At 37.2% G+C, this 61,836-nt stretch overlaps 1 protein-coding gene and 2 long non-coding RNA genes across 3 annotated transcripts; 1 reads left to right on the top strand and 2 right to left on the bottom strand.

Moving 5' to 3' along the window:
- The first annotated feature begins 3,552 nt into the window (after positions 1-3,552).
- Positions 3,553-5,641, top strand: LOC127177225 (uncharacterized). Its single transcript, XR_007829201.1, has 6 exons — positions 3,553-3,626; positions 3,785-3,970; positions 4,090-4,151; positions 4,304-4,427; positions 4,631-4,737; positions 5,498-5,641. It is a non-coding gene; the product is annotated as an uncharacterized LOC127177225 (long non-coding RNA).
- A 289-nt stretch (positions 5,642-5,930) lies between these two features.
- On the bottom strand, positions 5,931-9,335 carry LOC127177224 (uncharacterized). The gene is made up of 4 exons (XR_007829200.1): positions 9,173-9,335; positions 7,208-7,279; positions 6,727-6,858; positions 5,931-6,633 (listed from the first exon to the last, which is right to left on the bottom strand). It is a non-coding gene; the product is annotated as an uncharacterized LOC127177224 (long non-coding RNA).
- An 18,254-nt stretch (positions 9,336-27,589) lies between these two features.
- LOC127177471 (P2Y purinoceptor 14) lies at positions 27,590-42,972 on the bottom strand. The gene is made up of 2 exons (XM_051129761.1): positions 42,629-42,972; positions 27,590-28,172 (listed from the first exon to the last, which is right to left on the bottom strand). Exons 1-2 carry the CDS (start codon positions 42,970-42,972, stop codon positions 27,590-27,592), a joined length of 927 nt encoding a protein of 308 aa, XP_050985718.1.
- Between the last annotated feature and the right edge of the window lie 18,864 nt (positions 42,973-61,836).

Below are 61,836 nucleotides of genomic sequence, written 5' to 3'. Positions count from 1 at the left end.
TATGAAAATCAGAAATGAAGAGTATCAATGTGATGTGATGACTTAAATTTGCTTTGAGATCTGAAATTGTAAGTAACACTCATGTTTGGTATCTGTGAAGTGACTGAGGGTCTGACCCATGTCAGGAATGCAATAACAGTGCTTATTCGTTTAGCCCGGCTCACAGATAGCGAATGTGGTGTTTTAGGATTATTCTAACCATTATTTTAATCAAACATTTTAAATTAATAGAGTGAGTAGTAATGAATTTAGTGAGTTGTTATCAATGAATAATAAAAAGGGGGAAATTGTGAAAGAAAAAAAATCATTTTACTCATCTATATGCTTATAGAATATTGTGTAAAGGTCTGCTTTATTTAAACCTGCTATAAGAATGACATGAGAGAAGGGTGTTAGGGCCCTAAATATAAAGATTTGATTCTTGGGAGTATGATGTAGCAGAATGTATTCATCGGACTCTTACTACGTGTGGAAAGTCACCATTTAGGAGATGTAACCTTGAAGGCTAGGGAAGAGATATAAATTGGAGTGAGCCCTCCCTTCTGGGTCGCACTGTGAAGCAACCTGTGTTTCTGTATGACTGTCTGACCTTCTTTGCAAAGAATAAATATCTAAAAGACATTTGATTGACTTTGTCTCTTACTTTGGTAAGAGTCGATTTTATTTTGCCACAACACAATAATTCCCAACACAAACAATTCACAAAAAGAAATGTTCAAGTCCCTGTTCAGCACCACTATGTAACAGTGGCTGCCCTAGCATAAATAAACACTTGTGAAGAACATTTTTCAGGCACCAGCCAGGATTAATCTGACAAAATTTAAATTAACCCAGGGGAGTCAAAAAATAATTCAATTCAATTCAATTCAAATTTATTTGTATAGCGCTTTTCACGATACATATCATTGCAAAGCAGCTTTACACCAAATTGACATTTTTACAATATATGTAGTAGTAGCTTGATGTACATGTGGCAGAGATGTGTGGTAAAGATCAATTAATGACGTAATCAAACAGACAAAGAACACTATAAATTAGTAGCAGAATTCGGTAGTGCTGTATGTTTTCAGGGTTAGCATCATCTGAAGTCCTCTGTGGGGTTGGCATCATCTCTTCTTAAGTGTTCTGGATCCAGACTGGAGCTTGTGAATTCCTAGTTACCATGGGATGTCAATCCCATGGCAAAAACAGAGAACAAATAGGAACATAATTAGCGTAGCTGCCGTTCAAACTAAGAAAAGGAAGGTTTGTTAAACCAAAGCTAAAAGATTAATAATGAACATTTGATCAGATATAGCTGCAGGAAAAGTTTATGAGATAAACCACCTGTTACAATATTAAAATCACAAAAACTGCCAGAGGAAAACTCTGTTCACAAGGGAAGATTTATTCCACAATAAATCAACAAACAAAAAAACAAAAACAAACACTTGTTTGCAAATAAGGAGCAAGGGAAGAAAAAAACCAAGTGAAGAAGAAGAAAGAGTTCAATTACACTAATTCAAATTTAAACTGTTTCATAGCAGATTCACATCCACAATCATTTATAAATTGTCCATAGAAAAAAAAAGAGAAAAAAGAAACATTGAATAAACATTTTGTTAATTTAATAGTTAAGATATAACATCAAACAACAATCTTAAAAAACAAAATAGCTAGTGAACAATCATAAAAATACAGTAAGCACAAATATGCGGAAGGTAGGAAAACAATGGGGAACTGGAGGGCGGACAGTGTGTATCTGGTGGCTAAAAAAACAGTAGTGGTGAGTTATAGCAGCTATGTTGTAAATGTAACTGAATGACTTCAGGATCTGAAGAGAATGGTTGGGATATTGAAAGGGATAGCGTAAAAAGAGAGAGTAATGGATTAGGAGCAGAAACAGGTGATAATGTCAAAAGAATGAGAGGATATGACAATGTTACATCTGGCAGTCAGATGCAATTCAAAGTAATTGTGACATTCAAGGAAAATTTACATCTGATCTCAGTTGCTAAAGCGATAGAAAGGGAGGCAGAAAAGGTCTTATTTGCCAAATATTTAAACAACAAGCACATTTTGATTCATGCAGTTAATAAAATTTAGCAAGAGAAGATTCTGAAAATGAAAACGTTGAGTACCTCTGTCCATTTCTGTGGATATAAAATCAAAACAGAATTGAAAGGGGGGAAGGTTATAGATATAAAAAGGCTAATCAATAAACAGAATGGAAATAAAACAGAAACGTTGTCAGTCATGATTGAATTCGAGGATAAGATGCCAAACAAAGTTATGCTAGGTTTTTCTGTTACCAAGTGAGAAAATATATTCCTCCAGTTATAAGAAGTTTCAAATGGGAAATGTTGGAAAGATGTCCCTGTCAAGTGCTTCAACTGTGAACAACATAGTGCAGCTTATAAAGGATGCACAAAACAAATACAGACTAAAGAAGATCAAGAAAATCAAAATTCTGAATAATGTCTCTTTGCAGAAGCTCTAAAGAAAGTACCAGACGTAACCAAGCCTAGACAAACTTAGGGCAATAAACTTGCATAAGTATAAAAAAGAAAAAGAAAAGACAGGGACTCAAAATATTATGAGAGAATCCTTTCATCAATGCAAAATTAATAAAGAGACACTGTTAGTGGACAGAACAAAGTTTGTGGCATTCATATGCACGATAGTGTATATTGGAATTGAGCAGAATTCCAATTCCAGAAAGGAAAGAATGGACACAGTAATTGAAGCAGCAAAGTATTTGACCATAGAAACTGGATCTATATTTGAAATGATGAATGCACTAAACTATGAATCTAGTAGTGGATAAGAGTGGTGCTGAGCAGATTAGAGTTTCACTTATCCAAAGATGTTCTGAGGGCAGAAAGGAAAATGATTGGTTCACAGATTGACCCAATGAAATTACGGCAGAGGCGGGGCCTAGGCTTTTTGAAATGTGGAGGAAAAAGTTCGCAGACTTAGCACAGATACTTTGGAGACTTCGTGGGATTGGTTGCTGTTGTAAGGTAGGTGAATTTAGGGTATATTCTGTTACTGTTCAGAGATAAACTCCACTAAAAATATTTACTAAGATTTTCCAATGCTGTCCCGCTGTCTGTGGAGTTGATGTATACGTCAACAGAGTTCGTTGAAATCGTCACAACATTTAATCGATAAAAACTGTACATCTCCCGCCCTAGAGCTGATCTCAGAGCAGGATCACTGTATATACTCTAATCGCTGTTTTAATTTTAGTGCTTTACACGCTACTTTCACAGCAGGAGTGCTCAGGTTCATATCGCTGTGTTGTTTTTAGTAAACTACATGTGCTCTAAGGCCAGGAGTACTCAACTTAATCTAGTTAACTGTTTTTTTTTTTAGTGAACAACACGCTGTTCTCAGAGCAGGGGTACTTAACCTAATTTCATTGATATTTTTGGTAAACTACTCTGCTACCAGGGCAGGAGTACTCAGCGTAATTCATTTCATTGTTATTTTAGTGAACTATGCGCTGTTCTCAGGGCACTCAAGGTAATTTCATTGTTATTTTTAGCAAACTACTCTGCTCTCAGGGCAGGAGTACTCAATGTAATTAATTTCGTTGTTATTTTAGTGAACTACACGCTGCTCCCAGGGCAGGAGTACTCAATGTAATTAAGGGCAGCTGCTCCCAGGGTACTCAATGTAATTAATTTCGTTGTTATTTTAGTGAACTACACGCTGCTCTCAGGGCAGGAGTACTCAATGTAATTAATTTCGTTGTTATTTTAGTGAACTACAGGCTGCTCTCAGGGCAGGAGTACTCAAGGTAATTAATTTCGTTGTTATTTTAGTGAACTACAGGCTGCTCTCAGGGCAGGAGTACTCAAGGTAATTAATTTCGTTGTTATTTTAGTGAACTACGCGCTGCTCTCAGGGCAGGAGTACTCAATGTAATTAATTTCGTTGTTATTTTAGTGAACTACACGCTGCTCTCAGGGCAGGAGTACTCAAGGTAATTTCATTGTTATTTTTAGTAAACTACTCTGCTCTCAGGGCAGGAGTACTCAATGTAATTAATTTCGTTGTTATTTTAGTGAACTACAGGCTGCTCTCAGGGCAGGAGTACTCAAGGTAATTAATTTCGTTGTTATTTTAGTGAACTACAGGCTGCTCTCAGGGCAGGAGTACTCAAGGTAATTAATTTCGTTGTTATTTTAGTGAACTACGCTGCTCTCAGGGCAGGAGTACTCAACATAATTTCATTGTTTGTTTTAGTAAACTATGGGCTGCTCCCAGGGCAGGGGTACTCAATGTAATTAATTTCGTTGTTACTACAGGCTTTTAGGTAATTAATTTCGTTGTTATTTTAGTGAACTACAGGCTGCTCTCAGGGCAGGAGTACTCAATGTAATTAATTTCGTTGTTATTTTAGTGAACTACACGCTGCTCTCAGGGCAGGAGTACTCAAGGTAATTTCATTGTTATTTTTAGAAAACTACTCTGCTCTCAGGGCAGGAGTACTCAATGTAATTAATTTCGTTGTTATTTTAGTGAACTACACGCTGCTCTCAGGGCAGTAGTACTCAGTTGGTTCTGTATTACATTACCATTATATTTATAAAACAGTAGACAATTTCTGTATGATTGATTGATCTTTTATTTTATTCTTCAGCTACCTGGAGGAGTTGCAAAATCTGGACAAATCAAAGGAGCTAACACTGAAGATCTGATACTGCCGAGTCCAAAATGGTGCAAAAATGGAGATGTATGAAAAATGATGTAAGTTTGGATCCACCTAATAAAAGCACATAATAGCCAGATTCAGTCGGTAACTGTTAATCATGGGGACGCAAGCGATTTTCAACATTTACAGGGCCATCCAAATCCAGAATATTGGTGTTTTTCTCCCACCACCCTCGTAAAAATTCCCAGCAAAATTACATGCTGTTTTTTAGGCACCAAAGTTGTGTGGTCGAAGAAATCGATTCAAAATGAACAACAAAAATATTTAATAACTTCTCCAGCACAGCGGATAGGAGCTGTTAAGAAAAAAGACAAGAAAAGTACTTAAACATTTTAAATTAGTCATTATTAGGGCAGTATTATGTATGCAATAAAATTTTAAAATATAGGCCTACAATTACATACATAAAAATATTAACCAAGCAGCCTTGTCATTATAGTCCCTCATGTCCGCTGCATTCTCAAAACTTTGAAAATACCCAAAATATCAAAATCAACTGTGGCGGCAGATAATTTTCTTATTTAGTGCCCACACTCTGGAACAATCTACCCAACACTGTTCAGAAGGCAGACACACTCTGTCAGTTTAAATCTAGATTAAAGACCCATCTCTTTAACCCAGCCAACACAACACATTAACACATTTCTTTAATTCAAGTCCATTAAAGGATGGTTAGGCTGCATTAATTAGGTCAACCAGAACGGGGAATAATTTCCATAACACCTGATGTACTCATTGCATCGTAAGAAGAATGGCATCTACACTAATATTAGTCTGTTTCTTTCTTATTCCAAGGTCACCAGATGATGGATCAGCACCTAGAGACGACCTCTACATCCCTAAATGTCCTAAATGAGTCCTCTGCAATCTGACTTTGCTGCAACATGGAACTTTTGCATTATTGACACACTATTGTCCTATTAAAAACTGTAAAGTTGCTTTGACACAACCTGTTTTGTTAAAAAGCGCTGTATAAATAAATGTGATTGATTTACCTCATGTAAATAAGAGGTTGCATGCAACTTATTTCTGCTAATCTTCACATTTCTCATGACACTATCATTTTGAGAGATAAAATTTAAGAAAACCATTTCAGCTATAGTGGGTCTATTTTGGAACTTGAGATTCAAATAAACAACATATTTTTAAATTTATTCTTAATCCAAGCATGTGACATTTAATTTATAGCAGACAACTATGCAACAGGCCATATGAGCTGTGCATTCCTGGGTTCATATAATCACACTGTGAATAAATCAGATCCATGAGTTTTATCACTGAGGTGCCATGTACATAAATTTTTACATAGGTTCCTACTGTCTGAATAGGGCTTCTCTCACAGATTTCACTTGGTGATACATAAATGTGATTACAAAAGGTACCAGTCAGTTTTTGTGCAACCTCTTAATGTTCCTCCCATGGACTATTGCAGAGAAATTAAGACTTGTAATTTTAATTATAACTTGTGAGTTATTTATTTATTTTTTAATAATCGTGTTGTTAATGTTGTATCATTCAATATCTGTTGTACAGATTGTTTAAGAACAAAATGAAAGAACTGAAAATAATGATTGAAAATAATCAGTTTACAGGTCCAATATTACAATAAAATAAGTTTAATTATGACTTCTTTGTTTTTATACAATTACAAATTACAATCAAATCCAGTGAATTAAATGCATTTATAAAACAAAGGAACGTTTCACAACAAAAAAGTTAAGCAAGTTATATCATTAAACTGCTGTAGTCTTAACTAGTGGATATCATCATTCCTAGAGGTTTTTAAGTTTTTTATTTATTTTTATTTTAGACATGAGTTGTCAAATTTGAACAGGCTCCCTTTAAACCAAGCCCAAGGTCATAGGTTGCTTTGCCAAATATCTTCTCAAAACCGGTCTCTCAAAGTCTCCAGAAATGTTTGTAAGGTCTTCCTGCAATTGAAATTTTGAAAAATTGAAAATTTTGTTTCAATTTACACTGACAGTCATGATAATAGAAAGAAAGGGAAAAAAAAAGAATTTTACTTTAAAGGCTTTAGTTTGGGATATTGAATCATGAACATCCTCATTTTCATATATTTTCTGGACCACTTTCTTTTGTGCAGGAAACTTCCATGCCAGGAACACTACATCACTGACCATCTCACTGCACAGCATCTGAAATACAGCAATGTAAACAAACAGAATTACTAGCAAAATCATAAGATTAAAGATAAACATCACTTACAACTCCCTCAAAATTGACAATTTCTTAGAGACGTGTAATACATCTTTAAACCCTGCCACTCCTAGAGCCTACTATACTCTGGCCTCAGCTACAACCACAATGATTGAGGGCAGATCAGAGTAGACGTTTGAGGGAGAGCTAATGAAGTCCATAGGCTGGAATTATGCAAACAAACCTAACAGGTAATTGGTAACAGGAAGTGAGACTGGAGTTTCTGACACTTAATATGGGCACTTCAAAAAAAAAACAAGATTCTCAACTAAAACTAGATGAACTTACAAAGAAAGTCCAGAGATTCCCTTTCTCCAAGTATGGACCAGTGACGACTTCTGCATTTTCCAAGAAGTTTTTCTGCAAAGAGAAGAAAAACTACATGAAAGAGTCAACGACAGGCCTATAGTCATACAGAAATACGTTGATGTGCGTAGGACATAGTACATGACAAATAACAGTAATATGAACCTATCCAGTACTCCTGCCCTGAGAGCAGCGCATAGTTTAGTAAAAAATAACAATAATATGAACCTATTGAGTACTCCTGCCCTGAGAGCAGCGCATAATTCAGTTTAGTACTGTTATTTTTACTCCTGCCCCGAGAGCAGCACATTGTTTAGTAAAAATAACAGTAAACGAACCTATTGAGTACTCCTGCCCCGAGAGCAACCCATAATTCAGTTTAGTACTGTTATTTTTACTCCTGCCCTGAGAGCAGGGCATAATTCAGTTTAGTACTGTTATTTTTACTCCTGCCCCGAGAGCAGCACATAGTTTAGTAAAAATAACAGTAAACGAACCTATTGAGTACTCCTGCCCTGAGAGCAGCGCATAATTCAGTTTAGTACTGTTATTTTTACTCCTGCCCTGAGAGCAGTGCATAGTTTAGCAAAAATAACAATAATACGAACCTATTGAGTACTCCTGCCCTGAGAGCAGCGCATAATTCAGTTTAGTACTGTTATTTTTACTCCTGCCCTGAGAGCAGCGCATAGTTTAGCAAAAATAACAGTAATACGAACCTATTGAGTACTCCTGCCCTGAGAGCAGCGCATAATTCACTTTAGTACTGTTATTTTTTACTCCTGCCCTGAGAGCAGTGCATAGTTTAGTAAAAATAACAGGAATACAAACCTATGGAGTACTCCTGGCCCAAGAGCAAGGCATAGTTTAGTAAAAAATAACAGTAATACGAACCTATTGAGTACTCCTGCCCTGAGAGCAGCGCATAATTCAGTTTAGTACTGTTTTTTTTACTTCTGCCCTGAGAGCAGGGCATAATTCAGTTTAGTACTGTTATTTTTACTCCTGCCCCGAGAGCAGCACATAGTTTAGTAAAAATAACAGTAAACGAACCTATTGAGTACTCCTGCCCCGAGAGCAGCCCATAATTCAGTTTAGTACTGTTTTTTTTACTTCTGCCCTGAGAGCAGGGCATAATTCAGTTTAGTACTGTTATTTTTACTCCTGCCCCGAGAGCAGCACATAGTTTAGTAAAAATAACAGTAAACGAACCTATTGAGTACTCCTGCCCCGAGAGCAGCGCATAATTCAGTTTAGTACTGTTATTTTTACTCCTGCCCTGAGAGCAGCGCATAGTTTAGTAAAAAATAACAATAATATGAACCTACTGAGTACTCCTGCCCTGAGAGCAGCGCATAGTTTAGTAAAAATAACAGTAATTCAAACCTATTGAATACTCCTGCCCTGAGAGCAGCGCATAATTCACTTTAGTACTGTTATTTTTTACTCCTGCCCTGAGAGCAGCGCATAGTTTAGTAAAAATAACAGGAATACAAACCTATGGAGTACTCCTGGCCCAAGAGCAAGGCATAGTTTAGTAAAAAATAACAGTAATACGAACCTATTGAATACTCCTGCCCGGAGAGCAGCGCATAATTCAGTTTAGTACTGTTATTTTTACTCCTGCCCTGAGAGCAGCGCTAATGTTAATACTAGCGCTAACTGACTAATTAAATCTCACGGAGATTTGAACGAGCTCTGTTGTCGCTCATATCGGTATCACAGACAGCGCGGTAGTATTGTAAAAGCATGTTTTACTCAATCTACCCCATAAGCAGCTTTGGTGCGATCGACTGATAAAGCAGTTGAATGAAAATGCATAGGATATGATATGTAGTCATGATTATTTGTTCTGTGCGTCTTTGCCGGCTAATTATCTCAGTAAACGTTAGAGTTATGTTGATTTATTATTTTTTTTTAAATAAAATACATGGTAAATTCACTTACCTTGCAGCAAATGCCTCCCACGAAGCATTAATAACGTTTCTGTCTGAAGTGTTCCCTCCACACGTCCAAATTTCCTGACCCCGCCTCTGCTTCAATTTCATTGGTTAAATCTATAAACCAATCATTTTCCTTTCTGCCCTCAGAACATCTTTGGATAAGTGAAACTCTAATCTGCTGGTGGCGACTATTTTACATTGGTACTCGAGGAGTTTAAGTAAGTGCACGATGTGGAGGCTAAGAACTCTCTATGCAAAGTGCATTTAAAATCCTTTAATGCACAGCAAGCCATTGATTATCCTGCTTATTCCATGGTCATTTGCCAAGTTATAGACAAGTTAAAAGTAGTATTGTTCTTTGCAGTGCAATATTTGACCGAATGGGTAAAAAAGACAATTATTTTTGTCAGTTATGACACGCAGCTCTAGCATTCTGCCCACTTCAAATCATACACAGAGATGAAATAGTGTGGTAAGATCACACTTATTTGAATGAATTATAGCATTTATTTCAGTAAATTATCGATCGACCAAGACAGTGAGATAAGGCGAGAGAGAGAAAGAGAGAGATGACAGTTGTGTGTGCGCTAGGGATGGGCGATACCTCATATTTTATTTTCGATCCGATACCGATATTTTCAAGCCAAGTATCGTCGATATCAATACCGATACCGATACCTCTAAACTAAACTGATCTTTTAGATTATTAAAAGAATAAAATCAGTAATTATACTTACTTAACATTATATTTGAAAGTCATGTGTTTTAAACATTTCATAAGTGTTTTTTTTTTTTTTTTTTTTTTTTTTTTTTTTTGATAACACTGTCAGAAATAAAATGTACTAAAATTTTGTATTTTAGCTCTTTACTGGGCAGTAACCTCAAAGGTGCACCTTTCTTTACCCCTAAAAGCCAGGGAGCATACTAGTACCATACAAGTACACACATATTAAGGGTAGATAAGGTACAAAGGTGTACCTTGGAGGGTACTTGATGAAAAACAACCATGGTGTTACATAAGTACTAAAATGTATAATAATAATAATAATTAGTAGTAGTATTATTATTAGTAGTATTATTAATTATTATTACCATGGTTTTTGCTACAAATATTATGCTTGAAATAATGTTCCTGTAGTGTTAACCATGGTAAAAGGAAGCAAGCCAAAAGAGAGAGTGTTAACCATGGTAAATTTTTTGTTACTGCAGTTTTACTACAAATACTGTGGTTACTGTAGCAAAACTGTTTGTGTGTGTGTGTGTGTGCGTGTGTGTGTGTGTAAAAAGCTGCCAGGTCAAACTTTAGCACAAGTTGTTTCTTACAGACAGCGATTACAGGATATAATAACCAATCTGAACTTTTAACAACCAGTTTAAATAAATTTACTTACACAAACTAACAGTAAAAACAGCAAGATTGGGAAAATTAACAATTAAAATAACTATTTTCTGTTTTAATATACTTTGAAAAATGTAATTTAAAAAGCATCTGTGACCAAAGCTGAATTTTCAACATCATTACTCCAGTCTTCGGTTTCACATGATCCTTCAGAAATCATTCTAATATACTTTGCTACTCAAGAAACTTTTTTTTTTTAAATAATGCTTTATTATTTCAATGCCATGAGAACAAGAGGAAGAAACATAATTTCCGATTATTATCAATGTTGAATGAAGCGTCAGCAGCGAACACTATCTGTGATTGGTTGGTTCTGACTTTCAGCATTTGCGTGTGTTCCGATGAGCAGGAGAAATAGTTCTATCCTACACAATACTTCTTTAATAGTCTGTTGTTCCTCTTAGAGGCTTATTTTATGCACCAAACTTCTTGTTAAATAAATAAAATTAATGGTTAAAAATGCACTTAGAATCTATATTTTTATGTGAGGATCGATCCTTTCGATACAACGTCAGTATCGAAAGTATCGATATTTCAGGATCGATCCGCCCATCCCTAGTGTGCGCATACCTGCCTGCATGCTGTGCGTCATGTGTCTCTCTTTACAAACAACACATTTATTAAAAAAACAGATGTTTAAACACCTCTTTGCTGAGGAATATAATGTAGCAATACCCAGCAAACATGTTAATATGGGGCCCACATGGGTTTTACATGGGCTACAGGGGTACAGCCCACATGGGCATGGGCTCAAAATGGGCATCTTAACTGGGGCCCACTTGGGTGAACCCAGGTGGGCTTCCCATGTGGATCCCATTTGGGTAATTAATAGGAAATGTGTGCATGGGCTCAAAATGGGCTACACATGGGATCCGCATGGGCTCAAAATGGGCACCCTACCTCATCTTTAAAATTATCTTTGTTGTTATTTTGACACTTGGATTACTTAATTTAATCAAAATCTAAAAAATCCCCTCCTTTTTTACAGTGATTCCAACACTCATGCATTTCTACCTAATTTTCCACTGACATTTAGTCAAAACAAATAAATAAAATACAATAAATGCAGCCACTTTAATTGTGCCGACAACGTTCTCACGAGATGTCACCCCATCGCGAGATCCCTACCCCCACGACACCAAACTACCGCGAGACGTAGCCCTGCTGGAAGACGAATCAGGAGGCGGTTGGTGACAGTTGGACTGTGACTGGGGCGCTAATGGTGGGAAGTGGTGTAGATTCCGGAAGTGATCCGGAAATGGAGGATGATGTGGTTAATGCTAACAGTGACAGCAATGCAACCAATGAATGGAATATAGTAGAAACTAAAAAAAAAAAAAAAAAAAAAAAAAAGTTGGGGACAAATCTCAGAAACAGATAGTGAAAAGGGAAATCATCAGGCAAGAAGGAGGAAAGAGGAATATAAGGTACTGCTGAAGTTTGTTTCTGAGTATGTTAATGCCATTAACCCTTTAAAACTAACAAAAAACACTTAAAGAAACTATCAGGATGATTGAAAGTATTAAAACATTGAGGGGTGGTAGGCTGATGTTTTGTAAAGATAGTAGGCAACAAAAAATGGCACTGGAAATCAAATCCATAATTGGACAAAAAGTTGTGTTGCACACACAGAAGAGGCGGAGTTTTCTGGTGGCACTTACAGTCTTTTATTAGTCACACTCTGAAAAATGAATAAACACAGGAAGAAATTAGAAGAAATTTCGTTGTGTTTTGATATGACTGGCAGTGTGACTTCATTAATGAATGAAACTCTTGTTCATAAACTCACAGTATACAGTTTCCTGATGTACACAACATTCAGAAGTGATTACAATGTATTGCATCAAATAAAGACTGTAACTCACTTACATTAACATTACAGTGATCAAACTATAATGTTGTGCTAACATACACAAACTGTGTAAAAACACATTAAGTTTACTTTATATAACTCTCTTATAAAACTATAAATTTTCTTTACCAGCATCATACTACTCATCAAACAATGACAGAATATCACTGGAAACAAATGACGTAATCATATATTACTCAGCTCGTTCTACAAATAATATTGAGCGCATTGTAGTATCTAACTACATCAATTAATTCCGTCATGCTGAAACATCTCGCGCTGCCGAGTTGGCCGCATTCCAGCCGCGGGTGCGCTGATGCGGTTAATTTTACCGATATAAAACACGCGTGCATCAAACAAACACAAGAAATAGACAAATAAACATTTGATGAACGTAAACTGCGATGCCACATCACTCATCTTACCTGAAAAATGAATAAACACAGGAAGAAATTAGAAGAAATTTCGTTGTGTTTTGATATGACTGGCAGTGTGACTTCTTCATTAATAAATGAAACTCCCTGCGCCTCACAGTCGCCCCCCCAGCGTCACTCGCCAGTATATACAGGTCTAAGTGATTTAGTAGGCATCATTAAACACTATACAAAACTTTAGTTTATGTTAAAGCACCCGTATACTTAATAAATGATAACAAATAATAATAATAAAAGTAAAAAAATACACTGTTTGACTTTATACCTCTACAGTTGCGTGCTCAATCCCAGAAGAAAAGAATTGGGTTAGAGGTGTGATAACAGGGATTCCGATTGATGTCCGGTTGAGAAGATTAAAAGGAATATAACTGGAGCAGCAGTAAATGATGTCAGAATAATGTGGCTCAAATGTGTCAGGAATAATGAAAAGACAGACAGCCTCTCAGTGTTGTTAAACTTTGATGAGAACAAATTACCAGAGAGAGTATACATGGGATTTGTAAGTTATGTGGTCAGACCATATGTTCCCCCGCTGCTTAGATGTTATAAATGCCAAAACATGGTCATGTAGCAGCAGTGTGTAGAGGCAAACAGAGATGTGCACGATGTGGAGGTGAACATGAGTATGGCAAATGTGAGCGTGGTGTAAACCCTAAGTGCTGTAAATGTGGAGGATATGGGGGATATCTAGTGAGGAAGAATGAAGTTAAAGTCCAAAATGTCAGAATAAATGAAGGAATTTCTTATGCGGAGGCCCTGAAGAAAGTTAAACAGACACATAAAAGTACAGAAACAACTACTGTAGCACCACGTAGAAGAACGAAATAAAGAGAAGGAAGTGACTTTAGACAAAGTGTCTTTCGTGACATTCATAGCTGAGATGGTAAATTGTTCTGCACAAACTGAAAGCAGAACTGAGAGAATTACAATTATTATCAGAGCTGCTAAAAAATACCTGGAAATAGGAGGAGTTTCTGTAGATATGATAAACAATAGGCTCAAGATTCAAAAAGTAATCAGTCAGACAGTCAATAGTCAGACTACATGTGATGGTACATAATGGTAATTACAATCTTGCAGTGGAATGCAAGACATTTAATTGCTAATGGTCAGGAGTTCAAGAAATTTATTACAAGTCAAGGAAATAGTCCAGATATTATTTGCATTCAAGAAACATGGCTTAAACCTCAGTTTCAATTTTTAATATATGGTTACATCTCAATTCCTCATTATCAATGGAACGCCTCAGGGAAGTGTTAGCAGTCCTATTTTGTTTAATTTAATGAATAATGACATTTTTATTCAGATAGACACAGGCATTGGGAGATCTTTATATGCTGATGATGGGGCACTATGGAAAAGGAGTGTTGTGTTGGGCTAGAGAATGGGGTTTTTGTTTCTCGGTAGCAAAAACTCAAGTAGTCTGTTTTACAAAAAGAAGAATAAACCCAACAGTGAATATTAAAATGTATGGACAAAAATTGGAACAAGTGTCAGTTGTTAGATGTTTGGGCATATGGATGGATTCAAAATTGAATTTTAGAGTGCATACTCAAAAGTTAATAGATAAGTGTAAAAACGCAGTTTATGTAATGAGGTGTTTGGCTGGGGTTGAATGGGGAGCCTGTCATCATTCTCTTAAAAGCATATGTGACCCTGGACCACAAAACCAGTCATAAGTCGCTGGGGTATACTTGTAGCAATAACCAAAAATACATTGTATGGGTCAAAATTATAGATTTTTCTTTTATGCCAAAAATCATTAGGAAATTAAGTAAAGATCATGTTCCATGAAGATATTTTGTAAATTTCCTACTGTAAATATATCAAAACGTAATTTTTGATTAGTAATATGCATTGCAAAGAACTTAATTTGGACAACTTTAAAGGCTATTTTCTCAATATTTAGATTTTTTTGCATCCTTAGGTTCCATATACTGAAATAGTTGTATCTCAAACAAATATTGTTTTATCCTAACAAACCATACATCAATGAAAAGCTTATTAATTCAGCTTTCGGATGTTATATAAAGCTCAATTTTGAAAAATTTACCCTTATGACTGGTTTTGTGGTCCAGGGTCACATATATTGTGCACTGATAAGAGCTGCTATAGATTATGACAGCACGGTGTACAGCTTTGCATCTAAAACACATCTTTCTAAAATTGAGATTATCCAGTCACAAGCTTAAGAATATGTTGTGGAGCAATGAGATCACCTCCAATAACAGCATTACAAGTAGAGATGGGTGAAATGTGATATATGAAGTAATGCAGAGTTTATTTAGAGTAAGACAGTCTGGACTCATTGTAGACCTTTTGTGGGTATCATCGCATATGGGGGTGAAAGGAAATGAGGAGGCAGATATACAGGCTAAACAGGCTTTAAAACATTTACAAATTGAGGTTGAAGTGGCATTAAGTAAAACAGAAGTAAAAAGTATAATAGCAAATGAAATAAGAAAGGAATGGCACAAGGAGTGGGATAGTGGAATAAAAGGTAGACATTTGTATTGCATACAAGAAAAGGTTGGTGGGGAAAGAAGAAGATACACTCAAAAAAATATTTCAGCCTAAACTTAAACTTTATGTAATTCAATTACATACAAAATTTCCATGCATTTAGATTACATAGTTTTAACTTAAACAAATCAATTAAACTTAATGTGATTCAAATGCATCAGTCTTACGTGAATGAAACATGTAAAGTTGATGTAATATTTCCCAGTGTTAAACAACCTCTGCTCAGTGTTCATGTGTTTCCACACTACAGAGTGTTCAAGTAGCATTGACACAGTGTTGGAGTTAAGGAGATCATTATGTCATGATTGACCAATAATGATGAACACCTGCTGTTTACAAGCAGAATCACAGAAGTAAAGAGAAACACAAGAATCAGCCACAGCCAAAGATAAAATGAACTTAAATAAATGAAGACATTAAATCTCTGATTAAACAACTCCACAAAAAACATTACAGTTTGACTTGATTTCAGTCATATATCCACAAATATTATTTGAGAACATCTAAACAGAGGTTTTTTTATTAAAAAAAAAAAGTAATAATAATGTTATTTGACCTCACCATCATTGCCATCAGGGTTTACTTTAGTTATACTCTTGACCTTTCATTTTTTTTTATTGGCTGCTGTAGTTATGTGTATGAAGCACATCTATAACAGCAAATAAAAACAAGCCAAAAAAAAAAAACATTAGTCTGATTCAGTTTTTTTGGTCAATTTTTTTTATTATTATTGGTTGTGTAATCATTATTATTCAGTGGCCTGATGCACTGATCTCATGTAGTGGTTAATCTATTAGTTTAATGTTTGCAACAGGCATATGAACTAGTGATGGGAAGTTCAGATCATTTTACCGACTCGAATCTTTGAGTCTCGTTCAGCAAAATGAACGAATCTTTTTTCGAGTCATTTCGTTCATTTTGTTCATTTTAGCAAAAGGCCATTAAAATGTTATGTGATACTTCCCTAACACATCTATATACACAAACGTGAATCACACTACAAACAAGACAATACTATAATGCTATAAGAACAATAAAATAGTTATATATTACTTAGCCTACCTGGGTCTTTAGTCTAGCTCACCTCACCTCTGATTTGACAAGTCGTCGGGTTTAAGTCTCGTTGTCGGTTCAACACATTACCGCTCCCTGACGTTAACCAATGCAGTCTGAGCCGGAAAGAGAAAAGATTAGTTCATTTCTCGAGTCCTCCGAGTCCTTTCGTTCTTTTGTCACGTGACCGCTCCCTAACGTTAACCAATGCAGCCTGAGCCGGAAAGAGAAAAGATTAGTTCATTTCTCGAGTCCTCCGAGTCCTTTCGTTCTTTTGTCACATGACTGCTCCCTAACGTTAACCAATGCAGTCTGAGCCGGAAAAAGAAAAGATTAGTTCATTTCTCAATCCTCCGAGTCCTTTCGTTCTTTTGTCACGTGACCTTATCCCGCATCAGTATCTTAGTTAGTAATACTAATGTAAAGATGAATAGGCCTAATAAGTAAAGAAATAAAAAAAAGGTGTGCCCATTTCTGTCACTGTGATTGTTTCTGGTTTTTGAGGATCTGTGATGTAGTTCATAAATAAACAAATCCCTTCTATATTTTTTTTTTATTTGTCCTTTTACTGTCTTCAGAACAATGAACTGTATAATAAAATAATCCAAGCCTACAAATACAAAGTAGCTACTTATATCTTGTTTGTTTGTTTTTATTCCAATTTTCAAATTGCTTGTATAATAATTGTTTTTCTTAGGCAGAACTGACATTTTAGTTTAATATTTGCATATAAAAGTTTTTTCAAAAAGAACATAATGTCAAAGTAAAAGAAAACAACATTTTGGAAAATAAATGTTGGGTAAAAATATTAAGGTTATGATAACAACAAATTGTCAAGTTGTAATTGAAATAAAATTGGAGAATTAAAGTGATTTATTTAGAATTATAATGTGCTTGGATCACACAAGGGTTAAACCAATGGTTCAGCTGAAGGACAACTGTCCATCAAGGTTGTCACCAAGGGAACCATTCCACACCCATCCCCCGTGTATTTTACAGTAGGTAAGGGGCGGTGAGGAGCCTAGGTCACTCAGATTTTAGCACCTCAGGAGAAGAATGAGCACCAGAAAAAGGAGTGACATTTGGACGCATTTTGGAGAAACTTCAGCCACTGAAGCAAAATGCATGATCTGCAAGAAAAAAATTTTCAACAAAAGGAGGAAGCACTTCTAATTTGAGGAGGCACCTTAAAACATCTCATCCAACTGTGCTGTTAGCACAAGTAAGAACAGAGACTGAAGATGGTAGCCCTGCAGCAGCTGGAGCTGTTTCTACCACCAGCACTTTTGCTGGACCTTCGACAGCATCTACAGCATCCAGTACACCAGCAGCATCCACCACCATCCAAGGAGCAGTTAGGCCACGAAGACCACAACAACAAACTACAATGAGCAGTTTTGTTACAAGGCCAATGGATCCTTTAAGACAGAACAAGCTTGATGAAGCTCTGGTGAGAATGATCGCTTGTGACTTTCAGCCATTTTCTATCGTGGAGGATAAGGGCTTTAAGGAATACTCGCATCTTCTCGACCCATCATACAGTCTACCTAGAAGAAAAACATTATCAAAAACTGTAATGCCTAGGCTGTATGACAAGTTAAGAAGTGACATTATGGAAAAAATCAGGAATGTCTCTGCTGTGTGTCTCACAACAGACTGCTGGACGTCTATTACAACAACCAGCTACATGAGTGTGACATGTCATTTCATTGAGGACTTTCAGATGACCTCGTATCTTCTGGACTGCTTTCATTTCAGTGACAGACACACTGCTGCTCACCTGGCAAGGGAGCTGACAAGGGTCACAGATGAATGGGGGTTGGGTGACAAAATTGTAGCCTGTGTCTCAGACAATGCCAGCAACATTGTTTCAGCCGTGAGAGATCATCTTCACTGGGACCACATATCTTGTTTTGCACATATGTTGAACCTAATTGTCAAAGCTGCACTAAAGGAGGTACAACATATAGTGCAGAAGGTCAAGGCAATTGTGGAATACTTTCACAGAAGTACAGTTGCTTCAGAGAAACTCGGGGCCACACAAAAACAGATGGGTCAAGAGCCATTGCGGTTAAAACAGGATGTGGCTACAAGGTGGAATTCAACATATTACATGTTGAAAAGATTTACTGAAGTAAAAGATCCAATAATCTCCACACTGGCACTAATTAATCCATCTCTGCCAACCTTGTTACCAGAAGAATGGGAAATTTCCAGAGAAATTTTGGAAATTATTAAACCATTTGAGGAGGTCACCACTGAAGTGAGTGCAGAAAAGTAAGTAATTCAACATTTTTTAAAAATATTATTATTCATTTTAAAACCACCATTTTAACCCCTGTCTCTTAATGATCCATGCTTCTCTGTAACCTCAATTTTAACAGAGAATTATGTGCAGCACTGATTTTGTTATAATTAATTTATAAACCATTTTTAATCTTTATAGGTTTGTGACTGTCTCCAAAGTCATTTTGATGACAAGAGGTCTTCAGAGGATTGTTGCCTGATTTCAAAGAAATCCTTCAAAGTTTGACCCTGTCAAAAAGCTTGTGGATTCTCTGATGTCAGAAATGACTAAAAGGTTTGGCAGAGTAGAACACAATGAGAAGCTTGCTGATGCTACTTGCCTGGACCCAAGGTTCAAGAAGCAAGCTTTTGTCAGTCACCAGGCAGCAGAAGACACAGTGAAAAGGGTTACAGCAGCTGCAGCAGCTATTAACCCAGTTCAACATGAGGAGGATACTTCAGAATCTGCTGCAAGTGCCAGTGCAGGGGCCATGTTTTGGGAGGATTTCGATGAGAGGGTAGCAAGCTTGAGGGCTTCGGCAGCCTCTTCCAAAACATCAGATTCTATGATGGAAATGCGGGCCTACCTTGCAGAGCCACTCTTACCCCGCACATCAGACCCCCTGGCCTGGTGGAAGAGATGTTCTCCTGTATACAAAACCCTTTCAGAGGTCATGAAGGCAAGACTTTGCATTGTGGCCACATCTGTGCCATCTGAAAGAATTTTTTCAAAAACTGGGCAGATTATCTCTGAGAGAAGAAACAGACTTAGCCCATCCAAGGTCCGGGAGCTTGTTTTTTTTGAATGCAAACATGTCTTAAAGCAAGTTCTGAAAATATAGCCACAGTGTGTTATTTATTTTAAGTTATTTATTTATTTATTTATTTCCTAAACTTGCTAATTGTGCAATATTTTGTTTGTTATATTGTGATTTTAATGTTAATATGTTAATGTTATTTAGGATCTTTTGATTTTCATTTATTTTTATTTAAATAGTTTTAATTGATTTAGTAATAATTATACTTTTTGTTGTATAGCTCTTTTGGCACAAAATTGTTAATTATTTTAAAGCTTATTTATTTTTCTTTATTTAAAAAGTCTAGCTTGTTGTGCAATTTAAATGTCCTCTGTGGCTTTAGTATATTTTAATTTACTTTTTTATTTTACATTGTATGAAAAACAAAAAAAAAAACAATAAACAACAATTCAAGAGTGTGTATACAGTGTTTATAATGTCTGAAACATCACGTTACAAACAATACACTGACAATCTGATTTATTAAATAACTGCATAATTAAATTATCAAGTATAAAAGTTATTTAGTTAAAAGTTATTACGTACCATTGGTAAGTGACTTTACAATTAAATGACAACTTGTAAATACTGCAGGTAATTTATTATGCACTAAAAATAAAGTGACTCAAAAATGCTTCATGAATCTTAGGCTATGTAACACTGCAGTTCTATAGTCCATGAAATAGGTCCGTTGTGTTGACCCTTCAGATTATACTATTATTTTACAGTTCAAAATATTGCATTTTATACATACTATACATCAAGGTGTTGTATAATGAATATTAGAATACACTTTAAAACACACCAAAATACAACAAACACAAATACCCTATCTCTGAAAGTGATTTTATGAACAATTTAACAAAAGAACGAAAGGACTCGAAAGACTCGAGAAATGAACTAATCTTTCCTCTTTCCGGCTCAGGCTGCATTGGTTAACGTTAGAGAGCGGTCACATGACAAAAGAACGAAAGAACTCGGAGGACTCGAGAAATAAACTAATCTTTTCTCTTTCCGGCTCAGACTGTGTTGAAACCTGGTTGAAACTCGAAAGAGTGAGGAACCAGAAGACTCGAAACATCTGAACTGACCTGTAGGATTCTGCGCATGCGCAACTGAACAAATCTCTCCCCGAAACGATTCATTCTTCCCAAGTCACATTAAAGATTTGTTCAAAATGAACAAATCGTTCAAGAACGACCCATCATTAATATGAACTATTACAGATGTTTATCTTATACACTAAACCTTGAAATCTACAGCATCACTTTAACACACACACAGTAGTGATGGGTCGTTCTTGAACGATTCGTTCATTTTGAACGAATCTTTAATGTGACTCGGGACGAACGAGTCGCCTCGGGGAGTGATTCGTTCAGTCGCGCATGCGCAACATCCTATTAGGTTCTGTACTGGAATTAGTTCACCTGTTTTAGAGTCGTTCGTTCACCTTATGGGGCTGTCACGTGATGAACGAACGACTCAAACCCGAAGACTCAAAAGATGAACTAATCAATTCTCCTTCCGGCTCAGACTGCATAGGTTAACATTACGGGGATGTCACGTGATGAACGAACGACTCAAACCCGAAGACTCAAAAGATGAACTAATCAATTCTCTTTCCGGCTCAGACTGCATAGGTTAACATTACAGGGCTGTCACGTGATGAACGAACGACTCAAACCCGAGGACTCGAGAGATGAACTAATCAATTCTCTTTCCGGCTCAGGCTGCATAGGTTAACATTACAGGGCTGTCACGTGATGAACGAACGACTCAAACCCGAGGACTCGAGAGATGAACTAATCAATTCTCTTTCCGGCTCAGGCTGCATAGGTTAACATTACAGGGCTGTCACGTGATGAACGAACGACTCAAACCCGAGGACTCGAGAGATGAACTAATCAATTCTCTTTCCGGCTCAGACTGCGTTGGTTAGCTAATTGGGCTGTCACGTGATGAACGAACAACTCAAACCCGAAAACTTGTCAGATAAGAGGTGAGGTGAGCGAATCATAGACTAAAGACCCAGGTAAACAATGAATGAATCTTTTCTGTTTCTTATAGCATTATAGTTTTGTTTTGTTTGTAGTGTGATCAACGTTTGTGTAAGCAGTAGATGTGTTAGGGAGGTAAAACGTAACATTTTAATTATATTTTGCTAAAATGAACGTAATGAACGAAATGACTCGAAAAAAGATTCGTTCATTTTGCTGAACGAGACTCAAAGGACCGAGTCGGTAAAATGATCCGAACTTCCCATCACTAACACACAGACATCAAGAATCAGCATTTGAATCTCAACAATGGTGACATTCAACAGCTGCATGCTGGGTAGCAGCAGAGTACAAATCTCACCCATGACTCCCAGCATGCAGCTGTTGAATGTCACCATTGTTGAGATTCAAATGCTGATTCTTGATGTCTGTGTGTGTCAAAGTGATGCCATAGATTTCAAGGTTTAGTGTATAAGATAAACATCCATAATAGTTAATATGCCTATTGTAAACATTATGAAAATAGATTAACCACTGCATGAGATCAGTGCATCAGACCACTGGATGTTAATGATTTCACAACCAATAAAAATTAACCAAAAACACCTAATCAGACTTCTTTTTGACTTTTCTTTTTTTTGCTGTAATAGATGTGCTTCATACACATAATTACAACAGCCAAAAAATGTGCCAAAAAATATCAAAATATACCCCATATTATTTACTTATTTACCTATGTGTTTATTTTTCTTTGAATAGATCGGCTGGTGAATTTTGTCAATTCTATATATTTTGACCCCATCCAAAGCTGTTGTTCTGTGTTTATTGTTTTAGATTGTTTTGTTAGTTTTTTTTTTCTTTTGTTCTTCTTGTCATGCTGTGAAATGCAGTTTTGCTACAAAACTTTGTAAAAATTTAATGTGAAAAATAATTTAATGTACGAATTAAGATATTTTGTTATTTTCATATGTCTTGCAAGAAGATGTTTGTTAATAAAAAATAAGTAAAAAAAAAGAAGAAATGGGCTTCATGTACTTCTCAGAAATAAATGATATTTAAGCACACTTGACTTATACTTAGAAAAAGTCTTAATATATTTGAGATATACTTTTGCTAGAATCTGTGTTTTCATTGTTATATGGTAGGGGGTGCTATTACAGATCTTCTGATTTCAAAAAAACACAAGTGAAGAAGAAACCTAAACAACATGCTTCCACGTGTAATCTAACACAATCAACAGACATAATACAGCATCAAAACTTTGACGCCAAATATATGCCGTTAATAACCGAGCTACCATGTCCGCGAGAGGAAAACAGATCTACATGCGAGGAAACGGGAACCCGCAAGCTCATTTCAAACCTACGCGCATGTGACATGTTCTCAGCATGCACGGCATGTCATCTACGCGCAATACAAGCCTTCACGCTCGATCTTCTCTTATTCTCACGCAAACACTTCTATTTTTGTCATTCGTGGGGTGGGACTTGCTAATCTCAAACGTCATTGGTTACCTCCTCTTTTCTGAAAGTCAGCTGTGATTGGATGCCTGTGAAAAGACGATCCATAATTCACATGACATGAGACATGGTTTCATCAACAGACCAGATGCATGTAAGTTGTCATTTTTTTTTTTTTTTTCTATAAATATAACATATCTGTTTTAATGAAAATCTCAAATGTCTATAGAGCACTTGCGTGGAAACGGTGGTGCATTGAACACCCTGTTCTGATGACACAAGAGTTGCAACTATGGCAGCTAAGAAGGCCATTCTCTGTGTTCTTTTTGTAGAATTTTCAGAGCCTGATGAAATCGGTATAAATACTGCAAAATACGCCCGATGTTACAGTCACTGCCCTTATCTTCCAGAAAAAAAAAAGACACCCTAATCGAGTGAAGGGGTTTGTGGAAACTGTGGTTTCTAATTATTGTGATCCAACATTTGCCTCACATTTCAGAATGAAAAGACAAACATTTTAGATGAAGGACAATCTACTCCTTCTACTACTTTTATGTTGCATTAATCAGTGTCCCTTTAATACTGCGTGGTTCATATACATGTTGCTGCTGATTGGGCTGACATTTTTGATAAACCCACCAAACAAGAGAAAATGTATCTCAAACCCTGTTGCACACCATTTTCAGGAAACATGTCGTTCAACCTGGAAACCATAGCAAAACGTTGAGTACTGGTTTGAGCTTGAGTTTGCCCCAGACCTTGCTGAATCTCTGGAAAAGAGGAGGCAACCAATGGCGTATGAGATTACAATTAAAACAGCAAGTCCCGCCCCAAGACTGACAAAAATAAAAGTGTTTGTGCGAGCAGATGAGAGAAGATTGAGTGCAGCATGTGGGAATGATCACACACAAAGGTTTGAAATGAGCTCGCGGGTTTCTGTTTTCTCACGGACGTGATTTACTGTGTGCGCCAGCATCAGTGGTGAGATTGGTTATTAATGGCATAGATTTGCCGTTATACAAATCTGTGGAACATATGGAACATATACATTATGGAATAAAATGTCGACCAATGAAGAGGTAATAATGACCGTAAAGCTTAAGGGTGTTGATCGATTCCATCTACGTTTTCAATATCCAATTCATAGTCTTTTTTCCAGCTTTTTGTTTAAAATGCTGTTTATTTTTTTTTTTTTTTATTCTTGTAATAAATATTTAATTAGTATTTAATTAGTAAACTATCAGTATACCTATAAGTTCACTTTTAGTGTAGTTGCGTTACAAGCTAAAAACAGTTGTGTACTCAAAGTTTACTACTGTTAAACTATACTTGAAAGCATACAATTATATACTAGAAAGTGGGCCAATTTAGTCCCAAGGAGTATTGAAATAGTACACTTATGAGTATACTACTAGTAGACTGATATTTGTATACCTACTTAAAAATATACTTGAACTAAGTTCAAATATACTTCAACTTTAATTAGTATATACTTAATAAAATAAACTTATAGTATACTACTTTTTGGTAAGGGATACTCCAACTGCGATCACTCGCGGAGACAATATAGAATTAATTTCCATAGAGTTGAATTTATTTAGATGTGTATTAATGAAATAATGGTTATATAATAAATGTTAATATATATTTTAGGGTGTTTTAAACAAGTGAATCTTGTTGAAAGTCACTTGTGGTGGCCCGTGCAACCCGGTGAATGAACAGCAAAATGAAAGCGTGCTTCACAAGACTAATGATGAGCATATAGACAACAGAAATCAAATTAAATTAAGCACCTTAATTTCTAACATGCGCTCATTCATGGCTGTATTATTTCATTCATGCAAAGTTATGTCTTTTATTGGGACAAGACTTGAAAGATTACTTTTGTCTGCATTACTCCAACTTCATGAGACTAATAATAAGCATATACAGACATGAAGAATCAGCATATGGATCTCAACAATGGTGGCAATCAACAAATTATTCAGATAAACATCTCTGAACATCATGAGACATGCTACTAAAAAGTCATCACAAAAATAGCTAAATTTAAATCAAATTGTAAGAATAAAAGAAAATACAAAGACAATTCAGGTGCATAATTTATTCATATTGCAATGCATTCTGGGAGCCATGCCAACATCCAACAAGTAAATATCTGTTCTAAATAATAACTTCAGACAAACTAGTAATAAGTGAAGCTGTTTGTGGAGTTGTTTAATCATCCTCTGCTGAGATCTTGAGAGACTGAATGTTCTTTATTTATTTATTTTATTTGTATTATTTTTTTTTTTATTTCAGTTGATTTTATCTAAGTCTGTGACTGTAAGTCAGTTGTAATTGTGTTTCTGTTCATCTTTTTTCCTTTTTTTCTCTTTCTCTTTCGTTCAGTTAACACAACTCCTTTCTTAAAAACTAACACAAAATGTGTTGTCCTTAACTAGACACACAGATGTGTTAAGATATAATACAGGTTGTGTTGTTTTTATGCGCATTAATGGCTGTTATGTTAAATAAAGTTTACTAACTATAGCTAAACAAGGGCTTTACCCATGCATGCCACTGTTGTTGTCTCGTCTCCCCTCAGACGCGCTGCAATGGCAATCTTACCTGCAATTCTCAAAACACCCACAAGATTATATATATATAAAATGATAACTGATTAGGGTAAAATGCTTAAATATCGGGAAAAATATTGGTAAATCAATATATCGGTTGATCCCTGATACAAACATGGCAAAAGCCACATCACTCAACAAACAGACATGACTTCAGTGTTTTGGACATCAACTTTGGCTAAATTTCAGTGTCAATTTTTTATTTAGAAACAAAATAGCTGTGTGATATATATGTATATATATATATATATATAACATACTGTGGATTCATATTCAGTGATGTAATGTAACAAAGTAATAATACTTTGTTACAGTACTTATAAGTTTTTTGGGGGGAGAATCTGTACTTTACTTGAGTTTTTTATATTTCTGCCAACATTCACTGTTACTCCACTACATTTCCTAATTAAAATGTATAGTTTTTCTCTGATACATTTCCCTGAAGCATATTCAAAACTTACTACAAAATTAAATCAGAAGAACACAGACTGCTTGTTATGGATCTGGTCGGTGAGCCGCGGACCGCTCACCACCAGATGTCGCTCTCACTCTGTTTGCACACACGGACTGTTGCACTACACCCCGGACTACATTATCCATCGGCCACTGCTCTTTTCACCTGCACCAATCAGAGACAGTATAAAAGCCCCGGTCTTCCTGTCACACATTGCCCAGTATTGAATTGTGTTTTCAGTCATACAAAGCGTTTCTCCCTGTGATCCTGTGTCTAGTTTTCGTGGTTTGCTTTGCTGTATCGTTTAGTCTGTCTCGCTGCCTGCCTTTGAAACCCCTCATCTGTCTTATCGGATTACTCTTTGCCTAGCCCTTCACAGATAACGTTCGTCGCTGGATTGACCCACGCCTGTCACAGTTAACCCTTTCTCTCGCCTTCCACATACCTGACTGCCATTGTTTGACCCTGCCTGCCTTGGCCATGTCTATGTCTTGTCCTTTAAATAAAAGTATGCAGATGGATCCGCTCGTCTCTCGTCTCCCTCTCCACATTACACTGCTATAAAATAGTTCCTGACAACAACAGTAAATGGAAAGAGAAAGCCTTATCCTTTGACAGATGAAAAATAGAAAAATGAGAATAGAAATTCTTCTTATCCGCTGTGTGATTTATTTTTTAACACCATATATGATATTTTCCCACATACATGTATCTGCTTATCTTTCAGCTTGAAAAAACCTCTATTTCCCATCTTTCAGTTTTAAAAGAGATGGATTTGTGGCACAACACGAGTTTGCAAATGTCATTACAGTGTAAACTGATGGACATATGGACATATATATCTGTGATGGGGAAAGGTGTTATCTCAAAATTAAAGATGCAACAAAACACCAGAAGGGGTCACTCATACTAAATTAAATAAATAACAAGCTGTTAATTCTGCCAAAATACATAATACATGGAATAGTTTTGATGCTGTTTTCTTGATTGTTTATGTTGTTAAGGGTGGTTGCTAAGGTTGTTGCTCAGTGATACACAAAACTGTTGGATGGTTAGAGGTTAGAGCCGTGCTTCATCATGAATAAATCCAAAGACTGTAAAAGACATGTCACTTGTATTTTTGAATGGAGAAAAAATGCAACACTCAATATGGCCCAACACTCAACTTTATTATAAAAATATGTTCAGGGGCCGTAAGTATAAGGCCGCTCAGAGTAAAATTTTAGTCTTAAGTGTGTCAAAATTCTAAGAATGACACCATTTTACTCTTATTCCTGAACTTAAGAATAAAAGTGATTCATAAAGGTTCCTAAGTGTTAAGACTAGGTCTCAGCTATTATGACTTTAGCTATTATGAGTAGAGTCTTCATGATACACTTTATTTTTAGGACAAGATTCATACTCATCAGAAAAACACAATTTATTTCTTAAAGTGTAAAACTATTATAATTAGAACCAACTACCAAATGTAAATAGCTCATTTGTTGACATTCTTACAAATGTTCTAAAGAAATATGTAATTACAAATTTGTGAATATATGGTATATTTCATGTTTGATTTTCACTGGATGTTTGCAAATCTTTCTTCCTGAGCTGGTCTCTAAAGGCCTTGCAGAAGATGAAGTATATTACAGGATCGAAACACACATTTAGCACTGAAAGCAGGATAGTCAGTTCCTTCAGGATGTTAAATGTACAGTCACTGCTGAACACATAAGGCAATCTCACCAAATGATAGGGCACAAAGCACACACAGAAAACTACCACTAGAACTAGCATGTTGCATTTAGACTTGTTTAACTTATGGCTGCTGGATATGGTCTGTGTTGACAGCTGAGCTTCTCTAATCTTTTGCAGAGTCTTCCAATAAAGAAAAACTAGAGACATTAGCACAAATACAAAGACTGCAAAGGACACACAGTGGATGATTTTGTAAACCACTCTGAGGTTGTGACTATACAGGGACTCACAGCTAAATTTTGGATTAGGATCCCAGGAAGTCTGAAGAAAGAGGATCAAATAGATGGAAGACATTGTTAACAAGGAAATCCAAGTTCCAATGGAAATGTGTCGGGCAGTACGAACTGTCTGCAAAGCATGAGTCTCCAACGGCCGGACAATCTTCAGATACCTGAGATGATAGAAGGTATTCAAAATGCTGTTAAAATCAATTTATGTTGCACTGTGACATTAAAGGGATAGTTCACACAAAAATTAAAATTACCCCATTATTTATTCACTCTCCAGGCATCCTAGGTGTATACTATGGGATGATTTTTGACTCAAAATGATTAATAGATGCACACACAATTATACTACATAAAATTTATGCATGTATCTTACTAACCACAAATTTGGGAATTCGGGTTTAAATGATTGTGCAGCGATTTGTACAAATACAGACATGTTTGCAAATAAAAATGTTCTGTTCTGCATTAATATATCATAATTTTTTTTATGCAAAAAAGATTCTGTGCATTTGTGGATCAGGTGACATGCGTGCATTTATTGACGTCTGGCTTGAGTCAATCTTGTTCAGTTCATTTGGATTTTGAGACTACACTGTCACAGTTTACAGCATTTCACGATGCCCGCACACACACAACTACCAACGAACAAGGCCCAGTACAATTCATTAACGTGTACATGATTTGAAAAATTCACAAAATTGAGTCACTACACTGAAACAAATGCTCTTCAACCGGTGCCTGCAGAGTTAAGACTTACAATAATGTGCAGCATTGTGTTCAAATAGAGATACAGTTGTGAATACAAAAGTTTGTAGTATCATAATTAGTGCATGTAGCGTTTAAAATGTACATTTGTGGATCTCTTGATTCTAGTCAATTCTATTTGATTAATTTGAATTTTGAGACTTTTATTCCACCGTTTCAGTCTTGCCCAATCCACACACAGCTCGCAATCCACACGCGGCTGAGCCTAAGAAAATCAGCGACCACTGGATGGCACTAGCCCCAGTCACATGTGCGCATTCCATTGTTTTTATTAATGGAATTTATTAATTTTACATTGGCTATGTTGGAAATGGCATACTTGCTTACTGCCTACTGCCCAGTGCACAGTGCACACTGCCTACTATATTTTGAAGAATACACTGTAAAATCTAATTAGTTGGGCTTACTTAAAAAAAAGCATGCAAACCGATTGCCTTAAAAAAACTAAGTAAAGTGAAATAAGAATAGTATGTTGTACTAACAAATGCTTAGTTAGTATAGTTTACTTACACGGGAGCTCTAGTAACTAAAAAAGAACTGTAGGGGGTACTTGATCATTTACTTTAGGCTTACACTTGACTTAGTATAGCTACTCACTGACTCCCAGAGTGCATTGCGGCATGAATAAATTATGCAATTGCTTTGTTTTACTGTTGTTGTTTTTATTTGCTAATTTTATTTACTGACTTGTGTCAGTAGTAGCACAACAAAAAAGAGAAAATAAAATAATATAATGGTTATTGTCACAATTAATAAAAATAAATAAAATTGAATTGTTACCATCGTTGTGATTCACATGCTGAATGTTGAAGTTTGTGACTTGAGCACGTTATCACAAATATTAAAGGACTGTCTCAACCCAATAAAGTTTCTCAAGGTGTTTATGGAGAACAATAAAATTGTAAAAGATCATTAATAAATATAAAAAATACATTAGCTAAAGAATTGGAAAGATTTAGCTAATTGAAATATCAGAACTCGAAGGTTACCTTCTAAAAGCAACCTCCTTATTACTTTTCTCTCCTTGAAATCAAAAACTATGACTTCATGTTGCATTGCTGCATCAATAGGAAGAAAATTATAATAAGAAAAGCAAAGTTCCAAGTGCCCAACCAAACAGAACATTAATCACTATAATGGTAAGTAAAAAAAAAAATAAAATAAGACACACCAACAACATTTTACGAAAATCAACATCAATTTATGAAGTCAGCTTATGTGATGTTCTCTCAAATATATAGTTGTATTGAAACAACATTCAAGATGACTTTGGGAAATGAGTGAATGTAACTAGTGAAAAATAACTGCAGATTAACAATTGCCACCTCAAAATTATTTTCTTCTTCTGTTGTTATTTTGCAAATTAGCAACATATTAGTGCACTGCTGCCTCTCACTGGTTTATTAATGTCATTGGTTTCTTTGTGGCTACTTGAATATTTTAAGTAAGCGTCACTCAAAGTAGTAAGTAAACTGTTTTACTCGCTTGAAAGTAGCTGTAACTTAATAAAACCTAGTAAGTATAGCAACTAAGTAAAGATAACTAATTATATCTAAGTAAGGTAAACTATTGGATTTTACAGTGTAGTGTGTGAAACAGTATACAATAAGCAAAAAATAAAAAATAAAATAAAATAAAACTTCAGAGTAGTATGCTTGTCACATGACAAACTCTTAACATTAATTCAGCACAGCTGTCAAGGTTGTTACCTTACAAACAAATGCTCTAACAGTTCTTTTTACAAAGGCTTGTTAAGGCCTCATACTAGTAAACAATGCTATATTGCCCAACTGAACTCATTTCATAGTTGATGAACTTAACATATTGGACAGAACTGCAAAAAATGATACATTCTGTTTACACTAAAATAGCAGCATTTCTTTAGCATGTAAATAGTAGTTAGGTGGAAGATATATTATTCTTCAGTACTGTAGTACATTAAAAAAAAGTATGACAAAAGGCAGATTCGAACGCAGGTCAGTCGCATCAAAAGCACACGTCATGTCTTTTATTCTCTGCGCCACTGATATTACAGAAAAACGTGTCTTTTGCAGTGCTGTTTATCGCAGCAAGGCATTGGTGGGCGGAGTTATTGTAAATAGCATCTGCCAACAAATTGGTCTATTTGTCATTAGATAAATACACCCCATTTCTTTTTTAGAGCTGCTTTAAATGGAATCTGAATTCTGTTTGCATAATTGAAATACTAGTTTTATTTATATATGCTATTTATATATTATATTTCTGCAATATTATTATTATTTAATATCTTTGAAACAATCACTGGTAACACTTTACTTGAAGGGGTGTGCATAAGACTGGCATGACACCTTCATAATCGTGACATGACACATGTCAGGAATATGAAGAAGGTTTTATGCATGTTTATGACAACTGTCATTAAGTGTCATTCGCTCATTTATGTCATTTTTAATGCAAAGATGACATTGTTTGTGATGCCTTTGTTATGACAACTTGACATAAACCAATACATCATAACCTGTCAGTATCTTTATCATGACAACTTGACATTACCAAGACATCAAAACCTTTCATAAATCCGTCATAAACACGGCATAGAAGATTAATTATCAAACTTAATAAAATACTTAGCTTTATGGGTTAACATCACATTAAACTGTCATTTGATTGGTTTTGACAGTCATGAATTTTTTTCTGACCACTTTTTTTCAGGGGTACAAATTGAATTTAAAATCCTTAAAATGTCATTAAGGCTAATACTGTGTCAAATAATTTTATAACAGAGTCATAAATATTTTAAGTTTTCTCCAACAGAATGTCAGATAATAGACCATTTCAAATATTGTAAAAAAAGATTAACTGGTGTTATAGAAGTAAATTTAATCATCCAATAATAATAATAATAATAATGAATAACATTTATAAAATTGTATTTTATTGCATTTGGAGAGCGATTCACCCAAAAATTAAAGTGAAAACAGTACAATGGTGGGTTGAGTCATGCAGAGTTTGGTCCATATCACTGCAAAAACAGTTAAGTACAGCATCCCACACATTTATATTTTCTTGACATGCCTTTCTACATCATGGAAAAGTCTACCCAAGACACCACTATAATGGCGTACAGTGGTGCCACTCTATCATTGTGAGAAAAACAGTTTCCTCTATGACACCATATGTGACCTTGGACCACAAAACAATCAAAGGGTAAATTTCTTTTTTTATTCCAATCATACAGAAAATTTGCTTAGTGTAGTCACAGTGTACACATGGCATACTGCAGTATAGTAGGATTTGTATGGTAGTATGCCATTCAGAACACAGCTTCTATACTGATTGCAGTGTACTTGAGTTATTTTTAGCAGATTCTGGTAAGTTTAGCAAATATAGTACACTCAAAAAAATATTTCAGCCCTTAACTTAATTCAATTACGTACAAAATTTCCATGCATTTAGATTACGTAGTTTTAATTTAAACAAATCAATTAAACTTAATGTGATTCAAATGCATCAGTCTTACGTAAATGAAACAGGTAAAGTTTATGTAACATTTCCCAGTGTTAAACAAACCCTGCTCAGTGTTCATGTGTTTCCACACTACAGAGTGTTCAAGTAGCATTGACACAGTGTTGGAGTTAAGGAGATCATTATGTCACGATTGACCAATAATGATGAACACCTGCTGTTTACAAGCAGAATCACCGAAGGAAAGAGAAACACAAGAATCAGCCACAGCCGAAGATAAAATGAACTTAAATAAATGAGGACATTAAATCTCTGATTAAACAACTCCACAAACAACATTACAGATTGACTTGATTTCTGTCATATATCTATAAATATTATTTCAGAACATCTAAACAGAGGTTTAGATGTTTTATTTTTTTTTAAAGTTTCAATTGACCTCACCATCATGGCGAACAGGGTTTACTTTAGTTGGACTCTTGACTTCTGTTTTTTTTAATGTTAGTTTTTTTGGCTGTTGTAATTATGTGTATGAAGCACATTTATTACAACAAAATAAAAAAGCCAAAAAGAAGTCTGGTTAGGTGTTTTTGGTTAATTTTTTATTGTTTGTTAAATCATTATCATCCAGTGGCATGATGCACTGATCTCATGCAGTGGTTAGTCTATTATTTTCATAATGTTTACGACAGGTGTATGAACGATTATGGATGTTTGTCTTATACACTAAATCTTGAAATCTACAGCATCAGTTTGACACACACAGACATCAAGAATCAGCATTTGAATCTCAACAATGGTGACATTCAACAGCTGCATGCTGGGTACCAGCAGAGTACAAATCTCACCCATGACTCCCAGCATGCAGCTGTTGAATGTCACCATTGTTGAGATTCATATGCTGATTCTTGATGTCTGTGTGTGTCTAAGTAACACTGGAGATCTTAAAGTAGTAATAGTAACAGTTCATACAACTACTATAAATATAATGAAACTAAGAGGTAAACCACTGAACAATATCAGCAAATCAGACCACTTGAGAATGATTACAACATCAATAATAATTAACCAAGAACACTTAATAAGGACCCCTTTTTTTTTGCGCTATACAAATGTGCTCTACGAACACAATTACAGCAACCAAAGAACAAAAAAAAACTATACTAAGAAAGTCAAGGGTCAAGAGCCCAACTAAAGTAAACCCTGTTCGCCATGATGGTGAGGTCAAATGAAACATTTTTTAAAATAAAACATCTAAACCTCTGTTTAGACGTTCTCAAATAATATTTATAGATATATGACAGAAATCAAGTCAATCTGTAATGTTGTTTGTGGAGTTAATCAGAGATTTAATGTCTTCAGTTATTTAAGTTCATTTTCTCTTTGGCTGTGTCTGATTCTTGTGTTTCTCTTTCCTTCTGTGATTCTGCTTGTAAACAACAGGTGTTCATCATTATTGGTCAATCGTGACATAATGATTTCCTTAACTCCAACACTGTGTCAATGCTACTTGAACACTCTGTAGTGTGGAAACACATGAACACTGAGCAGGGTTTGTTTAACACTGGGAAATATTACATCAACTTTACCTGTTTCATTTACGTAAGACTGATGCATTTGAATCACATTAAGTTTAATTGATTTGTTTAAATTAAAACTACGTAATCTAAATGCATGGAAATTTTGTACGTAATTGAATTAAGTTAAGGGCTGAAATATTTTTTTGAGTGTAAGTCATCCGGGTATTCCATGCATACATAAAATTTGCATACTATGCACAGTATACATACTGGGTACTGCAGAAAGAGTAAGAGTAGTATAATAGTAGGGCATTTCGAACACAGCCATTGTGTTTTCTTTGTTTCTTTTTGGTTTGACTATTCTCCTTTGCCTGTAGAAATATAATAAAAATGTTTTACTGAACTTGTTCTAACTTAACATCCCTGCTGAAAAAAATCAATAGACACCATCATAAAATTTGTAATGGTTTTACTGGTTATAATGGGACTTTTAATGGAAACTGTAATGGACCCCGTTGGTCTCTACTGGTAATTGGTCACCTTCTATTGGTGGCTTGTTAAAACCTATAAATCCTAATGGAATATGTCCCAAAACACACTATGGTTTTAATGGTCAAAGTCGATGGTTTGTATTGTTTGTAGTGGTATTTGCAGTGGATACCATTAGAATATTTTGTGATGGTTCTGTTGTTTTTTTCAGCAGGGTTGTCTTAAAACAGATTAGCTTATATTAATTTTGCCAAACAAGAACTTTGTGACGATATACCTTTTTTTTCTGTAATTCAACAGCACATTGTCAGTTATTTTTTCCTTGTATTATTATTATTATTATTATTATTATTATTATTATTATTGTTAAAGGGCTGTTATAGTCGCTGATTTAAGCCATTATAATTGCACGTTTATATTAAATTAAATATACTATATTAAACCAATGATCCTTTTATAGGCTATAGTCTATTCCGCACTCAAGCGGACACATAAAACTTGCCAGCTAAAGGAATGACAATAGGGCTTTTCACACTTGAAATTGTTAACCCTGGGTTATCCTAACCCCGGATAAATGAAATCCTGGGTTATGTGTAATCACGTTTCACACTGCTCATACTTTACCTGGGGTTAGCTGTTAATCTTGGGTATTCATTAACAGACATTTCACACTGTACATTCCTAATCCCCCGGTTAACATTCTTATTTGCATATTTGCAGTGTCACTGTCACTGATTGGACAAAGAGTGTTGTATGTGTTGATGATAACCTTGTCAAAAGCATCAAATATTGGCAATATTAAGTGGATTTAGTATTTCCAATTAATGTAGGCATGTTTTAGGCTTATTATTATTATTAGGTTACTTTTATTATTCAGCAAAATTACAATTAACTTGCCCCACAAGTTATTTCAGAGCGCATCACCGCATGACACGCTGTGAGGATAATAAAATACATAAATGTGTTTATGTTCATGCAAATCATTCGTGATCCAGCTTCACTTACAGCAGAAGTGAGTAAAAGGGTTTTTTATGGCTCTTTGCAATCACCTTTCCTAATAACGTGCTAGTTAGCAAGTTGCGTGGCTAAATGCAGCTAAACACGGCTAAAGTAAACAATCTTTCAGAGCATGGCTCATCACTCCACAGAGAAAAGAGAGGCAATATCCAACAGAATGGACTGATTTCTGCAGAGCTGATTTTGACAAGGTAAAAAGGTGGGGTTTTTTTTTACACTATCATTGAGATATTTTAAACAAAGTATGTTATAGACTTTTCATTAAGACCCTAAAGAATCATATCAACTTGTGGAAAATGGGCATTCAATAACCCCTTTAAGATGTTCACCAGCATAACTATTGCGCAAAGTTTGCACATTGCTTGTGTGAATTCCATTGGCCCTGTCTACATAGTTTAAAACAGAAATACTTTCAATAATATGACATAAACACCTCTGACTTGCGGTTTGCGGTTTGCCCTCTGTGCCACTGTCAGCAGGTAACCTGTTTACACAGCTTTTACTTTTCTCTCACCGGCTGCTGTTTACACTACGTGCATTTCCTGTTACTAACTTGACATGAGCGCTGCTCAATTTCTGATTGGCTGTCTGTTGCCAAGTGTCCAGCAGCAACAAGCAAAAATGGCTCCATTTCACACTGAGCAAACTTAGCACCGCAATGTGGGGTTAACAACGCAAATGCAGTGCTAACCCTGCTCCGGAGCTGTTTCATCGCTGTTTGATTGCATTGCAAACGTTGCAGCTTGTTCATTATCAGAATAAAATACAGTCAAGTCAACTAGGGATGTAACAGTATGAAAATTTCTGATCATAATCAGTATTATTGTTAAAATGTACTGGAAACATTCAAAAAGCACTGACACATGAATCACTTCACCAAGTTTTCTATTTAAAATCAACAAACAACAAATAAAAAGACTTTTTGTTTCCATAATCACTAAAACAACAACAGTAGCCTACCGCTGATGTCCGGATTTTAAATGACAGCATGACTGACAACAGTTTAAGTACTAGCATGTTCAAATAGTGAAATAGCGTAAATTTTCAAATAAAGCTGTGCAAAAGTTTCATAAAAAGATAGACCTCACATTTCAGCCTTTAAATAAAGAAAAGGGTTAAGTCAAAATGATAATTGATTTATTAAATTATTATATGTATATTATGTATTCCATAAATAATCTAGATAACTGGTCTAAATTGTTTAAATGTGTAGAATCCACTTAAGCTTGTTTTTCATCAACCGGTCAAAATTTAGGCTACAGCAGGGCATGCAAATTCGGTCCATTTTTTTGGCCAGACAAAAACTGCACACAAACTGAATGTAAATGTAAGTTTCTGTAAATCACACTAGATGGCACTAGATGGCGCTTATGGAAAAGCTGAATTACAGCTGTTTCCCGTGAACTCCGTGGATAAAGCAGATAAGGACACTTCTTTAGGCGTTACATAGAGCGAAGGTAAAAAGAAGACAGTCAGACAGAAGACTTTTTTTGAAGACAGTCAGAACCTTTAGAGGTACATTCATATAATTCATTAATTCATATATTCATTATAATTCCCGATTTATATTTCTGCCGGTGGATGCCCAACCCCCAATTGTGAAGTGAAACGTACGGACTGCAGATACATTACACTGTTAAAAATTGCTGTAAAAAAATGGCCAAATTTTGACAGTAACATGCTGTTTTCCATTAAAACAGTGCATTCTGGGTATTATTTGACATTTTCGAAAAAGTGGCCTGCTGCTACGTATCGTGAATTAACAGCGTTCAAAATCGACACTCAGAGACTGTTTAAAATCAAACTCTACACCCTCATTCACTATTCCCTACATGAGTTTACTAATATAGTCCACCTTACAGAGAGAATGAAAACTAATGAGTGACTTCAGACACTGACGAACAGCTGCTGTTAATGAGCAGAATCACTGAAAGAGAAACAAGACAAACACAAGAACTATATAACTGACCTCAGCCACAGCCTTAGATGAAATCAACTGAACATTTAAACAACTCAACACACAGCTTTACCAACTTCACGCATTTCTAACCAGACTGATTTTATTTCTGTCAGATGTCTAAAGAAGATCTTATTGAGAAGGAAGAGATGTTTAGATGATGATGTTTTATTGTTTTGTTTGACGATACCATTGCGGAGATCAGTGTTTGCTTTAATTGGGCTCCTGACTCTTGACGTTAAAACATAGATATATTTGCTGTAACTGGGTTTTTATGATGTATTAGTTATAGCAATGCTGGTCAGTTGATGTCAGCTATGTCTAGTTGGGCATGAATGTCATTGACTGAACTGGTTCTGAGTCTTGTGAGACTCGTTAAGAGTCTGTTTCTGAGTGTGTGTTTAATTATTGCTGCTTTTTTTTTTTCAGTAAGTGTGTTACAGCATGAGATCTTTTGATAATGTGGCAACCAGAAAAGAAGGATTTAATAGTTAAAATTTAAAACTACTGTAGCATTTATACTCAAATAGAGACAAGAAGAATCAGCATATGAATCTCAACAATGGTGACAATCGAAAGCTTCATGCTGGGTATCAGCACACTACAAAACCTCACCTATGACTTGTTCTCACCATTGTTGAGATTCATACGATTATTCTTGATGTGTGTATCTAAATTATGCTGAAGGTTTTTTTTTTTTTTTTAAATTTCACATCAATATTCAATACAAGAAAAGACACTGGATAAAACCTGTGTTATTACCAAACCATAAACAATTCTAGATTTCTTTGTAGTCATTCATATTTACTTGTTGTTATTATTTTTCTTGTTTTGTCATAACAAACATGTTGTAAACATACACAATCACAACAACTAAACTAAAATTAATCTTAAAATGCCAAGGTTCAACAGCCCAACTAAAGTAAACACTGATCTCCACCGTGGTAGTAAAAGAAGAAAAAAAAACAACCTAAACCTCTGCAACTCTCTTCTGTAGACGTCTGACAGAAATAAAGTCAGTGTGGTAATAATTGAAGCTGGTAATGCTGTTTTAGGAGTTTAATCAGATCTTGAGAGATTTAATGTCTTCTTTTATTTCAGTTGATGTCATCTAAGGCTGTGGCTGAACTCAGTTGTTCTTGTGTTATTCTTTCATTCAGCAATTTTGTTTGTTAACAGCTGGTGTTCATCACTAATGCTCAATCAGAACGTGATCAATCATATAATTATCTCATTAACTTCAGCACTAATTCGGTATTACTCAAACCCTCTGCAGTGTTGACACATTATAAGTGTTCATTTAAAACTGAGGATTTTGCTGTGGGTTTTAAAGGGTTAAAGATGTACGATGGGAAAAAAACAGCATGAAATGTAATTTAACAGTAATAAACTGTAATTAATTTACGGCAACACACTGTAGAAAAACAGTAACATGCTGGCAACCAGAGCTGCCAGTAGATTACTGTTAATTCAAGAAAAAACAGTAATATACTGTAAAACATAACAGTCAGATTTACCAAGCAAATCAAGTTATTTTCACTAAAATATTAGTGAATGTTCATAGAAAAACAATTATGCAAAGTCATTAACTGGTAGGGAGAGTAAATATTTGATTGTGCCTAACTGATGTGTTTTTGTACAAGAGAGATCTGTCAGTTTAATTTAGTTTTGTGGGTCACCATTGTGCTGGAGAGTAGAGCTTGTGCTTCAGCCAATGATGAGCCACAAGTACTGATGTTTTGCTGACAGTAGATTGTGGAATTGCTGATATAGTGACAATCTCTTTACTAAGCACTTTATTACACAAATTTGTGCTATTGTTAGTTAATGACAATCTATAAAGTTTTGAGTAAAAGTCGGTTGCTTCTTTATTACACTTTAAGTGTTTGCTGGGTTATATTAAGAAATATTTCTTCTTAGTGGACTCAAATTAAATAAGTTCACTGTACTAACACCATATAAACAATAGTTTTTTTAAAACTCAAATGGTTTGAAGCAATCGGTTTCCAAAATAAAATGAGTTACCACATGGTATAATAACGGTAACATACTGTAAAAATGAAGAGCTGTAAATTAACGGTAGAGAGCTATAAAATAACAGTATAATGCTGGCAACCACAGCTGCCAGTAAATTACTGTTATTTTACAGTGCAATTTTTTACAGTGAGTTACCACATAATACACATGTTCTTTCTATGAAGGTTGCGCTACACCGAATAAAAAAATATTTAATAAATACCCGTTTACAATAAGCACTTATTCGCACATATAGAACAATGTTTGAGGGCGCACAAGTAATATCTGAGGGAGCGCAGAGAGCCATGATCACAATATATATATATAGGAGAGGAAGCCGGCTGCAAGCCCAGAGGATGCTGCCACCCTCTCATGCAATAATGCACTCTTGACATTTACAATTAAAATAAAGCCAAATACGGCTTTAAATTAACTATGGAAACGAGAATAAAGTCGTAAAAGCTGCAATGCATTTCTTATTGATTAAAATGAACGGAGACTGTCTCGTGTTTATCCGTGAGTGCTCGATTATTTCCGTGGGGATTGGCGCCTATGCCCTTAGCACTCTTTTTAAACATCCACTGTCTTTTCACACAAAACGAAACTACTCTGCGTGCCGTGCGCAAATGAGACTGCTACTTAAAACTGTGCATTATACTGTACAGTATTTATTTATCATCAGTTGTTCAAATTGCGGTAATCGAATATGGTTTTAATGCTAATTAAAATATGAAACGGTAATACTAACCGTGGGGAATTTTATCATGATTTATCATGGTTGAGACAAGGCTGAAAAGGTGGAAAGAAAGTCTCAAAATTCCAATGAATCAAACAGAATCGACTAGAATTGAGAGATGTGAATGAATGCACGCATGTCGCCTGAACCCCAAATGTACATTTTAATCGCTACATGCACAAATTATGATATTTTAATATTAGCTATAACATTTGTATTCACAACTGTGTCTCTATTTGAACACAATGCTGCACATTATTGTAATTCTTAACTCTGCAGGCACCGGTTGAAGAGCATTTGTTTCAGTATCGTGATGCAAATTTGTGAATTTTTCAAATCATGTACACGTTAATGAATTGCACTGGGCCTTGTTCGTTGGTAGTTGTGCGTGTGAGGGCATCGTGAAATGCTGTAAACTGCGAAAATGTAGTCTCAAAATCCAAATGAACTCGAGCAAGATTGACTCGAGCAAGATGTCAATAAATGCACGCATGTCACCTGATCCACAAATGCACAGAATCCTTTTTGCATAAGCAATTTATGATATATTAATGCAGAACAGAACGTTTTTATGTGCAAACATGTCTGTATTTGTACAAATCGCTGCACAATCATTTAATCCCGAATTCCACATGCTCAAATTGAAAGGCATTTGTTTGTGGTTAGTTAGATACATGCATAAAATTTATGAAGTACATTGATAAGTTGATATGATTGATAGGGTCTTAATGAAAAGTTTGTAATATACTTTGGTTAAAAATTCTCAATGGTAGTGTAAAACAACACCCTTTTTATCTTGTCAAAATAAGCTCTGCAAAAATCAACTGATTTTGACGGATTGTTCCTTTAAATGCTAATGAGCTCTGCTCGCCCCGCCCCTCTCTTCTCTCTGTGGAGTGAGGAGCTGTGCTCTGAGAGATTGTTTACTTTAGCGCATTTAGCCATGAAACCTGCTAATTAGCACAATATTAGGAAAGGTGATTGCAGAAATTCATAAAAAAACCCTTATACCCACTTCTGCTGTAGGTGAAGCTGGATCACGAATGATTTGCGCAAGCATAGATGCATTTATGTAGATCGGGATGCGCATTCCCTTCATAAACAAACGTAATCCACTGCATCTTCATCGGCTCAGATGTCGGGAGTAAATGATGACCACTATGTTCATTATTACATCCAGCAGCACAACAGTCAGAGATATTCTTGTCTAATTTACATCCCTGCTCCGGCATCGAAACAATGGCGATCGGTCTGAGGTAAGACGCTCATGTCAATCAACTATTGTGGGAGCAGCCTCTGTCGGTGTGATGGCACAAAGACAGGCATCTGAGAATGGCTCGATTTAAAAAAGGAAATATTATTTTTACAGATTAATTAAAAACCACTGCATGCCATTTTTATCATTATGGGGGTAGATGTGTACATACACTGTCAACACATATTAATGTTCAAACAACATGTAAAAGTGAACTTTGCATCCGATGACCCCTTTAATAATTCTGAGTCTAAGATCATCCCATAGTACAGTATATGACTTCCTTCTTTCATACGAATCCAGTCGGAGTTATATTGGAAATTATCCTGGCACTTCCAAGCTTTAGAATGGCAGAGATGGGTGTTTCTCTTCATCAGTCCAAAACAAGTCCAATAAAGCGCATCCATCCATAATAAAAAGTGCCTCACATAGCTCCGACTGGTATATAGTGTGAACAGATGAGTAAATACTCCTGTGGTGAATCAATGCATTGTTGTAAGAAAAATACCCATATTTGAAATGTAAGAATCACTGAAATCTGCTTTGCACTGACTATTTGAACACGGAAGCAGCTCTATGCGGATGACATGAGACGTCAGCGTTGTGCATGTGCCACTCTGTAGTGACAAATGTGGACGCAATGAAAATGATAGTGAATTATAAGCACAAAATGAGGATTTGTAAAAAAGAATGTCGGAGGATTTCGATATAAACCAAGACGAGACTGGTTTCCCTTTGCTAAAGTAAGGAAACTTTGTGTCCTTTGCTCCTGTAAACAAATGTTTGTTTGTGTCAGACTCACCTGCACATGTGCAACACCAATGTCTTATGTCATCTGCCAGGAGCTGCTTTCTTACATTTTAAATAAGGATATTTTTCTTACAAAAATGCATTCATTCACTACAGGAGGCCTTTATTCAGCCCCCAGTGCTATGTGAGGCACTTTTTTTTTTTTTTTTTTTTTTTTATGGATGGATCCTCTTTATTGGACTTGTTTTGGACTGATGAAGAGAAACACCCGTCTATGCCATTCTAAAGTTTGGAAGTGCCAGGATAATTTTTAATATAATTCTGATTGGATTTGTCTGAAAGAAGGAAGTCACATATACCTAGGATGCCTGAAGGGTGAGTAAATAATGGGCTAATTTTCATTTTTGGGTGAACAATCCCTTTAGTGTACACATACAAATATAACAACTCACTTTTTACCAGGCCTAAACAAAAAAAAAGCCCCTGACATTTCTACAAGTAAAGTTCTGTAATTTCTCTTTCTTATGATATCTGATCACCTAGACAAATATTAGCACACGTAGCAAGCTCTGCATATAATGATAATGATATCATATTAAATGAACCACATAAAAAAATAATATTGTTTTGTACTGTAAATGTAGGTGTTAGCTTGAGCTGTATACCTGTTTGCAGCAATAATGTCCATGAAGAGGATGCTTGCATACATGTTTATATAGAATGCTGTTGCTCCAAAGCTGCAGTAAACATTGCGTATTGTTATGGAATAGGTAGCATTGTGTGCAATGCGCAAAGGTAAACAAAGACAAAGGAAGAAGTCAGCTGCAGCCAGATTCTTCATGTAGACCATGATGCTGGACTGGACACGCTGATTGGAACAGAAATAAACCTGCATTGTGATGCTGTTAAGCACCAGACTGATGAGAAACACTAGTGAGTATGCAAATATGAAAGCAGGGTGGGCTGAGACCTCTGTAACTCCACAGGAAGCTTGAGTTATGTTGGTCATGTTTGGTTTAATTTTATCCCTTGGGGAAGTGGTGAAGACGGTTGCAGACACTGTAGACTCCATCTAGATAACCAAGAGCAACAGATAATATTTATTCAGATTTTCACAGAATTGTTATTATTTGGAAAATGAACTGGGAAATATATAGTGTATCTGCAAACTATTTTTCTCTAAAATGTTGGCATTTGGAAGGCACTTGGAAACTTATTTAATTATTAAATTAATAATTTTTGCAGAAAGGACATTAAATATATTTAAAACCATTAGTTGGTATACTTTTTTTTTTATTTATTTTTTTTTTTTTCCTTTTTGTTTTCACACGGTAACACCCATGGCTGGGTAAGATAGTGACTTTCTTTTTTTATCCGTTTATCATCAAACATGTTTTCAGGTTTTTGTTTTGCAGAAATATAATTACTATTGGTTTGCTTCTGTGCTGATTGTATTACTTGATTTCTTTATATATATATATATATGCTCATTGGCTCTTAGTTTTGTTAGTTTTGAATTAGTGACCTTGAAAGTGTGACCTCAATCTTTTGTAAACTCTCTTAATTTGATGTCTGGAATTTGATGACATACTTAATCTGTCATTATGTAACTATTGGCTGATTAATTGCCTTTTTTCAGGCATTGAAGAGCCTACACTGTAAAAAATTTCAACGTAAAAAAACAGTGAAATGCATGGCAGCACAGGGTGCCAAACGTTTACCATTAATGGAAATAATGGTTAAAGACCTTTTTTTTTAAAAAAACGGTCAATGACTGGCAGAAGCAGCTTCCAAAGAAAAACTGTAAAATTAAGAACAAATATCCTAATTTTTTTTTTTTTCTTTTTTAATTGTTATTTCATAGGTATTCTCTGTGAAACAAAGCTTTTTTGCAGTTAATCACTAACTAACAACAGCACACATACAAAAACTAACTATCAGTGCATCAACAACTACACAGTTACAGCCTTTAAACAAAATGACATGCAGCATAACAGCAATGTTTTTTTGTCTTCTCCTGGACTAAAGCACACGCTCTACTCTTCAGCACAATGGTAACCCACTAAAATCGGACAACAGAAACCCTTTAAATCCCAAAAGAATATTAAACACTAACAGATCTCTCTAGATGACAGCATCTTCACTTAATACAAACCAGTCTGACTTTGTTTCTTTCATTCAAAACTTATTGAGAATTAACTGAGGTTTAGATGTTGGAGTTTAATTGAAATTAATAAAGTTTGAAGTCACCGTTGTGGAGATAAGCATTTGCTTTAGTTTTCTTGATTTTCTTTTTTTTTTTTTTTTTTTCTGGTTGCTGTAGCTGTATATTTCTACAACACATTTGTTATAGAAAAACCAGCAAGAAAGTGTCTAATCAGACAAAGTTCTATGCATGACCTTATCATCATATAGAGGTTTGATTCACTGACATCTGCAGAAATTTCATATCAGAACATGTTAATCAACATGGATTTCTTTTTATAATCACACAATCCCGCTTTGCTACTTTATGAGAAAACTATATACGCAAGAACACGTAGAGTCACAGACATCAAGAATCTGGATATGAATCTCAACAATGGTGACAATTGACAAAATCACAAAACAAGCTTTTTATTGATTGTCACCATTGTTGAGATTCATGTGCTGATTCTTGATGTTTGTGTGTGTCAAAAAGCCTTGGTGTTCAAAAATATACAAGAAAAAAAAGAATTATTGTCATAATATCATAGAATGCTACAAAATTGCAAAACTTAAAGGTAACATATTCAGCAATGACATTTTTGATATGCTAAGTGAGCAAGGCTACTATAATCAATAAACTGTTCACCGTTATCAACCAAACGTATCTGAACAGTTTTTCTATACCAGTTCTTGCTATAACACATGTGCCTAAAAACACAGAGTTACAGCAACCAGAGAAAATCTGAATTTATAAAGTCAAGGATCAAGAGCACAACCAAAGCAAATGCTTATCTCCACAATGGTGACTTCAAACTTATTATTTTCAATAAAAACATTAACATATAAACATCTGTTAATTCTCAATAAGAAGTTTTGTATGAAAGAAATAAAGTCAGACTAGATGCTGAGATCTAGAGAGATCTGTTAGTGTTTCATGTTCTGTTGCTGTCAGTCATGTGATGTTTAAGTACTTAATTAATTAGTTAATGAGTTAATTTCACAGTGAAGGCGTTTGTTTGTAATAATTTAGGAAATGCCTGTAAATTAACAGTGTTGTTAACTTCTTTATATAAAGAGATTTGACTTTAATTTTAAGGTTTTGTTTGGCACCCTGTGCTGCCAGTCATTTGACCGTTTTTTGTCTTTTGTTTTACAGTCGAGGTGTTTGATCATTAAATTCAGGAAATAGCTGTAAAATAACAGTGTTTGTCAGCTTATTTAAATAAGGAGATTTTACTTTACTGCCAGTCATTTGACCGTTTTATCATCTAACGGATTTGTTATTGTATTAATTACAGATTTTTTTTTGTAATTTTACATTATTTGTTTGTAATTTAAGAAAACAGAAAACATACTGTATAAAAATACAGTAGTTTTTCAGTATAAAAAATGTGTAATTAATGTCATAATACTTAAAATAACAGCCAAGTTTTTAATTTAGAGAGTTTTACAGAGTTTTGACTGCAATTCAAAATAAAAGAAAACAACCTGAAAAAATCATAGTTATTTTCCGTAAAATTATTATTATTTTTTTTTACAGTGCTGTCCTTTACAAATGCTGGTGGAGTTTCCTGTATGGATCGTGTCTTGCTGCTTGCAACCACCTTTTGCATTTTGTGTGTTGTCAGTACATGTGGTTTCAGGATGTGTTCTAATTTTCAAACTCATGTACAAGTGTTGCAATCCACTAAAGTCTATAGTCTATTTACAATCCTAAAGCATAAGAAGCAGAGATAAAATAAATTACTCATAAATTTTTATTTAAAAAAGATATTGCTTTGGTTCACTGATTGGCATGTGTTTTTATACATTAGAGTGTACAACATGTTTTAACCCTGTGAACTTAAAATTATAAAAACCTAATTGACCTCTTGGCAAGCCCCTCCCTCCCCAATGGCAGTTGAGTATCAGTTGTACGGGGAACAGAACTCTGACATCTTTAAGTTTCAACGTCCAAAGCTTTTATTGATCTGATGGTGTTTATGCCACAAATGGAAAAATGATGTGTACTTGTAACACTAATTCCAGGTATCCTGAGAGGATGGGCAATAAAATTTATTTTATTCCATTTCCTAAACCCAACCAAAACAGAGCAAAATAAGCATTCAACCCCAAACCCAATGAAGAAAAAAAACGATAATTTTCTGGTTGTCATACTCTTATTAAATTTTATCTTTTCATCTACTCAAGCAGAACGTTAATGTCATCTCATGCTATAGCAAGGTATCGCTGGCTAAAACTAACTAAGGTTAAAGTTTGTAAGTCCATGGTAACATACAAACCTAAATAACGAACTATTCTCACATCTTGTACAGAGTAGGTCAAAATCGATCGTGGTAACGCTTTATTTTAAGGTGTCATAATACAGAATAATTACCTAATTAAGTACTTAGTAGTAGCCATTGTACTTCCATAAAACAAAATGTACTTACCATGCTACTAAGTTATTAGGCAGCAACTGTTACACATATATAACAGACTGAGTCTGTAACCAAGACTGTTACATATGTGTTGCACAATTTATACAATATAATTAGAAATGTAAGTACACAGACATATGATACTTAAAATAAAATGTATCAATATTGTACTTAAGTGTACTTCATGTGCATCTATACTGTACATTTTATCCAGCTGCACCTCAGTTTGATTTAACTCACCAGTACACAGCTTCAACACATGTAATACCTCTCTAATTACATTAAAAATACAGAATATTACACAGGGATAAGCTACTTAAAATAAAGACTCGGCCTGTTACATATGTGTAACAGTAGCTGCCTATCATACAATAATTACAAACAGTAATTAGAGGCTGTTCCATAACTTAGTTACATGGTAAGTACATTTTGTCTCATGTAAGTACAGTGGCTACTGCTAAGTACTTAAGTAATTACTCTGTATTATGGACACCTTTAAAAAATGTTACCACGATGGCTTATCGATAGACAGTTGCAGACAGTAAGCAATAGAAAAGTCACATGACAACAAATACTGGTAATCTAATAAACTAATCATATGATTAGATATGAACTTTCTGTTTAACACTTAACAGCATAAGTCATTAAAGAAGATATAGCAATATTTCATATAGTCCTCTTTTAAAACTGACATTAGGCTCTAATTATTTTAGTTAATACAACTGATAATTTTCTGTAAGTCTAACTTACTTGTGACAAAGATGTCCACTGAACTTGTAGAGGTTTTTCCCTAAGTCAATTCAAATTCCTTCTGTAGGCTTATGCAAAAAGTCTATCTGAGTTAAAGAGTTGTGTATAAATAATATAAGGAAATGCAATAGGAGGTTGTAGGTGATGGAGGAGGAGTAGGGGGTGGTTTGCAGTAAAAGAAAAAAGACAGAAGTTTGATGGTTATACGAATAGCTGTTGAACAAAATGTTTTGCATATTCATCCTCTACAGCATGTCAGTAAAGGTTCTTTGAAGGTTTTGGTGATTTATTAATCACCAAATAATGAATAAATGATTTGCTCTCCCATTTCACTTTAAGTGAAGTGTAGTTATAGCTTTCTAACATTTAATATAAATGAACACTATATAATGATATAAACGTTATAATAATAACGCTTGCATACATCACATTTATAGCAAGCTCATCAAGATGCTTACAGAGAAAACTGGAGTTTATCAAAATAATAAGATAAAAATCAAATAAAAACTATCCTGAAAAAAATAGTTTTAAGACTAGACTATATGAAGTAATTTTAAAACTGCATACCTGCAATACCTGCAAGTCTGTCTATCTATTTATATATTTGTCATTGCTTATGTATAGTTATGTTTGACAGTCTTGGCTGATATTTGGAATTTAGAGAAACAGCATGTAAATAAACTAGTGCACAAGTACTATGTTCCCTTAAGTTTATCATGCATTGTTCTGCATGCTGACTTGTTTGTGTTATCATTTTCTCATGCAGTTGTGGTTTTGTCACAAGTGGTTTCAAATGCAGGCATCTATTTTTTTTTTGTATTTAACTTATGGCCACACTTCTTTTGTCCTTCTCACTGTGTGCATAGATCACATAGAACTCTTGTTCTCCCTCTTAAGATATCATTCATCAGTGAAATCAGAAATGCTGCTATTAAAGGGTTTGAGTGATTAATAAACCATTTAATTTGAACAGGGTGGTTTTATGTGCATCTGGTATATGTATATTAGAACAGAAAATACTGTAGTGATAACATACTGTATACATGATTAATTATTAAAATATTAATTATAAGTATTTATATCCTTTTGTAACAGGAGGAAAACCACAGTAAAACCACAAACCGCTCCGCCACTAGAATTTAGATTCACTGGGGTCAATAAATTGACCACAAATGGTGGTCAGGTATAACTATGCACATCATTATGATTTGTGAAAGTATGTCTAGCGTCCAGTTTATAATTTAGGTTACCTGTTGATACTTCATTCGTACTGCGTCTGCTTAAGATGCTATGGGAAAAAAACTTTTTTTTCTCTCCGAGACTGAAGACTTTTTCAATAACGCAGTGTAACTGCGTGGCTGTTGGTTCGTGCAGTGGATAAAGACAAACAAATTGCTCGGCGGTTCTTGCTTGGCTGTCTTTTTCAGTGTCTGCAGCAGCCTGCTTGATCCCCTGCTGCCATCCGTTGATCCTCGCTGATTATAGAGCAAATTTCCTAAGATCAAATTTCTACTCTGCAGTGAGCTCATGCCAGCTGAGAACATTTGCACTCAAAAAAATGGTTTTGTACCACTGTTCGTTTTAAAGGACTAAGACGAGGATATCCAGTAGTGAACATTTATTGAATAAATCCAGACAAGGAACAGGAACAGACAGGAACAGTAGGGAATCGAACGTAAACCGAACACGAAGACACTTAGAATTAAACGGAGTAACATAAACAAAATGAAATCAACGACTAACAGAATGACGTATATGGACCGACAACCAAACGTGAACACAGCCACCCTTAAATACACAGACTAACCAATAAGAACAGGACAGGTGTAACCGATTAGACGATGATGTAACAAATTGAAAACAGAACAGGAAAGACCAAATAAGGGTATACAAGGGGAAAACATAAGGCGTGACTCGCGCCGTAACAAATACAGCGGGGTGGGAGGGTGGGCGCCCTGGAGGCTCGTGCAGGGCAGACACAGGAGGGAGAGGGGTTACGCCTCCAGGGCGGATCAGGGAGCTCAGGGAGCCATGGCAAATCAGGGAGCTCAGAGAGCCACGGCGGAGCATACAGTCCATAGGGCCATGGAGGGTCAGGGAGTTCGGGGAGCCATGGCCGAGTCCACAATCCATATTTTTGTTTTCTTTGCACACAAAAAGTATTCTTCTGCTTTGTAAAATTATGGTTGAACCACTGATATCACATAGACTGTTTTACTGATGTCCTTACTACGTTTCTGGGTCTGGGAGCATTTCAGTTGCATTACTGTCTATGCCGGGTCAGAAAGCTCTCGGATTTCATCAAAAATATCTTAATTTGTGTTCCGAAGATGAATAAAGGTCTTGTGGGTTTGAAACGACATGAGGGTGAGTAATTAATGACATAATTTTCATTTTTGGGTGAACTATCCCTTTAATTGGGAATATTGGGAGTCTTTGGTTTCTGACGTGGAGGAGCCATCGGGCTTGTCTCACAACCCCGCCCCCACGCTCTTTCTCCGCCCTCTCCTCAGTCAATGGCGCCAAAGAAAAGATGTATGACAAGCTGCCTCCGCTGGATGAGTTAGTGGCCGCGCATCTCTGCCTGTCCACAGCCATCAGATGGAAGATGAAGGATTACAAATTTAAGAATCTGTTTAAAATATGCCGATCCTATGCATATTTGTTATAGGTTCCAATATAACAACATGAACTGAAAAAGTTATGTATATTGTGACAGTCTAAGAGCAGGCAGCCCAGGCCCTGAGACAGTAACCTTTTGTCTTTATGCAGTTCCTGAACATCTGGCAGGTTTTCCCAAGTTAAGTGTGAATTCTAAGCTCAAGGTACAACTGTGCATTTGAATGACACTTGTATGCTAAATAGATCAAGGCTGGGAAAATCTTTAACTGAGCTGTTTTCCTGAACCACATTTGCATGCTTTGTTTAGATTGATTCCACGTCTATGTACTCCTCCTCCTTCAAACCTATATACTCTGCTGTGCTGAGCTTTTTGTCAGACGACGACTTTGATGACTGCAGTGCCAAGCAGCAAGTATCTGAATAAAGAGAAACTTCTGCTTCAAGATATCCAAAACGTCTCCTGGTCACTAAGAAAAAAATTCACAACAAAGGCGAAGGCCACCCACCCATCTAAGTCGTGTAGGACAACTTCAGCCCTGGCTGGATGAGCCTATTCGTCGGCTGGACAGGCAGCTTCAGCGCTTCATTTTATGGTGGTCATATAGGTCTACCAGGCCAAACTCCTCAGAGGCACGGATGAGTCCCGCCCAAGGACCAGCGCAGCATGACCGACCTGGCATTACGCGGTACCAAGATGAAAAAAAAAAAAAAAAAAAATAAAACACAAGCATTCTCATAAAGAGAGCACATTTCCGCTTCCACCTATTACAAACAGCAAGCCCACGCAGGGCGGTCAGCTGTTCGAGACAATCCATCCCCTTGCCTAACAGGCCGAGGCTTGGCAAGCCATCCCCAGAGTGTCAAGCTGGGTGTTGGGGATAATAAGACGAGGTTAATACACTTCAATTCACTAGAAGACCCCCACGTTTCAGTGAAGTGGTCTCCAGCTCAGTTCAGGCCAAGGTGAGGAAACTGCTGGCAAAAGGAGAAGAAGAAATGGTCCCCCCAGCTCAGAGCATGTCAGGCTTTTACAGCGGCTACTTCCTCGTCCCCAAAGAGGATGGATGTCTGAGACCCATCCTCAATCTAAGACGCCTGAATTGTGCCCTCATGAGATGGCCGTTCAATGCTTACACTGAAGCAGAACCTCTCGCAAGTTTACCCGGGGGTTCTGTTTCAGTTCATTTTAGTGACGCATTTCTAAATGACAATCACAGAGACCAAAGCGGCAGACTGCACACCCTGTTTTTTTCCCCTTATTTCACAAAACCACAGAGTGTTATTGTTATCATGAGTGTATACAAATAAAAGTAGACCTTTTACAGTTTCGATTGATATATTGCTCTTATCCGTATGATCAAAAATGACACGTTTTTGACCCCAGAGGGTTAATCTTCTCTGCCCTGTCAGGGTTTGAAGACTTATATCGAGCGCTCCACTTCATTTAGACAATTGAAGCAGCTGTTTGTATGCTTCAGTGGTCGTACCAAAGGGCTTCTGGTCACAAAGCAGAGGCTATCCAAATGGATAGTCAAGGCTATTGTGCTGGCATACTCATCCTTGGGCCTGCAATGCCCCATTGGAGTAAAGGCCCACTCAACTAGAGGCATTGCCTTGTTCTGGGCCTGGTCTAGCAGTGCATCCATTGCAGAAATTTGTGTGGTGGCCAGCTGGGCCTCACCATCCACATTTGCCAGATTTTATAGTCTTACAGGCCTTACAGGCCCAGGTCCTCTCTGCTTAAGTTGGACTTATTCTTACAAATCCAGTGCTCCATTCCTGTACGCTCTTGGACCTCAGCATGAGTTCTGAGGTTGTATGATTCCATTGGGACGATCGCTCAGGTGACAGACCTCAATGAGTTTGGCCCTGTTGTATCTGCAGGACACCTACATTATTATGGCCCCTTGTAGTCCCTCTGGTGCTATGGTTAGGAAGGTTTATTCATCCCTCTAGCATAGGCACGGCAGGATTGTACTCTTTGTACAGACACAGTACGAGTGAAGTAATGACAGGGAACGTACTTGCTTATTAAAGTAACCTTGGTTCCCTGAGGTACAGGAATGAGTCCTGCATTGCGTTCATCACCGTAGGCTCGTGTGGCTCCGCTGCCAAGCCATTGGTTTGTCCTTATCCACTGCACGAACCAACGGCCATGCAGTTACACTGCCTTATTGTAAAAGACTTCAGTCTCAGAGAAAAAGGAGTTCCCCTTCAGGAACTCAAGCCGCGTTGAAACGCTATGGGAACGCCTTCAGCGTGACCGTGCTCTGAATCACATGTGTAATCAGTCCAATGAAAGAGCGAGACGTCATAGGCGGGTGACGTCACCAACCAGGAAGCTGTAAATACACGTGCGTCGGAAGCCGGCGTCAGCTTCTGTCTTTCAGCAGCGCTCTGTGTCTGTGTTTGTTTGTGCTCCTTTTCGGTCGCTAGTTTGCACCACTTTTATTTTGAGCACAATGTCTTCTAGTTCAGGCAAGAGAAAAGAAAAGTCCAAACATTTAGACAAGCCATGTTTTAGAGCGTGTGTTTCTCCCTGCTCTCGCTACATCACGAGCGGGGATACACACGCTCTATGCGTGGTTTGTCTGGGAGCGGAGCATGCGGCGTCGGCTCTCGAGGGGGCCGACTGCCTGCACTGCGAGATTCTTCCTCTGCGCACGCTCCGCTCCCGGAAGGCTCTCTTTGAGAAGGGATCCTTCACCAGCGTTCCTCGCGGGTCCGGGTCCGGTGGCTGCACTCGTGGGGTTCGCAGCTGGATCTGTTGGAGGGTATGGAGACGGGTGACCCCCTATCTTCTGCCTCACCCAGCAGATCCGTTGCCCGTTCCGCGGGTTCGGAAGCCCGCTCTGCGGTTTCTTCCCCGCGGGGGACGGGCTCGACACTCCGATTATCTTCCTCTGAGGAGGTTGATTCGAGAGCGTCAAAGAAGCGCCTCAATCAGTGCAGTACGAGGAGCTGCTGGAGGTGGTGACTCGTGCGGTAGAGAAGTTAAAGATCAATTGGCCCGCCGAGTCACAATCCGAGCCGCAGAAAAGCAAGCTGGATGAGAGGTTTCTGCGGTCTCGGCCACCTTCAGCCCGCCGGAGCCTTCCTTTCTTTCCCGATCTCCACACTGAGGTTTACAGATCGTGGAGCTCTCCATTCTCGGCCCGCTTGTTCATCCCCGCGTCCTACAATTACGGCAACGTCGCGGGGTTGGACGAGTGCGTCTATAGAGTGATGCCACAGGTGGAACAGACGCTTGCCAGCTATCTGTCCCCCGGCTCGGCATCATCTCTGAGACTCCGGCCTTGCCGTCCAAGCCGCTGCGAGTCACCTCAGCGCTGGTCGGCAAGGGGTATACGGCTGCGGGTCAGGCTGGTGCGTGTCTGCACACAATGTCTGTGTTGCAGGCGTACCAGGCTGACCTGCTAAAAGAGCTGGATGAGGGGGAAGAGATCAATGAAACCGATATTGTAGAGCTTAGGAGGACCGCTGATCTTGCTCTCCGCGCCACTAAGGAGACTGCCCGTGCCATTGGGTAGTCTATGGCAGCCCTTGTGGCCGTGGAGAGACATCTATGGTTGACCCTATCCTTTTCTTTCATGTCGGACAGGGTCAACCATAGATGTCTCTCCGCGGCCTCTCTTCCCTTTTCCCTTAGTAGATCATTTGGCAGCATGGAAACTACTGCCCAATGTGTCTGCTTGGGTCCTGCACACTGTAGAAAGAGGTTATCGTATACAATTTGGCACACCTTCGCCGCCGTTCAACGGGGTCTCCCCCCACTCTGGTGGGCCCCGAGCAGGGTCTGGTAATGGAACAAGAAGTAACCACCCTCTTGAGGAAGGAGGCCATCGAGGTGGTTCCCCCTCACGACAGAGAATCCGGGTTCTACAGCCGGTACTTCATTGTTCCGAAGAAGGATGGGGGCTTACGTCCCATTTTGGATCTACGTGTGTTGAACCGCTCAGTCATGAAGCTGAAGTTCAAGATGCTTACAGTCAAGCAAGTTGTGTCACAGATCAGGTCCGAGGACTGGTTTGTGACGATAGATCTAAAAGACACTTACTTCCACGTCTCCATCCTTCCTCAACACAGGAAGTTCCTGAGGTTTGCTTTCAGGGGCGAAGCATACCAACATCGGGTTCTTCTGTTCGGCCTAGCACTCTCCCCCCGCACTTTCACGAAGTGTGTGGATGCAGCTCTGGCTCCGCTGCGACTCCGGGGCATCCGCATACTAAATTATATCGACGACTGGCTGATCCTGGCTCAGTCGGAACAGGTAGCGGCTCAGCATCGAGATGTTGTGCTCGCTCACATGAAAGAGTTAGGGCTGAGACTGAACGCCAAGAAAAGTGTGCTGTCTCCATCACAGAGGACCACTTATCTAGGCGTGGTGTGGGATTCGACCACGATGCGGGCACGTCTGTCTCCCGCTCGGATCAAGTCGATCCTCGCTGCAGTCAAGAGAGTCAAAGAAGGCCGGTCACTCACTGTCAAGCAGTTCCAACAACTGCTGGGTCTGATGACAGCTGCATCCAACGTGATACCTTTTGGCCTGCTGTACATGAGACCCCTACAGTGGTGGCTCAAGACCAGGGGGTTCTCCCCGAAGGGAAACCTGCTTCGCATGATCAAGGTCACGCGGCGATGCCTACGTGCCTTAGACATGTGGAGAAATGGGGAATGGATGCTTCACCCCGAGGTGGTGAAGCAGATTTGGAGAATGTTTGGTCAAGCCCAAGTGGATTTCTTTGCCACGAGGGAGAACACGCAGTGTCCCCTCTGGTACTCTCTAGTTCATCCAGCTCCCCTGGGGCTGGATGCCATGGTACAGACATGGCCAAGGCTTCGTCTGTACGCTTTTCCCCTGATCGCTCTGCTCCCGGGAGTTCTAGGGAGAGTGCGCCGGGACGGGGTGTCCCTCCTTCTAGTAGCCCCGTTCTGGCCGGGCCGAGTTTGGTTCTCGGACCTGATTTCTCTCCTCGACGGCCCTCCATGGGAGATTCCCGTCAGGAGGGATCTCCTCTCACAGGCGGGGGGCACCATCTTCCACCCCCGCCCGGAGCTGTGGAAACTTTGGGTGTGGTCTCTGAGGGGGCACACCTCTTAGCTTCCGGTCTCTCAACTGAGGTTGTTGAGACCATCCTCCAATCTAGAGCTCCCTCCACGAGGAAACTGTACGCCTTGAAGTGGAAGCTTTTCACTTCTTGGTGCGGACGCCACCAGCAAGACCCAGTTAACTGCCCAGTTGGTACAGTGCTGGAGTTCCTCCAGGATCGGCTCTCCGCAGGGTTAACCCACTCCACCTTGAAGGTCTACGTGGCGGCCATTGCGGCCTACCACGCCCCTCTCGGTGGTCTCTCCGTGGGGAAAGACCCCCTTGTTACACGTTTCCTCCGCGGTGCACTGAGGCTGAGGCCTCCTGTACGTTCTCGTGTTCCCTCATGGGACTTGTCGGTGGTGCTAGAGGCTTACTGTAGGCCTCTCTTCGAGCCAATTGAGGAAATCTCCGATCGTCATCTTCCAATTAAAACAGTTCTGTTGATTGCAATTACTTCCTTAAAGAGAGTTGGGGATCTTCAGGCCCTCTCAGTGGCCCCTTCTTTTCTGGACTTTGCGCCAGGTTTAGCGAAAGCCTTTTTGCACCCTCGTCCAGGTTACATCCCTAAAGTCCCCTCCTCAGCACCACGGCCAGTCGTACTGCAGGCCTTCTGTCCTCCTCCCTTCCGGGAGCCCGACCAGCAGAAGCAAAACTGTATGTGTCCAGTTCGAGCGCTGGACACATATGTCCACAGAGCTGCCATGTGGAGAAAATTGGACCAACTTTTTGTATTATACGGTCCGGCTAAGCGAGGCCTTCCGGCCACTAAGCAAACTCTAAGTCGTTGGATTGTGGATGCTATTTCTTGTGCATATGAGTCCTCTGGTCTCCCTCCTCCTTTAGGGGTCAAGGCTCACTCTACCCGAAGTATATCTGCCTCCAAAGCCTTTCTTGAAGGTGTATCTATGCAAGATATCTGTAATGCTGCGGGATGGTCCACGCCCCTTACTTTTGTCGGGTTTTATGACCTGGACCTGCGCGTCACTCCTGGCTTTTCTGTCCTTCGCCCTAGCTCTCTCTAGGCAGGGACTTGGATCCTGGCGGCGTGGGCATCTCGTTCCCATAGCGTTTCGACACGGCTCGAGTTCCTGAAGGGGAACGTCTCAGGTTACGTATGTAACCCCGGTTCCCTGAGGGAACGAGATGCCGCGTCTCGAGGCCATCCTCCTGCATCCCTGCGAGCGCTGCTTCTCTCCTGAAGCTGACGCCGGCTTCCGACGCACGTGTATTTATAGCTTCCTGGTTGGTGACGTCACCCGCCTATGACGTCTCGCTCTTTCATTGAACTGATTACACATGTGATTCAGAGCGCGGTCACGCTGAAGGCGTTCCCATGGCGTTTCGACGCGGCGTCTTGTTCCCTCGGGGAACCGGGGTTACATACGTAACCTGAGACGTTTTTCCACATAGCATCTTAAGCAGACACAGTACTCGTTCCCGTATCTCAAGGAACCGAGGTTACGTTGGTAACCGAGTACATTTTCATTGTAGAAACAATTGTTTGCTAATATCAAAGTTTTAGATATACTCAGGAGTTCCATTATCCCCTGTCTAGGTAATAAACTTAAGAGAGGGCAATGCAAAAATAGCAAACAAATGCTATTTAATAAATTAAATAAGCTGTGCATAAAACAAGAACAAAATACAAAAGAACAAAACTACACACTCTCTAACCCCAATACAGAAGAAAAAGAAATTCAAAACAGTGCCCAACTCTCTACAGCTTCTTTAAAATTACATATGAAATATAAAGAAAGGAAAGGAAAAGAAAAGAAAAGAAAAGAAAAGAAAAGAAAATAAAATAAAAGAAAAGACAACTCACCCTGCACCCATGGATTAAGAAGAAGGACAATAGCCTGTGGCAATGCAAAAAAAACTATTATTTTGTTTACTTTCAGTTTCACTTTGCATGATGGGGTGAAGTGTTTCAATTAATGATGGAAGGAAGGAGGATATAGGGAAGTGAGTCATACCCAAGAAAGATTGCATCATCAGTAAGGATTGCAGTAGTGAGAGTGATTGGATTACCGTCAGAAGTGGAACGCTTGTCGAACTGTTGCTTCCTGTGAGCAATGTCGGGTGCATCGCAGAGTTTCACAGTACCTGTCCAGGTATCTGACAACAACCGAAACACTCCCCAGCTTCCTTCTTGTCTGCAAACTTGGTCAGTACCTTTACGCCGCCATTACAAGCACTCATTCACTCACGACTACTCACGCACCCACTCACGTAACATTCACTTCCACACATTCTTCTTCTTCTTTTAGTTTTCTGCCGGTTACAGGCCAACGTTAAGGTGCATAACACCACCTACTATATTGGAGTGTGCAACATCATGCTTCAATGTGATCTTAAATTCTTCTAATTAAACCAAAAATCATTATTGCCCTGATAACTTCAGTCTGGTCATTTTCTATTCCTAAAACACCTCTAACGTCCCATTCCCTTCCAACTTATTTAATGCATTGTTTAAGTTTTTCTCTTCTTTGAATTTCCTACATTTTCTTTACAAACCTCACATTTGTCTGTTTACTTTTTTTCCCATAAGAAATAAAGTATTAAGTCTTGTATGTTCTAACTGTAGTCGTGTATATATGATTTCTACTATTAACTATTCTAACTTTAATTGATTTTTGAATTCCGTAATATTCCCTTCCTGTATTTCCTGAATCCCAACTATTTTGCCACTGCTTGTCAATGTTTCTTTTAATTAAAAATTTTCCTTAATTTTTAATTTTTCCTTAATTTAAAGTTGTTGTTTTTTTTTTTTTTTGGCAATTTATTAGCTTTGTTGTTCCTGTACGTCAGTCGGCTTGCCACCAGAGGTCGCTTCGACATACTCACCACACTGACTGTTATGACTACGTTCCCCATCAGCCATTGTGGCCATCACCTGCTCCAATCAGAGACCCTATTTAAACCCCGGACTTCCTGTCAGTCACTGCCATTGCGTTTAGCACTAGTTGAGTTTTAGCAGCTCTCGCCATTTGTTCTTTCTGGTCTAGTTTAGTCTAGTCCTGTTCTTGTCATTCGAGTCCTTGAACCACGCTTTCGGATTACGTCTTGTCTGTTTCGCTGCCAGCCTATCGGAACTCTCGCCTGTCTGGATTACTCTATTGCCTCGCCCATCGGATAACGTTCGCCGTGGATCGACCCTTGCCTGTGTTATGGACTACTCTTGGTCTTGCTGTCTACATACCCGTTTGCCATTGTGCTGACCCTGCCTGCTATGACCATGTCTTTTGTCTCGTCCTGTTAATAAAATTTTGCGACTGGATCCGCCCGCTTCACGGTTCATCTCTCACTCTGTAACAGTCGTTACCTATTATACCTATGTGTGCTGGTATCCAAAAAACGGATATCTATTTGCAGTCTTTCCAGATTTAACAATGCTGTATATATTTCTATTGAAATGTCATCTCTATTTGATTTCCTAGTAATATTACTCTTTAAAAGCTGCTGCTGAGTCTGAATTGTCTGAATATATATATATATATATATATATATATACACATGTATATACATACATACATACAGTACTGTGCGAAAGTCTTAGGCCACTAGTATTTTCATCACCTAAAAAATGGTTTAAAGTCAAAGTCAGTCTTTTGCTGTAGTGTGTCAGTAGGAAATATCAGATTACATTTCCAAACATTCATTTTGCCATTAATCATAATGATCCAGTGTGATTTTTGTTTGCACAAGGACTCTGAAAATAGCGAGTGCTCTGCACAGAGATCTGATCTCATCATCATCCAGTCTGTCTGGAATGACATGAAGAAACAGAACAAACTCAGACAGACTAAATCCAGAAGAACTGTGACAAAGTCTCCAGGATGCTTCAAGAAACCTACCTGCAAAGCTGCAGCACTGTTAAAAGTTTTAGGCACTTGTGTAAAAATGCTTTAAAATGAGGATGCTGTCATAAATAGATTTTCTTTATCAATTACCTTCTATTAACTAAATGAAGTCAACATTTGGTGCGACCATTTTTTGCGTTTACAGCAGCTTTTGCCCTAGGTGCACTTGCACAAAATTTTTCAGGTAGCTTTGCAGGTAGGTCTCTTGAAGCATCTTGGAGATGTTGCCACAGTTCTTCTGGATTTAGTCTGTCTCAGTTTGTTCTGTGTCTTCATGTCATTCCAGGAAGACTGGATGATGATGAGATTAGATCAGTGTGGAGCACTGGCTGTTGTCAGACTCCTTGTGCAAACAAAAATCTCACTAGATTATTACAATTAATGGCAATGTTTGGAAATGTAAACCGATATTTTTACTGACACACTACAGCAAAAGATAGAAATAACTTACTTTAAACCATTTTTTAGCTGGTGAAAATACTAGTGGCCTAAAACTTTTGCACAGTACTGTATATATATATATATATATATTCCAGCAAAATCCTTTGCATACATGATTCTCATACTCCTAGCATTCTTTAATCACTGATGAAGCAAAGTTTGTCTCATCCTGCAGTTTTAACCAATAGGCAAGGGCTAATTTATTCCGTATTAAATCCAGTGGAATTTCGTTACATTCTACCAACAGCGCATTAACCCTCTGGTTGTGTTCGGGTCAAAACCCGGAGAAGGTTTTCTTTTTTCTCCCAAAAATGAATGTTAATGTTATTTTGCATTGGACTCAAATTACTGACTTTGTTCACACAGGGTATAAGTACACTCAAAAAAATATTTCAGCCCTTAACTTAATTCAATTACGTACAAAATTTCCATGCATTTAGATTACGTAGTTTTAATTTAAACAAATCAATTAAACTTAATGTGATTCAAATGCATCAGTCTTACGTAAATGAAACAGGTAAAGTTGATGTAATAGTTCCCAGTGTTAAACAAACCCTGCTCAGTGTTCATGTGTTTCCACACTACAGAGTGTTCAAGTAGCATTGACACAGTGTTGGAGTTAAGGAGATCATTATGTCATGATTGACCAATAATGATCAACACCTGCTGTTTACAAGCAGAATCACAGAAGGAAAGAGAAACACAAGAATCAGCCACAGCCAAAGATAAAATTAACTTAAATAACTGAAGACATTAAATCTCTGATTAAACAACTCCACAAACAACATTACAGTTTGACTTGATTTCTGTCATATATCCACAAATATTATTTCAGAACGTCTAAACAGAGGTTTAGATGTTTCATTTGACCTCACCATCATGGCGAACAGGGTTTACTTTAGTTGGGCTCTTGACCCTTGACTTTCTTCGTATAGTTTTTTGGTTGCTGTTGTTGTGTTTGTAGAGCACATTTGTATAACGCAAAAAAGGGGTCCTTATTAAGTGTTCTTGGTTAATTATTATTGATGTTGTAATCATTGTCAAGTGGTCTGATTTGCTGATATTGTTCAGTGGTTTACCTCTTAGTTTCATTATATTTACAGTAGTTGTATGAACTGTTACTATTACTACTTTAAGATCTGCAGTATTACTTAGACACACACAGACATCAAGAATCAGCATATGAATCTCAACAATGGTGACATTCAACAGCTGCATGCTGGGAGTCATGGGTGAGATTTGTACTCTGCTGCTACCCAGCATGCAGCTGTTGAATGTCACCATTGTAGAGATTCAAATGCTGATTCTTGATGTCTGTGTGTGTCAAAATGATGTTGTAGATTTCAAGATTTAGTGTATTAGATAAACATCCATAATAGTTAATACACCTGTTGTAAACATTATGAAAATATTAGACTAACCACTGCATGAGATCAGTGCATCATGCCACGGGATGATAATGATTTAACAAACAATAAAAATTAACCAGAAACACCTAATCAGACTTCGTTTTGGCTTTTTTATTTTGTTGTAATAAATGTGCTTCATACACATAATTACAACAGCCAAAAAAATTAACATAAAAAAATCAAAAGTCAAGAGCCCAACTAAAGTAAACCCTGTTCGCCATGATGGTGAGGTCAATTGAAACTTAATAAAAAAATAAAACATCTAAACCTCTGTTTAGATGTTCTGAAATAATATTTATAGATATATGACAGAAATCAAGTCAATCTGTAATGTTGTTTGTGGAGTTGTTTAATCAGAGATTTAATGTCCTCATTTATTTAAGTTAATTTTATCTTTGGCTGTGGCTGATTCTTGTGTTTCTCTTTCCTTCGATGATTCTGCTTCTAAACAACAGGTGTTCATCATTATTGATCAATCATGACATAATGATCTCCTTAACTCCAACACTGTGTCAATGCTACTTGAACACTCTGTAGTGTGGAAACATGAACACTGAGCAGGGTTTGTTTAACACTGGGAACTATTACATCAACTTTACCTGTTTCATTTACGTAAGACTGATGCATTTGAATCACATTAAGTTTAATTGATTTGTTTAAATTAAAACTACGCAATCTAAATGCATGGAAATTTTGTACGTAATTGAATTAAGTTAAGGGCTGAAATATTTTTTTGAGTGTACTTCTTAGAATTTTTTTCAAATTTTCATCCTTTATTGTGGGTTTTATTTCACCTAGTCACACTTGTGGAGTTCACGGTATATAATATATATATATATATATATATATTAATAATTTTCACAATATGAGATAAAAAATTATAAAAAGTTGCACTGTTTCTCACACTAGTGTGCTTTAATGTTTAACCAGGAAGTTTGCTTTTAAATGCTTTTATTTTGTACAAAATTGCACAAAGTCACATTTGTCAAAAATGGCCAGCCATTGAAAATTAATGGGGAAGATCACAAACAGGTTTTGAAATGCTTTTATTTTCTAAAAAGGGGCACAAAGTAACATTTGGAAACTTGCTGT

This window comes from Labeo rohita, chromosome 15 (assembly GCF_022985175.1).
Source record: "Labeo rohita strain BAU-BD-2019 chromosome 15, IGBB_LRoh.1.0, whole genome shotgun sequence".
Classification (NCBI taxonomy): Eukaryota; Metazoa; Chordata; class Actinopteri; order Cypriniformes; family Cyprinidae; genus Labeo; species Labeo rohita.
Note: the sequence above shows the minus strand (reverse complement) of the source record. Positions and strands in the feature narration are given on the sequence as shown.

Excerpts from the sequence above, each read along its gene's own strand:
- LOC127177471 (XM_051129761.1), bottom strand. The coding sequence starts at position 42,972 with ATGACCAACATAACTCAAGCTTCCTGTGGAGTTACAGAGGTCTCAGCC. Across the intron at positions 28,173-42,628 it reads GACATTATTGCTGCAAACAG|GTATCTGAAGATTGTCCGGC; the intron begins GTATACAGCTCA and ends CTATCATCTCAG.